Source organism: Papaver somniferum, chromosome 7 (genome assembly GCF_003573695.1).
Source record: "Papaver somniferum cultivar HN1 chromosome 7, ASM357369v1, whole genome shotgun sequence".
NCBI classification, from domain to species: domain Eukaryota; kingdom Viridiplantae; phylum Streptophyta; class Magnoliopsida; order Ranunculales; family Papaveraceae; genus Papaver; species Papaver somniferum.
The window spans coordinates 267,282,852-267,354,940 of NC_039364.1; the positions used below are offsets into that span (position 1 = coordinate 267,282,852).

Consider the following 72,089-nt stretch of genomic DNA (forward strand, 5'->3'; position numbering starts at 1 on the left):
ATGCATCTGTGGATCCAATCTGACGGCTACGAGCTTAGGCAGGCTTTGGGCTTGGTCTTGGACTTAGGTTAGAGTTTGGGCTTATACAATTCTGAGCCCACTTCTTCTTTAAGAACAAATTCTTCCTTCCAAGCCCACTTCTAGTTGGTCCGGCTCTTGCAAACATCATTCTTCGCTGCCTTTCTGCGGGAGTCTTTGTCGTTTCTTTGCTCTTTTCACTCCGTGAGTTAACCAGGCTTTATTTAGTACCTAAAAATGCAAAATTAATTAATAAAAATATTTATTCTTGAAAACAAAGAAAATACAGAATATGGGATAAAATGTAGAATTAATGCACAAAAGATGAGTTAAATGCCAAGAAAAATATATAGAAATATGCACTTTTTAGCACTCATCAAATACCCCCAAACCTGAATTTTACTTGTCCTCAAGTAAAACAAAACTAAGGAAATCCTACCTATACCACTGTCGCTGGTCTCTCGAATGCATTTAGCGTATGCACTAAGCCTTTTAAACCACTAAGTGTCCCTAGTGGACGAGTGAAGTCTCGTGAAAGTTTGCTTAGAACGTACCTACAAAGTTCTAGGTCAAAATATAAGCTCAGATTCCATCAAATGTGACATGTGCAAGACAGTAGAAGCTCACAGCAAAATGGAGATGTCAATCTAGCTATCTAAGGCACAATCCTAGCACTGATAACAAATAAAGACATGTGATAAGAGTGTAAAGTGTATCCACACATGTGTAAAGAAAGATCGGATGTTATGACTACTAATCACCAAGAGATAGTTTCTCAGGCTAAGAACCAAGGTCGAAATCTAGCTAGCTGTCCGGACTTTACGAGAATTGTGAATGAGTTGGAGGTATTTCACAATTACTCGCGTTGTACATCAATGGCATACACCCTTCCTTGCTTATTACAATAAAACAAAAGATGACTCTTTACATGACTCTTATTTACATTGACTACTCTCTTTTATTTTTGGAACAGAGAGAACTATTTCTTTACATGACACATAGAATAATACTTGATTTTTTTTTTTTTTTTTTTTGATTTTTTTCTGAATATATACATCGTTTTTTTTTTTTTTTTTTTGAACAAGGAACACTTTTGATACATAGAAAAAGAAACAAAAAATTACATGACACTTGCAAGAGGTAGCCCTTTTTGATGCACCCAGTTAAATTCGATGGTTGTTTTCTTAATGTAACCTCCACCTTCTATCCCAACCAACCAAAGAACAAGCTAGTCAAGTTTCGTTCAGTATTCTAAAGTGATTGGCAATCTAACTTCCTATCAAACACCTTGAAGATCGAGGCTATACATGTATTGGTAGATCGTGCGCGTGCAAGTTTCTTATCACTATGTGAATTGTGCTAGAATCAGGGTGCCTAAATATCTAGACTAAGACTCCTAATAATTACATATTTGCACAAGAGTCAACATTTCAAGGTAAATGAGCTCCATTTTTATGTTTTTTTTTTTTCAATTTTTATTTTTTATTTCATTTTCATTTTTTTCAAAAAGAAGGAGTTCTTGTTTTCAATTATGGCATATTATCAAAGTATCTACTTTTCACCCCCAAACCTAAACTAAACATTGTCCTCAATGTTTCAAAATATGAACAAAATTATATACAACATATGAAGAGGATCATGTTGAGTAGAGAAAAAGGAAAGAGAATACCCGATTTCGGCGAAAGCAATATTAGAACTCCGTTATTCAAGGCAGAATCCAACATATGTCAGCCGAGATCATATTGGATTAGCAAAATATACAAAAGGAACAAAAAGGTTTTTAAGAAATTTTATCTACTGGATTATATACAAAAAATTCACCATACACTAACAATCTAAAGAGTTGAGGATCAACCCAAAAGACGAAGTGTAGAAACATAGAAAGTTTCAAAACACTAAAATTGGACTTAAATGGGAGTGAGAGTGAAAAACCGAATGAATCACCCCTAAACCTAAATTGTTCAACAGATTTACTTTTAAGCACAAAATCTTTTAATTTTAGGGGTTCAGGATTCAAAAGGTCTAACTCATAATGGACTGTTTTCGGGATGGGCAAAGAAATGCATTCCAACTGTGGCTCTTTAAAAGTGTTATATTTTGAAGCAAAATAGTCCAAGAGGACTTGGGAGGCACACAGTTCCAATCCTAGATTGGGAATTTTCAGAAAAGTTGGTTTAAAATTTTTGTTGCAAACCAAATCTAGGTTGGGTGGAATAATCTCGATTTGAGATTTAGGTAAGAAAGTGGGTACATCTAAATTATTTTCATGGGTACGATCAATAGTACCAACACATACTTTTCCTAAATCAGAAACAGGTAAAACATGCTCACATTCATCGAACAAAACATCAAGACCTAAATCAGTATCATGATTGTTCGAAGTACTCAAATCATCACCGGAAGAAATAACATTTTGTGACTTAGGCAAGGAATCAGACACATCAAATTCGTCCTCATGCATAATAAAATTAGTGTCTACAGAAGATTCAACTATTCCTATGTCATGTTCATCTTCACAAAAGAATTGTACAAGCCCCATATTAGAATCAAAATCATATGAATTACAATGAGTATCAGAAGAAACAACATTCATGAAGGTTGAGGCTGAGAAGCCATATGTTATTGAACCAAAAGGTTCCACAATATTTTCAGCAAAAACATGTTCTTCTAACATATCATTATCATCATAATCATCATCATGGTAACATGCATATTGATCCTCATTAAAAGTGGTGGTATCCTTAGTCGATTCATGTTCCTCTAAATCAGGTTCATATTTAATATCATTTAGATGAATGGGACTGGACACTTCATTAGGGACAACATGCATTTCCTCATGAATTTCCTCCTTTTGTAGTTGAAGCAAAATCTGATCTAACTTCGCCTGAATGCGTGACATAGTTCTATCAGAATTTTGCTCACCGAGTCTGAGAGCTTCTACGGTGGAGTCTAAATTCATGGGAGTACAAAATTCTTCATGTTCAAATTGTGGTGAATGGTACATGTGTGCATGGTCATTAGGGTTTACAAAATATTGATCACAACCTTCGAAAGGTTGATTATGGTCCCAATGACTACCAGCCTCACAATTTGTGGGCATTTCATAATTTGGATTTTCATGGTATCCCCTAGACTTCCTAAATTCATGCAAAACATAGCAATATTCATCAGGGTGGTCTAAACCACCACAAAAGGTACAAACATGCATATTAGGTTGGCTAGGTTGATACATGGGTGAATAGTTATACGGGTTTGCATATTAAGGCTCATGACCTTGAAAAGGTCCATAATTATAATCCCTATAACTATTGACATCATGGTCTGCGGGAGGCTCATAAGGTGAATCTTGCCCGTAAGCATCTCTAATAGATTTATTCCCAGAGGCAGACCAAAATCCAGACATGTCTTTGTTTTATGAAATAATCACACAAATCACAAAAAAGTAAGGCCCATGATTTTTTTTTTTTAGCCCAAAATTTAGTTAAGTTTGGTTCACAAAAGAGGCAAGCCCAAAATTCAAAAAGTTAAGTTTAGAGCAAGCCCACTATTAAGAAACTACAAGCCTAACAAACAACTAAATTACAAGCCCAAATAAAGAAAGAAATAAAAATAAAACTAATTATTACAAACCCACAAAAAAAAAGAAAATAAAAATAAAACTAAAATTATTACAATCCCAAATAAAAAAATAAAAGAAATAAAATTAAAATAATTATTACATGCCCAAAAAGATAATTAAAATTACAAGCCCAAAAGAGAATAACAATACAAACCCACAAAAAATTACAAGCCCAAAAAATTTGGGTTTGGGTTTAGGCTTACTTGCTTAAGCACAGCCCAGCTGTTCAGTTTGGTTGCAAAAGCCCAGTTGGCCTTTGGATCATCCTTCTTCAACTCCTTAACAGAGGCCCAGTTGGGTCACAACTTCTACTCCAACAGCACCAGGCTCAGTAACAGCTCCACAGTTCAGCAACTCCACAGCACAGGAGCACAGCAGGCAGCAGTTTCACAGGTGAGTTTTTGGACTTCACAGCACAATCAGTCAGCACCAGAGTCACAGCAACACCACAAACTTGGTAGGGGACAATGATGCAGGTGATGCAGCAAAACAAAATGCAGAGATGTTAATGTAGTCAAGAATGCAGTACAGTATGCAAAGAACAATATGCATAGAACATGCAGTTAACTTCCAGAAGCACCAACAAATTAACAGCAGTGGTGCCCACAGCAGCTAGGGAAGACTCAGCTAGTGAAAGCAGCAAGTGAGAACTAGCTACAAGGCAGTGCACAACAAGTTAGGCTAGATGAACTAAGTGCAAGGTAAGTTATGAACTGACATGTATGAACAGGAAACTGATAGTAGGTTTAAGATGCAGATATGGTATGAATCAGTCAAGATGCAGTTATGTTATGAACAGCAAGATGCAGTTATGGTATGAGTTGCAGGATGACAGATGCAAATGGTAGAAGGTTATGCAAGATGAACAGCAAGTATGCTATGATGAACAATAAAAGAAAAAAAACAGCAAGCTACACAGCTGTAACAGAAAACAGAAAAGCAAAATACACAAAGCTTCAACCACACAGCAGCCAAGTCCCCGGCAGCGGCGCCAAAAACTTGGTAGGCTCTTAAATATGTAGAAAATAAGAGTAAAAGAAAGCCTACTTGTTAAACCGCAAGTGCACGGTGTCGGTTGTAGTTTGTGCAAGAACGGGTCGAATCCACAGGGACTTGTGTGTGTAGTTGAAGTTTCCTAAGCTAAGCAGTGACAGTGGCAGTGACAGTGGCAGTGACAGTTACAATGGCAATGAGCCAAAGGCAGTGAAGTATAGAATGAAGGTACTAGGGTCTTTGAATCTACTTCTTGATCCTAAACTAAGGAAGATCCTAATCAATCATGTTCTTGTTTCATCTCAGGGAAGATTGTGGATGATTTACTTAACTAATCTTACTAACTTACCCCTAGCATCAACTGTCTTCTCACAGTACAGCTGATCACAGGCTTGTTTGCTCAACCAGTTATCTAGCAATCCGCATTAGTGGAAGGTTAATCCCCTAAGTTCTCTAGTTCACCCCTATCATTGAGTGTCTTCTTACAGCACACTCAATCACAGGTGCATTTGATCACTAAGTTTACTAACTTCCCTACTTCAATTAAGCATAGCCCTTCAAATGGACTGAATCCTTAGCTACTCTCACTCTTTCACCCCTAGAATCAGTTGTCTTCTTACAGCACAGCTGATCACAGATGCATTCACTCAACTAGCTAATTATCAATCCTACTTAGTTTCAGCACTACAAGAACAATGACAGGATTACTAACTATCTTAACATACAATCAAGAGTTTCATCTAAACCCTAGCACATGAAATTAGAACATGATAAACATAATTAACATTTGAAATTGAAATTATATTGACTTCAAAACATGAACTGAAAACAACTTGGAAGCACTGGCTATTCCAGACCCCTTGGGTGAAGCTCTGGCTAGCCCAGGCATGGTTACAACACACACCATATCATCCTATTTATACCCAATTTACACAATTCTAGTTCATACACACAATTCCCAAAAATCCCCAAATTTAACAGTGAATTAGGGCTATGAAATTTACCTACTTTGATGGGTCAAATCTTACCCACAATGTCGACCCAATCTTCCTCTGACTTCACTGCTTCATTCCCACGCCTCAATTTCTTCTTTAGCTTCACCTAATTCATCAATCTCTAACCTAGGGTTTCATGGATAGGGAAGGTGCGAGATTGATGAAGTAGGAGGCTAGAAAGATGGGGAAAATGATGGGTTTTGCTTTTATGGAAAAGGTAGAGTGGTTTGGTGGTGTTTGGTGGCGTCAGGGAGTGGTGGCGATGATGGAGAAGGTGGTGACAGTGGAGTAGTGGTTCTGCAGAGGTGAGGTGGGGGAAGATGGGTTCGATGGGAAAGAAGGAAGGGTGCGTTTGGTTTGGTAGGGGAAGGTGTTAGGTGCTCGTGTGTTTGGCGAGTTTAGCAATTGTTGATGAACAGCGAGGATGCGACGTTGGATGCGAAGATGATGGATCGATCTAACGGCGAGACAGAAGGAAGCGAGGAGCGACCGTTGGATGCGGAAGTACAACGAAACTGACGGCTCAAGATGGAGTTAGGTGCTGTAGTGTTTGACAGGAGCTTCAGACTTCGATGCACGACGATGAAGCGACCGTAGGATGCATCTGTGGATCCAATCTGACGGCTACGAGCTTAGGCAGGCTTTGGGCTTGGTCTTGGACTTAGGTTAGAGTTTGGGCTTATACAATTCTGAGCCCACTTCTTCTTTAAGAACAAATTCTTCCTTCCAAGCCCACTTCTAGTTGGTCCGACTCTTGCAAACATCATTCTTCGCTGCCTTTCTGCGGGAGTCTTTGTCGTTTCTTTGCTCTTTTCACTCCGTGAGTTAACCAGGCTTTATTTAGTACCTAAAAATGCAAAATTAATTAATAAAAATATTTATTCTTGAAAACAAAGAAAATACAGAATATGGGATAAAATGTAGAATTAATGCACAAAAGATGAGTTAAATGCCAAGAAAAATATATAGAAATATGCACTTTTTAGCACTCATCAATATCGGACTCAGCGGTTAATGACAATCAACAAAAGGGGAACATCGAGTGGAACAACGTGCAATATCTCGGCAAGGGAAAGGCAATAGAATTGACGGGGCCATTGGAAATGATGAATAAATGTGCAAGAAGTGGACCAAGCAAACCCGATCTCATTACATGTAACACGACAAAATAATAGATGCAAGACAAGATTGCAACATTATTTTCTCTAAAGCAAAGGGGTAGCGTTGACGAAGATATCTGGCAAAGAAAAAACGTACAAGGGAAAAATAAAAGCGAAGCAATGAATGGATCCAACAACAACTCATGATCGATAACAACAAGATCAAGGAAGGATGCTTCTATACAACAATTAAGCTTCGGAACTTCGCGAAAGAATAAGAGGCAAGTATATACTTTTCAAGTTATTATTCTTTCGCTCGTCCCTTCAACAACAAAGATCAAAGTCATCCACTCAAGCACCACACGTCTCGCTATAAGAACTACACTAAAACGGATTTTTCCTTAAGGATTGCTCTTCAAGCCATGCTCAAGGAAAAAAAGGGAAGAATGTAGATACCAAAAACCATGCTCGACATGTGGCGCCAAATGACGGCCGAAGTAGTATAACATCCCTAGGATAGTCAACATAGTATCTTAGCTTGGTTTCATTAGTTTGTAAGTAAAGGTTGTATTTGTAAATTCATTTCTAATCTCTACTACTTAAGAAAATATCTAATATAGAGAAAGGGATCAGATTTTATTTTATCCTTATCTTCTTCTTCCCCAAAAACTAGATCTAGAGCTCCCAAAAACCTCTTTAATGGAGTCTATATAAACCAAATAATTATTAGTGAAGAACAATGAATACAAGTCTGGGTGTAGCTATGGATTTTCCGTAGTTACAGTATAAAAACGGCTCATTCCAACTTGACATGAAGTGCTTCAAAAAAAATAAAAAAAATTGGACATTAATCGCATGGCTAATTCGTCCATTTTGAATATGATTTAAATGAAATCCTGATGAGCTAATCTTTTTTTTTTCCGAAAAAGAGGCAAGCCTCAATTGTATTCATCATAAAAGTCTGATTCAAGATCAGAAGCAAATACATGACTGACTTGATAGTATCCAACAATTACAATAAGTTTAAACAGACCACATTGACATCCATAGTCCCAAGACCCAATATGACAAACAATTCATATCATTCCTAACCAATTCAGCTGTAACAAGACAAGTTTAAACAGACTTGGTTGGATCAAATGAAATGCATCCAAACCATATAACAACTCTAAAATCATTAGAGATGTTAGGATTAAAGAATCCATCAGTTTCTCAAGGTTTTTGTCAGACTCAAAGTAAAACAGGTGACATAGGTATTCAAGGATCCATAGATCCGACCAATTGCCGATTGTTTTTTCAAAATAACCGTAAAAAGGTAACAAGTATAATCTAACAAGGTTATAACCTGGCTGAATCGGTCTGGAAAGGTATGGATCGGCATCAAAATCGGTCTTGGTGTCTTAGGTGTCTTTGTAGAAGCTTGTGTCTGTGTCTGTAGAGAACATGTTGTTGCTGGAGTGAGAATCTGTAACAGAGTCAGCATGACTAGAAAAGATCTTTACTCCTGCTGCCGGAGAACATGTGCCTGATGAGCTAATCAGGCACATGTTCCTGATGAGCTAATCACTAGTCACTGGTCAAATTCCAAGCTTTAGTTTACCAAATAATTAGGCATGGTCCCTTTTTAATGAAACATTACTTGATAATCACGTCACCTTTTCAAAAAAAATATATTTATTATTATAAAAGAAATATTGACAATCACCTCTATCTCTCATTTGGAGATAAGAATAGGAAAATGATTGGTGTACCGCGGAGGAAATCTGGCTGCTGCACCGTGTGAGAGAGGAAAAAAAGATGACCCCACCTTTGGCCCCCACCATTGTAAATCTCCTTCAGGACTACCCTAACAGCGTTGGATTTCTTTACGGTGCATATCGTGGTACACACCTTCGATCAATATCATTATTGTAGTGACACCTCAGTTATGAGGTGACAGAGAATTATGGCTTAGCCATGTTCAAGAAATGACAAGGGAAATGAATCCCCGTATTCTCCCATCCCACTTTCTTTTTCTTTAGTTCAAGTTGGTAATAACTTGGTTATCGTAGGTATTAATTAGTTATCCTATCTCATGATCAATACTCACTGTTCATGAATTAATTAGTAGCTCAAGCCTTGGACTAGTGACTCGAATAAAGTAGGAGGTCATGCTAATTATAATACTCACTAATAAGACTTCTGTTTTTGATAAATTTCAACTTTTTCACCAGATTATTGTTGAATATTCCAACATTAAACAGTTAACAGTTCCTCTTCCACATTTATAATTTAAAGGACACTTTGAGATCTTGTCATATATTTAGAAACTATGGGATAAATTTTTCTCTATTTTTATAACTATGTTAACAACTCTTGGTGAATGTTTGTTGATTTCGTAGTTCTACAGTATTCAACATAAATAGAAGCTATGTTGAAATTTTTAATCAGACTTAGAAATTTATTTTTGAGTGACGAAAGGTCAAAAATTTATTAAGAAAAGTAGAAAACAAAGGCATGAAGCTTAAAATGCAACACATTATAAAAAAAAAATATAAGAAACCGCCCTCACCATTTTCGGGGATTTTTATCTCATGGTTTTCTAGCGGTCTATAGAGACTTTTTGTACATTATATTACTCTATTCATTTTAGGTTAAATCGACAAGTAATAGTATTTCTTTTTCATAAATAGAGATTCTAAAATTTTGTGTTGGTGTGGAGCAAAATCGACGAGCTAGTTCAAAATGGTAAATGGATATCGTTTATGCTGAATAAATTAAAAAAAAGATGCATTTACATGCCGCGTAAGCCCCGCGTTAGAACAAAAACAATTGCAGACTAAAAGAAGGATAAATTTCAGGAGTAGATAATATTTTTGAGCTCAATCCAATAGTATATAGCTATATTTACACGTCTACTTCATTGACATTCTATAATCATGCAAGTATAGCGTTTAGCCGTCCATGCATTCAATAATTTCCTAAAAAATTCAAGGAGGCCATCATATAATTTTTTATTTTTTTGATCGGTAAAGAATGATATATTGATTAAAAAAGGAAAGGTTACAGAGTGGCTTGTACCACCCTCAAAGGTTCAAAGAGAAGAAAAGAAAAAGAAAATAAGTTGCAAACAACTTCTTAAATTACAAATAATTGAAATAAATTTTAGGCCAGCTAGCCATGACATCCTAAAACGATGGTGTTCGTAAGTCATGAAAGCCGGATACCCCAAATAATTGCCACAGAAATCATGGATCAGATTTGATATTCCTGTTTTGAGTTGAAAGATACATTCCAAGAAAACAACATTGTGAAAATATCATCAGGCTTAGTGAAATGCCAATTTAACTTGTGCTTGAAATGATCCCAAACTTTTATTGTGAATTCACAATGAAGAAAAAGATGATTAGTTGTTTCATGACAAGAACAAAACAGGCAACTCTGAGGAACTTCAATGCCTCTTCCTGCAAGCATATCTCTAGTTGAAAGGTTGCTGTGAGCAAGAGTCCATAAAAAGAAGCAAATCTTAGGAGGACATTTCAGATTCCAGATGTACTTAAAAATGTGAGATCGAGAATTGTCAGTAACATCTTGAGTTAAAGCATCATAGGCAGATTTCACAGTAAAAATTCCTTGACCTCCTAAATTCCACACAATTTCATCATCTGCATTGGAATTAAGAGAAACCAAATGCAAATGTCTCTGCAAATCTTCAAGCTCAGTTATGACAATTTGCCTTCTAGGAGTCTCAAAATTCCACTGATGTTCCTCTTTTTGAAATATTTCTGCAACAGTTTTGTTTTTAGCTCTTGAAATTGCAAAAAAGGTTTGGATATTTCAAATACAAAAGAACATCCATAAGTCACTTATCCATTCAAAAACGGATACTACTACCATATTTAGCTTTGAACTCTGCATGATTTCTAAATATGAAATTACACTGCATGATACCCTTCCACACTGACTTCTCAGAAGTGCTTTTTGGAATATTAGAGAGTCAATTCAAAGAATTAGATCAATATTTTTCATACACAATCTCTCTCCATAATAACACGTCTTTCTCAGTAGCATACCTCCATTTCCATTTAGTTAAAAGAGCTCGTTTCACCTTTTGAAGACCTTTAATTTCCAAACCATCAAATTTTTTTCTTTTACACAACACTGGCCATTTCATTAAATGCATTTTCTTTCTTCCTTTATTATCACGCCACAAAAAATCTCTCATAATTTTTTCAATCTTTTTAATAACTGACACATGTATGACAACCAAAGACATGGATAAAGTCGTATAAATTGGGATTGCTTAAATGTACCTGATGCTTTCATTTTGACTTTCTGTTGCAAGCGTTACGTGGATAAAGTCAAATCATCTTTTTCAATCGGATTGCTTAAATTGTAATAAGCATCGTTGCTTATATCAGCTGTTGTCTGGATATTGTTTATACTAGAACAGCTACCACAGTGGGGAGGGCCGATCGAAGAAAAAATGAAACACTGCTGCAATTGGAGTCATTGGACATTAAAAGAAAATTTATGCCTAAAACAGAGGGAGTATATCGTTTTATTAGTTGGAACGGAAAATTAGTTGATGCATAAACCAAAATATGGTTACATAATGTGTTATGTATCTTTTGTGGTGGTTTGCATAATGACTATGAAATTAATTTTTGAAAATTGTGCCTAAAATGATAAACACCTCCGAATTTTTCGTAAAAACTTTAGATTCGATATTGTTGTTTGTAATCATTGTGTAGATCTCTTTAAAATCTTTCCGAAGAGACAAAATTGGTGAAATTCCAAGGCATGGATTTTTAAATATGTTATATTCTAGTTTGTTTGTCAATTATACCCCTGAAAAAATATGATACATAAGGATTTGGTTTATTAAGGAAAATATCTAATACCTATTTGTCATTCCTCTTCGGTTTATTTACAAAAATGTCTAATATCTATTTGCCCTTCTTCTTCGGTTTATTTATGAAAATGTTTAAAAGGAAAAAAAGAAAATTTTGATTCGGATGGGCGTTTTTGATTTTTCGGCCCGGAACATTTCCAATCTTTTTGTGTCAATTTATCACTTACATTTTACAAAAAAGTGACCATATAGAAGGTCCTCCCTCCCTCGCTTCGCTCGGCCCAATTATTTTCGCGCATTGTGCACGCCTCTTCAGCTAACTTTTTTATTTTTCTGAAAGTAAACCGGATTCATATAATAACATAGAAGATACGTACAAAATTGGGGATACTTCTAGAACAATTCCTGAAGGAAACGTATCTCATTCCATGGTTGCATGAGATTTTCTAACGAACTTGGCTAAAGTATCTGCCTGCTTATTCCATTCCCTATTTACATTCATACATTTAGATTTTACAAACGAGGAAATGCCAACTTTACAGTTATGCACAATTGGAAAAAAAAATCCAGTGCAGTGGTGAAGGAGCTTCAATTGAGCTTTACATGAGATACTTCAGTAAAAGACTTGCATCTTCCTCGAAACAAGTAGGAATTAACACTTGGTTCCAAAGTTGTTGGGTTTTAGACTCTCTAATCTCTCTCCCAAGCACGGTTTTTACTATTTATTTTTTCTTTAAAATTGTGTGTCATTTTGTTCTTTTTTTTCGTAAGAGTTGATTAAATGTCTCATGTGGTACTCGCTTGGGGGTGTTTCTCTGTTTTTTTCATTCTTGATCATTATCAAGCTCTAGGAATCATCCGAATGTCATCCTTGAGCCTATGTAGTCTAATTTTTCGATCATGGCACACATCATGAAGCTCATTCTAATGAAAACTGGCTACTCACTCATCTTTATCTTCCAACTCGTGATAGTTGAAAGGGAGAGGTACGGTTGTGAACGCACGAAACTTGCCAACGTTGTTTAGGTGTTCATTCTCTATCCTGAAAATCAAAGAAAACCATAATACTACCCATGAGTAACAAGAAGGTTATCGAAACTTCCATGAGAACTCTAAAGCAAAAAATAAGTTCAAATTTGATTAATTAACTAAAAATTGTAGAAGGCAAAAAGTACATACCTGAAGAAATTCCATACACCCCGACGAAAGATCTCTAGGCATGCAACAACAACAACCATAGCTTCTTTATGTAGGAAAGAAACTTGAATGTTCAACACAGTTTGTAGCCACGCAAATCTCAGCAGCACATCCATTACCATTATTCCGTAATAAACACTTTTATGTGGAACAAGAAGCTTGTCTCTCAACCAAGGGTTCTTCGAATTCTTTTGAAGGAGTCCCCAGTCAAAAACAATATCCCAATATATAGCAATGATAGCTGCACTGATCGCGCTTATCCAAGCCATTACGTACAGTTCTGTTGTATGTCTTTTACCGTAAGCCGTTACCAGGCTCACAGACAAAACAATACTTAAGTATTTGAAACCATTAATTCCCTGCATTCCATCCTTTTCTTCAAAATATCGTCGAAAACACTACAAACAAGGAAAAAAACAATATTCGTATTAATTTTGATTCCTATCTACAGATTTTCATAAACCCAAACTCATTGAGGATGGCTCAGTAAGATAGAAACCTGTAAGGCGCGTAACCAAAATGGAAATGCAGCCAAGGCGATATAGAATGAATTGTAAACAACGTCTGCTTTGCAATTGGTCTCTCTCCTTTTGTAGTCACCCGAACCATAATAACATATGTAAAACGCAACACTTCTAAGAGCTTGGCCCTGATAGAATCATAGATTAACAAAAAACATGGTCAGTCTTAGTTTAACTTGTTGCTTCAAATTAACGACCTCCATAGACAGGCGCACAAAGTAAACTAGTTGACCAGCATGAGATTATCAACCAACCTGACTACTTAGCTGATCTGCCAACATGAAATCCGATAGAGTGACCTACTCCGCAGAAAGAAAGAAAATAAAAAAGAATCAGATTAAAAAGATCAGACTGCAATTGGTACAAAATACATTGCATTTTCTGGCTTATTTTTTACAGGAGAAAATGTTTTTTACTTACCCTGTACAAAGGTGCACTGATAGCTCGGAATGTAGTCCGCAACAGGAAGATACGACTAGAGCGATATACAATATTGAACGGACAAACTATTATGAGAACTATAGCCTGCAAACAAGATTGAGAAATTGTTAGCTAGTTAAAAAATGGAATCCTAAAATAAGTGCGACGGTTTTGTTATATAATCACTTACTGAAACTAATGCCAGAGGAAGTAGTTCTCTGATCGCTTTGTACTTTTTCGTTGATATATCCAATTCCATGTCTAGGTTAGCAAGTACACATGCAAGTGCAGCTGTTGCAAGAATTGTACTTAATAAAAAGACTTCTCTGTATCCAAGTTCTGTTCCTTGCTTGTAACCAAATATGAACGGGTAATTGATTCGATACCGCTTCCAAAAGTATATGGCTGCTGCATACAAAAGCATGTGTAGGACTAGAAATCCAAATAAACTGCAACAGGAAAGTTCAAACAATGTGAGTTGCTAATTAGAACGTCTGATGAGCACATTACTTTCAGATAAAGCAACAGGTTAATTTACCTGTAGAGTGGAAACATAGTTTCCATGTACTGCGTAAAGCCATCCTTGTTTATGACATTTCTAAGATTTATGACCAAAATTAGGCATATTAGAAGCGATATTGCGCAGCCAGAAAATAAACCTGCAAATAAAGCAGCAGAGGTTAACAATAAATATATTAAATCGGAGATTTCACATTTGATGATATTAAAAGTAGTTTTTACCTGAGGAAAATGTTGTTACATGTCTTTCTTTCTTTTTTTTCGATCTCAAGATGTTCATTCCTTCGCTACGGTTAGACTTCGAAAAGTGTTTGATGAATGAAGCCTCCACTCTGTCCATTAGCCTAGTAACATCGTCAGAGCTACCTATGTAAGAGTTATCCACCATGTGCAAGTATATTTTTGATGCATGTCTTGATGTTATCTGCAAAAATATGACTAAATTAGTTACAAAATGTTGCGAAAATGCTAAGTAATTTAGATGCATATCTTGATTTTATCAGCTCTTCCATAACTATTAGTATTACCTTGTCATATTTCTTCATGGTCTTGGAAAATGCTAAGAGATTTAGATAACTAAAACTTTTCAGAAGTTGAAGTTTGTGATAGAAATGAACGAATGCAGACTGTAGTTGTTCTTCAGCTTTCTTCAAGTTTTTTTTGTTAAAACTCAAATTATTCTTTCGTTTCTTCTTGAGGATGCCTTTTATCGTCGAACGTGGAGTTCCAGATGGGCTGTTGATCTTCACAGTACTCAAAAGCTCCAAATGAGCTGGTATTATGATCTTTAAAGGCTTCTCTTCACCTTCCTCATCTTCTTCATTTTGTTTTTCCTGTTCCACGTCATCATCGTTGCTCGGTTCATATTCTCCGACAGAACTTCCACGGGTACTTGTTTCATTACTTTCTTGTATCACTTCCATATGCTCTGTTACTGCACATTTTTTACCAGAAAAGAGATTAATTTAACAAAATTTCTTCCCTAACCGTGTAACAAACAATTTCAAAACCGCTTTGCATTTGTGTAAGACCCACTATTGCTTTAAAATATGTTCTGTTTTATTTTTTTTTATTGGGGACAACAAATTTGAGATAGTATATATACCTTTACTACACTGGCCACTACCTCTATTCTACTGACCATATATATTTTACACCCTGCTTACACCTGTGAGCTCAAATGCATATGATCAGTAATAATTTCCCAAGACAAGTTCATCGCCGTATGTCCCGTTATTCAAAAATTATAATTCACTTGCAAAGGACAAATTTTACAATTCTGTATTTCGAATTATAATATTAACAGGAATTAAAAAAGAAAGATCCGAGGTTAACCAACAGGTTTCGTTAAAATTAAAGAAAAATAGCGATTAAATAAATCCGTTAAATTTTTATGAGAATCATTGAAAAATATTTTACAAGAAAATTAGTTCCTACTTGTTATTCATTTGGTCTCACTAGAAAAATTATTGCGCCTTTTAGTATGAGCCTGGTGGTTTCTTTGCCTAGCTTCGGGCCCGGACTAGCCAGAGTCGGGAGCACATGTGTCAACCAAATTCTTTAACTCATCAACACATTTGGTCGGTATCTTAAAGTATAAGACTGCAAGGTTGCTAAATTCTAAAAGATTACCAACATACATATAAAATAAAATAATTTTCACCACCCGATCCGGTAATAATAATTGGTAACCCAGTGAGTGACCCACTGTAGGAGCCCGGAGTTATATTGCCAGTTTCAGGACAACTTAGGAATTAAATTGACCAACATATAGAGTAATGAAAAACCACTTACCGGAGCTTTCAGTACTGCTGGAGTCGCCCTTAGGTGAAGTGACAGAAAATGCCGAAGCAGATCTAGCGATTTCTTTACAGAGCTGTTCGAATTTTCCTTGATCAGGATGCTCAACTTTAACTCTAAAAGCAACTAAAGCATCCATTTGTTTAGTCAAAACAGCAGCTTCATTCATAACTTCATCCACTTTGTCTCTGTAAAACTTATTAACCGCGTTGAACTCCTCGTCAAGTGTCTTAAAGAAAGCTACTTCATATTCTCCTCCATCTTCGTTTGACATCAAGAACTTCGTCTCATATTTTTCATAATTTTGATTTGATTGAGGTTCTCCTTGTTCTAAGTCATGATGATGATGACCTCGCATTGATTGCACTAATATCACTGGTTCTTCGTCGTGGTGAAATATACCATGATGGTGATTATTATTTTGATGATGATGATGATGATGGCCGTTATTGGTACTGGTTGTAGTACCGTTGATACTTTTAGAAGTGGTGATACTAGGGACGCTACGAGCAACCACTAGTCCACTAAAGCTTCTGTAAAGAGTAGAAATTCCAGCACCAACAGGGTTATGATGATGATGGTGATGATGATGTTGATGAGTAGCGTGAGAATGATGTTGTGGTGGAGTGTTGAATTTGAAACGTTTAAGATCCTCAAGTATGAGCCTGAGGGATGTGTAATCCATGTAAGCTCCTTGCCATTCCGGCACCATTTGTGACCTCATCTCTTTCTCAAACTTCATCTTTCTAGCTCTCTGATAACTCACTGGTGATAACTAGCAAAGGTTATCCCTCCTTTTAAAATATCTCTCTAAGTTTTATAGAGAATCTGAGATGTACACATGAAGTATTTATAATGATAATAATGGAAGAAGATAGCTTCTAGTTCTACTAGACTGATCTTTATTTCCCGGAAGCAACAGAGAAATTAGTGGTTGAATTTCGATTGGACTTACGTGTATTGGTCCCTACGCGATTAAGTTGCGTTGCGGGCTGCGTTTTGCTCGTTTTTTTTTTATTCTTGGGAAAAAAGTAATTGAGAAATAGTATTTGATGCAAAAAAATTCTAGAACTTTTTTCGGAGAGGATTACACCGTGTGAGAAAAAGATAGGATTACGCTCCATTTCAGCACATCACCATTCTCAATATCGCTGGATTCTCTCATGACATTATTGACATGATAACCTGCATTTAATCCAGGATTTCTTTTTTAGGGAAGTAATTTATTCTCTAAGGTTTTTCCAAGAATGATCCCGTGTGGAAGAGTGTTAAGATTGTATATACACTTTAAAATATTATCACTCCCCCACGAAAAATTTTCAAATCACAATTGGATTCTCTTAAGAAATTATTGATAGACGAAATTATTTAGGGGATAAGATAATCTAAAGTCATTTCTTTTGCAATATGGGTCATTTTGTTTTTATCCTGTTTGATGTCCCTATTCATTGATTCGCGTGATTTAGTTCCATAAAAAAGCTAAAAGCTAAAAGGAAATTCCAAATTTGGATATATAAATGGCTCATTCCAAATTTGACATGAACCAAGTCCAATTTGTGCATTGAATATGACGCAACTGAAATCGTTATGAAGTAGTCATTAGTCAAATCCACGCATTAGTTCACCAAACAATCAGACATGGTCCTTTCTTAATGAAAGATCACTTGGTAATCAGGTCATTTTTTCCAAATTTCTGTTTGATTAATAGAAGAAATACTACTTATTAATAAGGTTTCAACTTTTGATCAAATATAAATAACATAAAAATTCAACTTTTTCACTAGATAATTGTTGAATGATTAATTCATAATATTTTCAGTCGTACGACGTTAAGAACTTCTCCTTCCACAATAATAATTTAAAGGAACTTTGAAATTTTACTTGTTCTCTTATTATAACAACTCCCTGTGAATGTTCGTTGATTTCGTAGTAACACAGTGTTCAACTAAATACAGGAGCCATGTAAAAAAAATTCTGATAACAAAAACACTAAAATATCACTTATTTACTCATTTGATTAGAGCAAGTTTAAGATACGCCGTGTAAGCCCCGCGTTAAAACAAACAAGAGATAAGATTTTTGAACTCAATCCATTAGTTCTACACACGTCTACTTTAATAACATTCTATCTATATGTCATTAACATATAGGTGTGGCGCCTAGCCGTCCACAAATTCAGCAAGTTCATCCAAAATTCAAGTGGGATATGATTTACCTCAGCTTGAACATCCTCGTCCGATGGAATTCCGGTACAAAGACTGTTATTTACACTTTGCTTCAATATGATTTTGTAACTGATGAATTCAGGAGTATCACATACCCTCCTATAATAACCTCGTAGTAGTTTCATAAATTTCATGTTTAAAAAAAAATGATCAGTAGGCTTAGTAAGTGCTGTGCGTGCTCTTCCAACTTGCTACCTTCACTGCAATTTTCATGAAAAGCCATATGCTTTAGCAATGTTGTTCACATTTCAAAAGTTGGACCTTTTCTTTTTTGATTGAAAGGGAGAATCATATTAAGAGAAAGAATGTAAAAGAATTAACAAAGAGAACAAAAATAAAGCAAATTACATAATTATCACTTGTTAATTTCAAAAGTTGTACTTTTTGCTTTTCTTATGACTTCCCTTTACGACATTATTATGTAGATTACAGAAGACTAGACCAGAAGGTGAGCGTTGTGCAGTGTTTTCTTTTTGACATTTATTTTGACTACTGTAGTATTAAGGTCTGAAGTCTATTCTCCAAGGAACTGTTATCAATAACGTCTCGGGATGCTTTAAGAGGAGATGGTTACGTGCGTACCATGGCCAAGACTTTATGATACTAGGGTATGACAGGGGTGTCAACGGTTGAGTACTGATGCCGCTCGACAACGCTTTAAAATTTGAGCATTGCACTTTTCTGCTAGTTGCTACGATGGGACCAAAATTACAAGTCACCGGAGTTAAAGATGGATGTAAGCCTGTGCTGAAACAACCAACAAACAACCAGAAATGCTGGAGCATAAATTCAAGAGTAGATAAGTATTTAAGTTTCAACCCATTTCTATTGTAACAGGTCACATGCGGCAGCGGTTTTGCGTCATTAATAGGTGCGGCCCCTAGCCATCCACCGCGCATTAACAACAGGGATCGTATTAGGGCCGTGTCTCCGTTGATTTTTTTACGAGAGAGACATCAAACTATTGTTGTCTCTAATCTCTCTATTTTATTTATTTTTTTCTTCTTCTATACTACTGTGGTACGTAATTTTCAAATTTCAACGAGATAAATCCCAATTGTGACATCGAAGGGATAATTATTAATGTGCCGCGACTAGTGATGCATGAGTCACAAATAGACCCACGTTTGGATGGAGGAGTAATTCACCGGTGTGAGAGTAGTTATCCAGGGGTTGTCGTGTTCTATGAATGGTGTGATTAAATATGAAAATACAGCCCAAAATACAGTATGTCATGATTGGACAGATGGTCCTTTTTTCTTTTCTAATTCAATTCATAAATAGTTCCTCGATCTTTTATTTTTTCCACGTGAATTGCCCGTGACTTTTTAGCCTGGAAAATGCTAAGTTGCTAATGAGAGAGGTTTGATGGACAATCTTAAAAGGACACCATCTTACAAGATTTCTACTAATATTTTTTAGAGCCCAAATAACAATGAATTTGATGCAGATATTTTAGTGATATGTTTTTTTTAATGAAACTCGACAATCCTACCAAAAAAATGAGCATAATCCAACACGTATAACACCACCATCTATCGCTTTGAAAAATCAATCGTTGGAAATTAACGGTCGATGGTCTATGCTCAGTTTTAGTATGAATAAAGATTTTAATAAAAGGAATGTATGATCAACATATTAGTTCAAATTCATTATCATTTGGATAATAAAGCAAAAATGGGTGTAAATCTTGTAAGATAGTGTCCATGAATCCTCACTCATCGCTAACAACCTTTAAGTTTGTCTTTTTTTTTTCTTTCTTTCTTTGAAGCATGGGTTATATTAAGGTTATTTGTTGTTTGGTACTTAGGTTTTGGCCAGTTTTAGTGTTTGATCTAACATTTGTCCAGGTTGGTATTTGGTTCGTGGAGAAAACTATGACTTGAAGACTACTTTTGACCAATTTTTTGTCACTAAATAATAAATATTTAACAATATTAGTGAGCTTGGAGTACATAATTATTTTTGCTACTTATAAATGATCTGACTGTTGAGAATATGACGATCTAACGGATTAAAACATAACTCAATTTTTGCTCTTCCTTCTTTTTCGCTTCATCCCACAACCAGCACTATCACTCAAACCCTCTTTCCAAATCTTTCTTTTTTCTTTTTTTTTTTTTTTTTTGAAAAGACTTTATTTATAAGAAGGTAGTTACAATCCTAGAGTAGGACATTCCAAGTCTATCATTGTGTACAATATTTTGGAGGAAGTTTGGACAATTTGTTTCCCAGCTTATGGTCGTTGTTGGTTGTTGGAGTTGTTGTTTTACCGCGTGGTTGGCGAGTTTGTCTGCCGCTTGGTTTGCTTCCCTGAGTGTATATGATAGTTTGGTGTTTGGAATGTTCTGCATGAGAGCTTTAATTTCGATCAACATAGTTGTCAGGTACCATGGGTTTGGTTGTTGGGATTGCACCAGAGATAGTAGTGCTCGTGAGTCGACCTCGAACCAAACCTTGTCCCATTTTTGGTGTATTGCTGCTCGTAATGCCAGTAAAAACCCCCATGCTTCTGCTAGGATTGATGTGGTTATCCCTAAAGTTGTTGCCGTCGTCTTCAACATGTTTCCATCGCTATTCCTGCATATGAATCCTGCTCCCGCTGGTCCTGGATTTCCTTTTGATGCGCCATCAGTGTTTATTTTGATCCAGTCTGTTGTCGGTGCCATCCATCGTATGTAGATAGTAGTGGTGGTGCTACGTCGTTGTGGTTGTCTCGGTATTGTTGGGCCGTCTTCCATGATAGGTGCCATGTGGTTTTGGGCCCACTGATATTCATCGAACATTACTTTGATTATCTAGTACGTCTGCCATGGTGTCTGCCGTTTTCTTTTGTACACCGTTTCATTTCTTGCCAGCCATATATACCATGCTGTGAAACCCAATAAAGTTTTTGTTTCTTCTGAATTTGTGTTTAAGATCTCTTGTAAACTAGTTGGGTTAGCGATTTGTTGGTGTTATCGTTGTTGTTGCTGGTGTTGTTGTTGATGTTTCCACCGGTGTCGTTGTTGTTGTTGGTGTTGTTGGTGTTGTTGTTGTTGTTGTTGTTGTTGTTGTCGTTGTTGTAGTTGGGCTAGCGATTTCTTGGAGAGTTGTCGTTTGGACTTCTAGCTAGATGCGTCATGACCAATTTCCACATCGCCTTGGAGTTGGTGCAGTCGAAAATGAGATGTTGCTCTGATTCTTGTTGAGTATTGCATATTGGACAGTTGTTGGTGGTAGTGAGATGAAGTCTGTGTAGCCTTTAGAAGGTTTATAGGCCGTTGTTTGCGACTTTCCATATGAGAAGTCTCATTTTTGGTGGACATTTAAGCTTCCAGATCGCTTTAAAGTTCACAGATTGTTGAGAGGTGTTTTGGTTTGTTTGGGTGTTGATGTTGCTTGGTGCTGAGATGAGGTGGGTGTATCCTGATTTGGATGAATAGTTTCCATGTTTTGTACTTGGCCAGATGATTCTGTCAGGTATTGGGTGTGTGGGTAGGTGGATGTTCTTGATTTGTCAAGCCATGTCTCGGGGAAAGAAATGGTTAATTAGTGTGTGGTTCCATGAATTGGATGGTTGGTCGATGAGTTGTGCCACTAAGGTGTTTTGTGGAAGGTTATGGCTCGGGATTGGTGAATGGTTTGGTGGGTTATGTGGTACCCAGTATTTGTTGATTGTGGTGGTGAGGCCATCTCCAAGCTGATAGAAAACTAAAACCTACAAAACAGAAGACAGATTAGCTAGACATTTCCAAAAAAAGATGGCTGATGAGTGAGGCTTTGGGATTGAAATTGAGAGTGAAGGTATTGGTGGGAACTGTGTGTGGGGTGGGGTTATGTATTTTGGTGTGCAGATGGTTGACCAGATTGAGTTTGATTTATGGAGTTTCCATACACGCTTGAGACGTAGTGCTTGGTTTTGTTCCTTGCTTTTCCGTATACCTAACACTCCTAATACAATCGGTGTGGTTATCCTTTTCCAGCCTATAGGGTGCATTTTCCGTGCTTGGACATCATGCACCCAGAAAAATCTCTTGTGATCTTGTATATTTTGTTGTGTATTTCGCTTGGGAGATGTTGTGCTTGCATGACGTGATTTGCTGTAGGCGACAATGTTGTCTTGATTAAGACCAGCCTACCAGCCTGGTTAGCACATTTTGACATCCATCCTTTGGCTTTCCGCTCGATTCTATTTAGCAATTCCACAAACATGTGTGATGAGCTTCTCCCTCTCCTGAACTGGATACCAAGGTATATAGGTGGTTGGGAAGTGGTGCAGATGTTGAAAATGTTTCGTAATTGTTGGGAGATATCCGGATCCAATCTTGGATGGTGTATGATGGTTTATTTTCCTTTGTTGATAGCTTTCCCAGAGGAGGAGTAATATTTGTGCAGGATCTGTTGGAGTGCCAAGCATGAATTTTGGTCGGCATTGCAGGTGATCAACAAATCATCTGCATACATGAGGTGGAGGATTGAAGGTGATTTTTTTCCAATTCTTATGCCTTGTAGGGCTCCCTGATGCTCTAAGATGTCGAGGCTGGTTGACAGGACCTCAGCACAAAATATGAAGATGTACGGGGAGAGGGGATCGCCCTGTCGCAATCCCCTAGTTGGCTTAATGAATCCATGTGCCGAGCCATTGAGGTTGATGGAGTAAGATACCGACTTGATACAACTCATCACGTAGTCTTTAAACTTTGTTGGGAAACCCATCTTTATCAGCGTATTTTCAATAAACTCCAGTCGAGGCTGTCAAGCTTGAGCGCAATCTTAGGTTTTTTTGTGGGTTTGGTGCAATCTTTACAAATCTAATCTAACACCATACCTCCTCTAATATCATTATCACTCTAATCCAAAACCTCATATGTGGCATCATTGGCAGTTGATTAACAGGATGAACCTAAGGTTTTGATTTAGTGGGACAAGGGAAAAGATTGAAGATTAGGGTTATAATTTGACTTAGGGAAAGTGAAAAATGGATCCATTTAGAGGTTACATAATCATTTGAGTTAACCTATTCCACCCCATTTACAGAATCAATTTCATAGGAAAATGGTCTCAAGAATTTCATAAATTTAATTTTGGTTATAAAAAGCTATACATGTATCATTTATAATACAAAACAGGACGGCTTTTTGATCCTTGGACGATCGGATAACATTTTCAGAGACAAACAGGTGATCCGGCCATCTCAGTCTCATCTCAACTAAAGACATCTAGCGGTTGTGGTGTTTGTAACCTCCTTCCATTATGGAGATATTAATAACCCTCTTAATACAAAACATGATGGGTTTTTGAGCCTTGGACGGTCGGATAACATTTTCAGAGACAAACATGTGATCCGACCATCTCAGTCTCATCTCAGCTAAATACATCTAGCGGTTGTGGTGTTTGTAACCTCCTTCCATTATGGAGGTATTAATAACCCTCTTAATTAGTTTCTCATCAATTAAAGAAATAAATGTACCATTAAAAAAAACTGAAAAAATAAATGCTACAACCATGTTTTAACCATAGAAAAGTAAAAAGAAAAATTTAACCAAAAAAAAGGGAAAAAAAACTCCCACACAATTATTCGTTTCAAAAATACTAAAAATAATTTTCATTGTACTCATTGAATAATTTTTATAATATTGCCAAAAAATAAAAACATCAGAGTTACAATGTAGAACAATCATTTTGTACCATCCATAAAAAAGGACTCACCGATAATTTACTCTGACGTCATAGGCCTGATTTTAATTTTAGCAATCGAATAAGCCTATTTTCATCAACATGCAAAGGAATAAAAAATAAAATTAGAGTTTCAATGTGGAACAATCATTTTCTAGCATCCGTAACAAGTTTATTTTCGAATGAGACATTTAACCAATCGAAAGATGAACCTTGTTTTCATCCATATCATGACTATCTTTTCATCAGATTATTCCTGGGAACATTTGAGCATTCTTGATCAAGATCATAATTATCTTTTCATCAGATTTTAGTGTCATGAATAGTTTAATCAAGATCTGCAGCACAAACAAAAATAAGATCAACTCAAAATCAAAGAAGAGCAAAAAAAAAAAAAAAATCCTGATCAAGCAATTGAAAATAGTGTGTAGTGTGTACACATACATGTATAAAGACTTAATGCTAAAACACATCTCTATAAACATATATACTGGTTATTAGAAATCACTCCTCTGTTGATAATGGGATATGGAATCAAGTCATTTTTTCAGCCTTGGGAGCGTATCTTCTGATGGAAAAACGCATGTCTTTTGATGGAATCAAGTTATACTTTTTTTAATTTTTTTTTGGTGATCCACAACACAAACAGAAAAGAAAGAGCTCAAAAAGGAAACGTTACAAAAAGTTCCACCGTGATTCGGGCTAAAATTTAATCCATACACCGGATAATCAAGGTCTAAAGACTTATTTTGTAATGATATAACCACTGTTAGTACTAACCCGTGCTCAAAAAATGAAACGTTACGGTTCACCTTTCATTTTCCCTTTCTTTTAATTAGACCATAAACAGATCTTCTCCCCTATGTATGATCGGAATTAGAGCTAACTTTAATTTGTTCACTTACTTTCCTCCTCTATTTATCCTTTCTTACCCATAAATAAAATAAAACCGTCCATGTTATAAGGTCTACATGGACGAAATAGCTGCTCCTTTATGATTAACCCATTAAAAGAAAAACGTCAAAAAAATTGAATGTGTCACTAATTACAATTAAAAAATGAACATGTATAAATAGAGGAACGTATTTCTTCAACAGTGTTCTTCAACCACAGACATTCACTTATTCACTCAATTCCAACTCATTCATTCATTCCCAACTTATTTTCTTGGTGAATTTTTTTCTTAAAAGTATCAACATGTCAAACATGATTAGCTGCAGCCCCACAAAAAACGTTTCCCAAAACGTGTTTGCTTCCTTTTCGAAAATGCATGATTGCCATGAAAACAAACCCGCAGTACTCAGGTTTCGTGTTATGATATTGTGTGGAATTATTAAAATTAATATGATACAAAAGTATACCTTATCATGACGTGTCGTTACAGCACGGGTTATTTCTACTTTTAATTATGATTTTGATAAGAGTTATTTATTTTTTGGTACTTAGGTATTTTTTCATTAAATACTACTTCCAAAAATACTTCCAAAAATATTTTGGAAGTAGTATTTAATGAAAAAATACTTGAGTTTTTTCCAGAGGATTATCACATGTGAAAAAGTGATAGGATTACATCTTCTTTAACACATTACCACTCCTGATAAAATTTTCAAATCACAATTAGATTCTCTTACGTAATTATTTACAGGACAGGATAACCTACATTTAATCCAGAATTATTCTTTTTGATATGGTTTTTTTTTGGTCCTGGTTAGTGTCTCTAATCATTGATTCGTGTAGTTTAGGCCAGTTCCTATGGGGGTTGGCTAAACCCTCCATTTGCCATGCTAGCTGGCCTGGAAAACCGGCAGCACCACTATGGGTAAAATGATAAGCGATCGAGTCTCCACCGAACGGTTGAGACTAGACCGACCGGTTTTATGAAGACCGCTACTCGACCGCTAGAGATGGAGACTCGACCGCTACCGGTCTTCATAAAACTGGTCGATCTTGTAATCATCGCTTATTAAATAGTGAAGTAACGGTTATTCCCCCCCCCCCCCCCCCCACGTCTTCCTCTAAATTCACCCCATTCAATTCAATTTAATCACACCTTATTTTTTTCATTAACTATATCATCTTACTCTTTTGTACCTTTAATCCTCTGTTTATTTTTCATTATCAACTCAATGGATTCTTCTGACGAAGAAGTGCGTATTCATATGGATTGATTTGAAGAACAACAACGAATATTCGTTCAGGCGTTGAAACAGATTGATGGGATTTCGTAAAAATTATTCATCGTTGATGGAGAAGATATCAGAGAAGATTCATTCACATGATTCATCATCATCGTCTTCATCTGATTCTGATAATGAAAGGGAAGTTAAACATCAGTCAGTACCTAAATCTTCATCAGCAAAAGGTGTTCATTCTGCTATTAATCGCCTCTTGGGAACGAAGAAACCTGTTAATCATGTCTTTGGTGGTGGAAAGCGTAAGAATCTCACTACTGATTTTTTGTAGATTTGTTTGGTAGTTTGGTGGTTGATCTAGGTGTTTTGAGGTTGAATTTTGAGCTTGAAGTTCTAGATTTGGTTTGATTTTGTTTGGATTTGAAATAATTTCTGATCTGGTTTTAGTGGACTTAGTTGCATGTCATTGGAGGTGAATAATGATTTGTTTTACTGTTAATTTCATGATGCACTTGATTGGGGTTTGTATGTAAAGTTGATGTCAATTCCTAGATGTTTAGTTTGTTTTGCTTGTCTGTGATCTTATCGAGGTTTGAGTGGCTGTAATTTCTGTGTTTTTGTATACTTAGATTAGGATGTATGAATCAATAAAATATTAAACATGTAACAATTGAAGCTATATTGATCGGTATCTCACTTTGTAGCTGAACTGATTGATTTCGTCGATCTGATTAGATTTACGAAGGTGGAATTTGGGTATTACCAAGCTTGTTATAGCTGTATTTATAAGAACTTGCAATATATATAACATAAACTTTATATCCCAGGATGTGTAACTAGCAGTTACACATCCTGGTAGTTACTGCTAGATCATCATCCAAACTGAATGATGGTCCTTTACTGAGAACAAGCTGGCCATAAAGCAACTGTTGAACAATGTTATCTAGTCATTTTAATATGCATGATATACCTTTTCATAAGAACTTTCAATATACATAACATAAACTTTATATCCCAGGATGTGTAACTAGCAGTTACACATCCTGCTAGTTACAGGTTTCGGATAACTAGCAGTTAGACATCCATATGCCAACATATATAGATACCTAGAAATGTGGAAATCACAATCAAATTTTATGGAGTCATGTTTACCTGAAGCTCACTCGACAACACCATCCTCATCTTCTTAACCACTTTTTTGGTATCATTATCAACACCACCACTCCCTGCAATCCACACGTACACGTAAACAATGTATATAGTTATTAAGATCCTTATTTTTCTGAAAATTCATTTGGTCAATATTGTCCTAGTAATTGAAAACAGAAACACTGAAGATATACTTTGCTTCATGTCTTAGCAATTGAAAATCAGAAACTTGCATTCATGGACATGCATTATAAGATTATATTGAATTAAATTATCTTTTGCGAAGGTACAGAAGTATAGATTGACTTAAGGTAATGAGAATCACAGAACATGTAGCTTATTTGTTTGAGCAAGATTGTTACTGAAATTTGAAACAGTCAAGTTTGTTGAAGGTAAACTTCAAGACATGCATTTGTGTATTCCTTTTCAATCATCATAAGAGAATAGAATTACCGCAATAGCTAACGAAACATAACATGTAGCTTATCCAACAAACACATTTCCGATGCCAGTGAACTTCCCTCTGCAAATAATTGATAAGACAAGTTAAAGATCACCATTACTTCACATATCAATTTGTTTACTTTACAGTCCACCTACATGTATTTTTGAATTTGAGAGTTGAGAAATTATTTTGTTACGATATGGCCCATAATTATTTTAGTAAAATTGGTTGGTTGATTTGTGAATGCTTAGATTTCTCGTTATGATTAATGTGTTGTGAATTTTCTGCTGCTGCAGCTGCTGATGTTTTCTTATGGAGGAACAAGAAGATTTCAGCTAGTGTTCTTGGTGGAGCTACTGTTACATGGGTTTTATTTGAATTGTTGGAATACCACTTGCTCACTTTGGTCTGCCACTGTTCTATATTGACTTTGGTTGTTCTGATCATGTGGTGGAATGCATCTACCTTCATTCAAAAGTGAGTCGATTGATTGAGCGTTTGCAAGTTTTCCAATGGATTCTTTTCTTCTGGAGTTGTTTCCTATGAATTTGTTATTGTTCTTTTCGGGTCTCGCCCAAATATTCCTGGAGTCCATCTTCCTGAGGTAAAGAAGATCGAGAAAGTCATCAACAGTGAAAGATCGAGAAGACTTCATCACCAGAAATTATTGAACATGTAAATTTCTTCTGTTGCAATCATTTTAATTTGATCAAAATAATTAGTGATAGATCTCAATATGGAATTCAAAAAATATTTTCATAAATCTCAAAAACTGAAAACTTCAATTTCATTTCGAGAAGATCGAGAAGACTATGAAGTAAACAAATTAATAGGTGAAATGATGGTGATATTTAACTTGTCTTGTCTCTTATTTGCAGATAGAAGTTCACTGGCATCGGTAAATCTAAGAGGAAACGCCTGGATAAAATATCCCTTGGTAACCACAATTCTACTGAAATACCCATATTATTGCGTACCTTCTAGTTACACAAGTTAAGTGGATGTGTAACTTCAAGTTACACAGACTAAATAAATGTGTAGTTTCTAGTTACACATGCTAATTAGATGTATAACTTTTACTTACACATACTGTTTGAATGTGTAACTTCTGTTTACATAGATTTTACTTACGTATAGTAATGGTTGTTATACTAATAATTTATGTGTAAAATTATTCTGTTACATTGTTAACCAGTGAGTTGTGTATTTTTTTCTCAGACGATAGTCAGAATCTCTTTGTTCGACTTTTTACTTGAAAATGTTGCATTCTTTCCATTAAGGTTGCATTCTTTTCATTATGGTTCGATTTTAGTTTGCTTATCTTGAATCTTGGCCTACAAATATGCAGTTTGATTAAAGAATTTGTGGTGGTGTTGATGGTGGAGGTGCAGGTTTTGGAAGAGGATGCGGAGGCAGTGGTGGTGATGGATCAGGTTTTGAGGATAATTTGGATTTGGAGTTAGTGGTGGTGTTTTGATATGAAGCTGAGAAGTTTGGTATGGATGTTGGAGCCGTACTGTACACTGTAAGTTGGATATACTTTACATGATCTTGCTAGAGCATTTTGAACAATCAAAAGTTGATATTGGTTCTTCAGGTGACTATTTATTGGTTTCAAATGGTATTTTGTTGGTTTTTATCTGGTACTGAAAGGAAATCAAGGTTGAGACGAGAATTACAGACACTATAAGTCCACCAATGTGACGAGAACTACAGTCATTATATCTGTGTCATTCCCTTCTAGCTACTCATACAAGGTCTTTCTCAATTCGCTTGTTTGAACATGACTGTATATTATTTTCTCAGACGTCTTTACCTTTTTATTGTCAGCATAACTTGTCAACTAAAATGCGTTGCATTGTTAACTTCCTAGGGATACTCAGGATATGATACGGTCGGGAAACCTTAAACTTCGTTGTTCGGTTGGTGAAAGTTTAATGTTTACAAACAAGTTCACTGGCACATTAGTCAGTGTATCGAGATTCTGATAGAAATGTCTTTCTCCCCCTTTTGTTTTGTTTTGGGATATAATGTACTTGACTATGCAATGGTTTTCCTATATTTAATATATTAGTATTGTATAAATTTTGTTCTGGATAAGATATATATATTTGAGTGGCTATAAAATCGGTATTGTACGTTTTATGGTTGAGAAAAATAGTACTAAAATGTATTCGGTAATCTTAGGCTCAAGGTTATGTGACCGTTGAAGAAGTAGAGAGGCGTTTTTCCTGGTCATTCGGCCGTTCTACAGATGCTTTAATTTGGAAACTTTACTCGAAGTAAGTTTTCCGTTTTAGTTTTCAATTGATTTCCATTTTAGTTGACATGATTTTTCCTTGGTTTTCATTTCAAACCAATCAATCTGTTGAAAATTTGCAGGTATATGAAACCCATGGCCATTTAGCTATGGAGGCTGAGGACTTTTCGGAGTTTAATCAGGTTGGCTACTGATTTGCTGTAAGTTATCTGACCTTTATTGGATGTGTAACTATTAGTTACACATGCTAATTAGATGTGTAACTTCTAGGTACACAAGCTAAATGGATGTATAGCTACCAGTTACACATGCTAATAAGATGTGTAACTTATAGATACACATCGCTAGGTACACAGTCCCATGAAATAATGCATATTTTTGTTTTTTTTTTCCAGATTCGATACGTTTGGTGGTAGAGGTGGTGGTATAGGAACAGGTTTGTATGAGGATTTGAAACCAGTGGTGGTGTTCTATTGGAATAGGTATTGGAACATGTATTCAACTTTCTCTTGCAAGCAAGTCATTATCTATACAAATCAGGCAGTCAGTTGAGTGATAAAATAAATGACTTCATGTATTGTAACTTATAGATACACATGCTAAATGGATGTGCAGGTTCTAGTTACACATGCTAATAAATAGATGTGTATCTACTAGTTACACAAGCTAATTATATGTGTAACTTCTAGGTACACATGCTGATTGGATAGGATATAAAGTCTATGTTTCATCGTATGGATGCAATTTAAGTTTTTTTTTTAGTTGCTTTCTTCTTTTGAACTTGCCACATTGAAGTGCGTCAGTTTGCTATGAATTGCTAGTTTGAACTGTTCGTTCACTATAAATTATAAATTGCTGATTCAAATGTGAATTATGGTTTTATTAACAGGATTTGTAGTGAGGACAAGCTTATGTCTTGAAGTCATTTCACAGCTGAAGGTGATGTTGAGTTCAAGGTTGTTCTTTTTGTTCCTCCAAAGGCTCCTCATGATCTGTGTGGGAGTTACTACATTGCCTAGGTACCTTAACTTTTTGATGGGTTTGATGTTTACATTTAGTGTTTTAATGAAGTCCGTTGTATTTAATTAGATTGTATGCTTTCCGTAGTAATTAGGAAACATTTATAGCTCGTATTCAATTTAGATGTTTCATAGTAGAACATGTGATATACACAAGTTATTTATATGTGTAACTTCAAGTTACACATGTTATATGCTTGTGTAACTTCTAATTACACAAGTATGATGCATGTGTAACTCTAAATTACACTAGACATATGCATAAGTAACTTCTAATTACACATGCTAAAATGAACAAACTTTGCAACCAAAAATTACACATGCCAGTTACACAAGCTAGTTGGATGTGTAACCGCTAGATACACATGCTAGTTGGATGTGTAACTGACAATTACACATGCTATTTCAGTGTGTTAAAGTTGAAAATATATTTGTCTCGTTTTCTGAAAAGTAGTATTGCTCTCTTACTGACAAGTTTAATGAGACTAATATTTTGGGTAAGGGTGGGTATGGATGTGTTTATAGAGCTCATATTGATGATGACAATCTCATTGCATCTTTCAAGAGATTGAATTGCAAAAGACAAGATGCAAAAACTGAATTTAAGGTTTACTCAACTTCATTTATAGAGATCATTGCAAAGTTTTCTTTTTCATTTTTTGGTCATTATGATGTTAGACTGAATTCGAATTACAGAATGAAGTATATTCGTTGAGTAGTATTTGACATTCGACTATAATTTCCCTACTGGGTTATTGTATTTATGGCGAGACGAAGTTCATATTTTACCAATTGATGCATAATGGATCTATAGAAACTCAATTGCACGGCATAACTATTACTTTTTGAACGTTTTATGTCAGACATTACTGAAACTTGTAAAGGTTGACACTATTTTGATTGACATTACAGGACCTTCCCATGGATCGACTCTCACGTGGCACCTGCGAATGAAAATTTCTCTTTATACTGCAAGCTTAGTCCAGCATGCCTCGATTTATATGTTGTTTCTTATTCTTCGGTTGCCCGGAAATGTTGAACCCTTAACTCGTATTTTTATCGCAGAAATCAGTGGTTTGAAAATTATAACATTTGGTAATCATGCTTATGTTCTTTCCTTAATTTATTGAATTCCAATATGAATGTGTAACTGTTAGTTAAACTAGTCAGATGTATGTGAAAGTGAATATGTTGTTCATTTAATCTTATAAAAACTGATTGCTTGTTGTTATATTTCAGGATTCCGATAACTTCATAAAAGCTAATTGATTATATGTGATATCGGTCTCGCTGGAATTGGAGTTGATGTTGAATACACAAGTCAAATGCATGTGTCACTCTCAGTTACACTAGATAGATGCCTATGTAACTCTCAATTACACTAGACAGATACGTGTGTAACTTCCAGTTACACATGCTAAAAAATTGTTGTAAATAAATATTAAATTAATACATATATTTGTAAGAATTTTGGGCTTAGTTTTAAATTTTATTTAATTAGGGGCTAGTTTTAAATTTTATTTAATTACGGGCTTGACAATAAATAAAAGGGTATGAATGTCCTTTAATAACTCGGGACTTGGATTTAAATTTCTTTTAATTATGGGCCTCATATTATGGGTTATCCATGGGTTGGGCCTGAGCCTAATTTCCCCTGGTCAAAAAGAGCAGTTTTTTATGGTCGGTTTCATGATCCGACAGTGTAAATAATTTCTGTTTTTATTCTTTTTTCTCATCCTTATGTGCCGAAAGCGTAAAACAGATCTAATTTTTTTCTCCGTCATTTTTTCTCCACCATTTTTTCTCCACTGAAGAACTGATATCTAGGTTTTCTCTCGCGTCTTCTCTATTACCATCTCGCCTCTTCCCTCCATCTACTCCATATATTTTCTATTATCATCTCGTCCATCTCTTCTCTGTTGAGGGAGAGAGTTATAAGAAAAATGTGATGTTTTTACAGATTAGATTAAGGTTTGAATGAGAATCGATGATGGAGATAAAGATCGTTAGTATGATTTAGAGAAATGGAATGGAATCAGGGATCGTTGATGGTCATGGTGTCGATCCGTCTGTTGATTCAAACTCAACAGAAAGGTAAGTTGAATTTAGGGCTTCTTTAATTAACGTTTATTTAGTGTTAAATTGATTTATAGATTGATCAATTAGTGATGGGTTTTCTTTTAATTTAAGTTTGGATGATGTATAGGGTTTAATTTCAGTTTGGAATTAGGGTTCATCCCGAATTAGGTTTTTGGTTATAAATTTAGACCAGTGTTCTTGAGTTTGAATGATAGATAAAGAGGATGAGATAATAGTGGTGGTTAGAAGAAAAGATGAAGAATAACTGAGCTAGTGGGAGTTTAGGTTTAATTTGGTGAAGGGGTTAAATTACAGGGGACTATTGGTGGAGTCAATGAGGAGCTGAAGAAGATATGGTGGGTATGTAGTGAAGCTGTAATTGTAGCTAGGATTCCTTCTTTTGGTACCAATACACCTTCTTTGGACTATATGGTTGTTTTTGTTTTTTCCACTATATGGTTTTAAATCCAGTGGACTACTTTGCTGACTGTGTTTTAACACCATTTACTTGGTTTTGGCAGGAGTTCTGCCTCCATTCTTCAGAGGTTGCTCAGAAGAAGAAGCTAACCATCCATGGTTGAAAACCCCTCTCAAAATGGAAATCGGAAATGTTAACAGCAAACATGTCGTCCTGGCTCTCAAGGTAAATTCGTAGCATTGAACTATGAATGAGTGAAATCCGTGGTTTAGATTCTTTTGATCCATCAAGTTCAATTTGAGTTATCAAGTTCGGAACTGTGCAGGTCAAAAGTATCCTGGTACCATATCAAGATGAAAACAATGACATCAAAGATGATGAAGCGATCAGATTGGGTGTTGATTCAGTTCCAACAACTGAGCCTCCAAATCCAGATAGCGAGGTATACTTACACTGTAACTTATTTGTCATATTACAGCTTCTACTGTCGTTCGAATTGTAGGGAAAACATGGGTGAAACTCGAGAATATAGTTTGATAAACTCTGAAATGTCCTGAAATAATTGAGAGATTTGTGTGTATTTTTTAGTGTATCAATTTCAATCTGATGGTTGAGATGGTGGAGTTTCAGATGAATGACGAGTTTTGGGTTCTCAACAACACGATTCAACTGAGTTTGTGGCTCTGAGATCTGAATTTGAGTAATGGATGAAACTACAGATGTGGGTGTTGAAGATTGATAGTTCAGTGAACTAGGGTGGTGTTGATATCAGTTTGCAGTTGCAGATGGAGTAACAAGGTGGAATGGAAGGTGCAGCTGGAGCTGAAACGAGTCAGAGAACTGAATTTATATAGAAGAAGGGCTCAGATGGCATCTCAGATGAGGATTGGTCTGTGGTTATGTTGCAGAATGTGCTGAGAATGGTGGTATTGAACTCATGGAGGTGGAACTGAAGCTGGTGGTGATGTGTGTTGGCTCAGGAATGAATCTAGATGTATGCCTAGGATTTTACAGGTTATGAAATGAACTAGTGATGATGCTTGTTGTGTGTTGAGAACAGAGTAGTTGTGGTGATTATCATGGAAGAGCAAGTGTTTGTGCTTTGGATGTACACAGGTGGTATGACTGAGATGGAGAGTGGGAGACGAAGTGCTGAATGGCTTACGATTCTGTTGCCGTGGCAAACAACAAGATGAGGTGCAGCTGTGTTGCAAGGATTGAGTAAGTATTGCACTCAAGAGCTAAATGGGTTTATGTGGTTAATTAGCTAGCATTGCAAGGCTGGAGTGCAGGACAAGTATTGAATTCTGCAAGCAAGAGTTGTTGTTGTTGAACTGAATGTTAGGGTTGGCAGACTAATGGAAGTTTGTCTGACTGCAGAATGAACTTGACTGGAAGCTTGTATGTTGTTAAAGCTGCAACTGAGCTGAAGCTAGAATTGAATTGCAGCAGTTGGTGTTTAACTGATGCCTAAGAAGGCATGATAGAGTTGCAGGTGCAGTTGTGTAAAAGTTGGTTTGAGCAGAAGAAGGTAATCGTGCTGTTACAGCTGAGAGCTGATGTGGAATGTGTCTTTGCAGTTGAACAGTAACCCTTATTAGATAAAACTCCGCAGATAACATGTGTGCGTGCATCCTTGGATTCGTATTGATAAACTTCTGTCTGTTCTTCTTTTTCATTAGATTTCAATGACATGATGCAAGTGTGAATGATGCAAGTTTTGAATAGTATAAGTTTTTGGTTCAGTGTGAATGATGCAAGTTTTGAAAAGCTTTTTAATTTTTGTATGAATGGATTAAGGTTTCTGAGAATTCTATAATTCTGAGAATCCAAAATCCGGCGTCGGAGAACAGTAACCGTTGACTGACGTCGATTTATTTTTTTACGCAGGCAAGAAAAATATTTATGACGGCTTGACAAGGCGTCACAAATATAATTACTATTCGTGACGGTTGACAAAACGTCACAAATGATCTCAAACCGTCACAAGAACATTTGCGACCCCCAGTAGTAATGTTGAATCGTCGACCGTCACAAATGGTTTTTTGTGACGGTCTTTTTGCTATTTGTGACGGTTTTCTATTATTTGTGACGGTTTAGAAACCGTCACTAAAAGCCCTCTGTTTTGTAGTGGGATGCCCGACCTATTGGGACGGTCAGTATAAGGGTCATTAAGCAAAACAAACGGTTATCCTTGAGGCTGCTGTTTCTTATAATTGTTGGATATTGTATGTTTTGGTCTCCCGGGATCTCAAAACGATATAAATGTTTTACACAAATCGCCTTTATTTGAAGATTTAAAGTATGGAGTTTCTCCTCGGGTAAATTTTAGTATCAATGGGAATCACTATACTCAAGGTTATTATCTTGCAGATGGAATTTATCCAAAATGGTCAACTTTAGTTCAATGTTACCGTCAGCCACCTGTCGATGAAATGGATCGTTCATACTGATATTTCAATAGTAGACAAATGGATCTGAAAAAGGATGTGGAACGAGCTTTTAGAATTCTGAAGTGAAAGTTCGCAATGACTTGTGGGCCTTATCCTGGTCTAACTGCTCGTGAAATGCATAAGACTATGCTGACTTGCATCATTATGCATAACATGATAATCCAGGAAACTCGTCGTAATAAGAATTGTACTAACCATCAAGATGAAGACTTAAGACCTGAGATTATACCAGCAAGAGGATTACCTGCAAGGAACTATGCGCAAATGACCAGTTATATTGAGAACAGAACTCTGTATAACAGGTTAAGGGAACATCTCAAAGCCAATATGTGGGATGAGTTTGGAAGAGATGGAGGACAAATTGAATAGTGTTGTTTCATTTGTTATTTATAGTTTTTTTTTTTTTTTTGAAATTGTTTAATTGCTTAAGTTTCATTTGTTGTTCCATAGTTTTTTTTGAAGCTGTTTAAGTTATAATTTTTTAATGGTCATTAAAAGTAGCGGTCTAAACTCAATCTCTAGCGGTCTAGAATCAATCGCCAACATTCCTTATAAATATACCTTCACTTCATCCATTTCAAAATCACACCTTCACTTTTCTACTAAAACTTCTCTACTTTCTGGTTAATTTATGGATGATCCTAAATTCACTGAAGATGAAGATTTATCTCTTTGTAGAAACTATGTAATATATTATCCTAAGAGAGGTGAAGAACGACGGATGAACGTTTTACCTAGTATGAGTTATTTGGGTAAAATTCATGATGCCTTTTGCACAGGGACAGCTAATCCTCATAACCGGGATCGTGCTGCTTTGTTTTGCCGATTCATGACTATCAAAAAGATCTTGTGGAGTTTATAGATATGAAAAGGATTGTCACTCGATATCGTCTTAGAGGTGACACCAATGTTGAATTGGGAATACGAACTCGAGAAGAGTGGCGAAGATGGAAAGGAAAAAATTTCGAATACGAAGCGCATTACCAAATTCTTAAGGAGTTTCTAATAACTAGTATGGGATGTTAGGCTTAGGTTTAGTTTTCATGGATGTTTGTAAAGTTTAAGTTTTAATGTAATGAATAAACTAGAACAATTTCATTCACCATAACCAAACTACTACTACATCTTCATTAAAATTAAAGCTGATACATTAATTAATTAAGTGACACTACTTTATCGTGGTCTTCATCATCCTCATCTTCAGCCTGAACTCCAAACTGTTTTTCCATGTTTCTGTTGTTTCATTACTCTTCCAACTCCTCTGCTAACCTGTCCATATCCATCTCCCATACCATCAATTTTCTGGTATTCATTGTTGAGGTGTTTTCATTTAGAATCTTATTCTTGTCATAGACTGAAACAAATTTCTCTTGAGTTTGTCGATGTTTTTCATCTCCCTAGTTAAGAACTACCGGTCTACAACTCTTTGTTTTTCGACGGTCTTATGATGCTCTATCAAAGTATCCCAAACACCTTCACTTGCTTCTCCTTCTTGGGAAGCTTTTCTCGTTGCTCTTGCAGCGTTTCTTCCTAATAATTTTCTCTTGATCGCATCATTGACATTCAAGTTGGAATTGTTGTTTGTTGTGGTTTCTAGTGAAGAAAATAGATTCTCCAAATGGGGTGAGATGCTTGAGATGGTTGTGAACCTGGCGTTGAAGGAGAAGAAGTGTATGGTGAACTTGCAGATATATTCTGCATGTTTGCTAACACTTCTGGATTATATTTAGGCAACACTTTCAAAATATGATAACAACTTTCATAAAAATTTTTTTTCCAATGTTTATGGTGCCAATCAGTTCGATACTTTCGTTCGACATCAACATGGACAAGACCGCTCGCTCGAGCACGAGCAGCTTGCATTAGAGCAGCGACATACAAGGAAACTTGGGCGTCGATTATAAAGAAGCGACCGGGAAATCCATTTGCATCACGATCGTTGATGTTCATAGTTTCTTCACGAAATTTAGCAAATATGTTATCCCACAACTTGGTAGATTGTTGTTGGGAACCATCGACAATATCTTCTATAAAGAACACATAGTTTCTGCAAATGCTTTCATCTTCGGCTACGGTAAATTTTGCACCCTAATCTTCTTATTTTTATTAGATTGAGTATTAGATTCAGACATATTAAAGAAATTATACAATACGAGTGAATAAAAGAGTTGGATGATGAAATTTGTTTTATATTAACAAATGTGAAGGGCAGATAAGAGAAGGTGTGAGTTAAAATGGAAGAGGAATTTGGTATTTATAGGGGGAAGATTTATGGCCGTTGGATCAGATTCTACATAGCGGTGTAGACTAGACCGACCGGTCTTATAAAATCCGCTAACAGTGTAGTAAATACCGGAAGGTGTAGTCTTGACCGAGCGGTCGAGTCTCGACCGCTCGGTGGAAACTTGACCTGGCATGGCTAAGTGACAAATTTACCACTTAGCCAGGCCTGTTTGCCAGCTCCATAATGGGTGCAAAAATGACAAACTTGAATGTTTGTCATGCCTATAGGAAGTGGAGTCCCATATAAAGATATAAAAGCTAAAAGGAATTCCAGATTTGGATATATAAAATGGTTCATTCCAAATTTGACACGAACAAGTCCAATTTGTTCATTGAATATGACGCAACTGAAATCGTTATGAAGTAGTAGTCATCAATCAAATTCCACGCACTAGTTTCACCAAACAGTCAGACATGATCCTTTCTTAATGAAAGATTACTTGGTAATCGGGTCACTTTTTTCAAATCTCATTTTGATTAATAAAAGAAACACTACTTATTAAAAAGAATTCAACTTTTGATCGGACATAAATAAGATAAAAGTTCAACTTTTTCACAATATTCAGCCGTACGACGTTAAGAAATTCTTCCCCTCAGCGCAAATGGGGATATTGAAATTAATCGAGGATATAAGTTATTTCCCCAAACTAATAGTGTTGGTAAGGGGTGTTTTCTGGGGACAAAAAATACTAAAATACCATCCTTTCAAAATAAAAACCTAAAAACTTAAAATCAAAAAAACAAAATCATATCCCCATTTCCATCTTCACTTCTTATTAATATCTTTGAGGTTAGGGTTTTGAAACACAAATATTCTCCATTCTTCAAATTCTCTTCTCCTTCTCTGCCGGCTCCTCATTTTGAAAACGACTTTTTTTTTTTTACATTCAGAAGTGATGAAGAACATGCCAGAAGTGATGAGGACCATGATGAAGACGATGCCGGAGTGATGAAGACGATGCCGGAGTGATGAAGACAATGCCGGAAGTGATGAAGACCATGCCGGTAGTGATGAAGACCATGTCGGAAATATTTTTTTTTACATCACTGGAAGTGACGAAGACCATGCCGGAATTGATGAAGACCATGTCGGAAAACTGTGCCGGCATGCTTGGTAACTAACATTCAATGTCGTAACTAAATGTCGGCATGCTCGATAGAAATCTACCAGTGCCGGTAGTCAAGTGAATTTTTTTTTAAGTTTCCTGGATACTTTACATCATGTGCCGGCAGAGAAATTTAAGCAACATACTATGCCGGTAGCAGTACTGGCGTGCTCGAGAATTAATCAACTGTGCTGGAAGACTAGTTAAAACCAGAAAGAAAATTCAAAACGGAATAGGTTTTCAATTTCAAAACCAAAAAAACTTTCTACGAGACGTTGTCTCGCTCTCTGCTAGGGGGCTACGCCCCCTCGGACCCCCCAAACCCCGTGCATAAACAACTTTTGTACCGACATAATTTTTTTGTTGAATATTATACCGGCTTGAATTTCAAAATTGGGGATAAGCTCGATGCCGCATGGACGTGGTATGAATACCATGCCGGTAAGGCTGCTTCCGGCATTGTATTAATACCACGTCCATGCCGGCACCGAGCTTTTTCAGCTGCAAAAATGGTGGATTCAAAGAAAAAAAATCAAATTTTCAACCTCTTATCAGCAATTCTCTCTTCACAATCATCCTCCATTTTCACCAAAAAAGTTTTATTTCAAATACTTTTCCCTCCTTCTACTCCCACCTCACTCACCCAAATACAAATAAACATACACACTAATCATTTAACAAATACTTAAAAGTTTTCTAATTATAATTAATCACTAAACCTGATTAGTGAGGTGTAGATTAGGTATTAGGTAAAATACATAGATAAGGGGTGACCCTGATGTGATATTTGGATTCCGTTTTTGTCATTTTCCACTATCTCCTAATTAATTTCAATATCCTCCAATTGCACGTTCATAATTTAAAGGACACTTGAAATTTTACTTGTGGGATAATTCTTTCCCTCTTTTTTATAACAACTCCCTGGGAACGTTCGTTGAAATCAAGAAACATATTACAGGGGTTCCAAAATTTTGTTTTGAGGGCTCGCAAAATGACCAAAAAACGGGTCATGAAATAGTAAATTCAAAATCCCTTATCCCAATAATTAATTAATGCTAATAATTAGGTTAACTAAATTAAGTAAGATTAGTGATAAAAATAGTAATAAGATTAGACTAATCATTTGCTTTGTAGTTTATATTTGAAACTAAAATCACGGGACTTTTTTTTTTTTTTTGAAAATTGGAGTTACGGTTGGATTTTCCAACCGTATACAAAATCAGGGTAACTTACGGTTGCGTTTCCCAACCGTATAAAAAAGTTAGTTATGCACTTACGGTTGGGAGTTCATACTTTCCCAACCGTATACAAAACCAGGGCAACTTACGGTTGAGTTTTCCGACCGTATAAAAAAATTAGTAAAGCTTTTACGGTTGGGAGTTCATATTTTCCCAGCCGTAAAAAATTTATATGGTGGGAAAATATTAACCGTAATTAGTTTTGAAACTAATTTTTCAATCTCTAATTTGATCAAATCTTACCTATTCACTGGATCAAAAGCATTAAAAAGGGATTGGGTTTTCGATTCTTACCCAATTAAAATTATTACTGGCTGAGAATCGATGATTGATCGTTGTTGAAGTAAAAAAAAATAATGGCGATGGAGGAGAAGAATATAGGAAGAAAAAGAGACGGGTGCGCTTAGGTTCCGATCGGGTTTAGTTTAGTTTTTTTTTTTTTTTGATTTAATTAGATTTAGGTTTGGTAATTATTTAGGTTTTTAAAGGATATTTTTGCATTTTTTATAACAAAATAGGTCTCCCCACATCCACATTTGGGATAGTCAAATCCATAAGAGCCCTCAAAACCAAATCTTCGGAACCCCTATAATAGGGGTTCGATTTCAATTCATAGTGATACAGTCTTCAACATAAAATAACCTGACTTGATTAGGGTATATCCAGATTAATTGGGGTATACCCAATTTTAAAGGGACTCTTTTTAAGGGTTTTAGGGGTAGTTCTAATAGGTAAATTACAAAACTACCCTTACCCTTTATAATCCTAATACCCTAAATCAGTTTTTGTTTTTGTTTTTTCTTTTCATCTTCTTCTTTTCTTCTTCTTCTCCTCCACAACCACCATCAAAACTCGTCTCAAAACTCATCGATTAATTCATCGTAATCGTCGATTTGAAAACTCCGATTAATCTTCATCAATGGATCCGCCAAGACCTAGGGCAAGTCGTATGAAAGACGCTAATAGAAAACCCAATCAATACAACCTCGGAATTGCAAAACTAGTTCAACCAAAATTGAAGAAAAAAACGGTTGCGGAAGAAGAAATTGAACCCGTTCAAAACGAAGAAATGGTGCGATCAAGAAAGTAAGGCCCTACTTAAACTCACTCCAAAACTTCAATTTAGTGTTTGCATGTCAAATTAGGTCAGAAAAATCGAATGCTTGAATTTCCAATTATTTGGCCGGCAAGGTGTTTGTTCCACGACCTTGTTGGCTTTTCATAGTTAGGGTTTGGCCGGCAAGCTCTTAGGTTGAATATCTTGCCGGATGTTGAATATCCGTAACTGCTTCAACAGGGTCGGCAAGTTATTCAACCTGCAACCTTGCCGGCGGCAGTTTTTGTTTAATGAAGCCGGCATGTTACAATTTTTTACCATGCCGGCATGTTATAACTTGTTTTGAAAACATTGGTTCCTGATGCCTTGAATTTTAAAACCGGAAAGGTATTTGGATAAAACCATGCCGGCTGTTTGTTACCCGGCAATGTTTGAGTAATGGACCTTGCCGACCTGTAATGTGGAAATTTTTTGTTTCTCCTGTGTTCATATTTGTTATAAGCCGGTAGGTTATTTGAATGCTACCCCGTCGGCTATAGTTCAACCGACATATATGTTCTAGTCTACCCTGCTGGCCATTGTTCCGCCGGGTTGGTTAAATTTGTCGACCCTGCCGACTTTTTTTTTTCTCTTAATCGTTCTTGTTCAGGTTGGAAAAGGCAAAGAAGAAAGCTCTGAAAGCTCTTAGTCCTCCTTCAATACCTCCTCGTGTTGGTGAAAAACTCTTGACTTCAAGACATCGAGGGGCATCCTAATGCAAGAAGTGTTCAACAAGTCCATGAGAGGCACCTAGTCATCGAAAACGCGATACTTTCTTTTTTAGCTCTCCAACCTCGGATTTTTAACACTCGCCCCTTCACCTTGTCCATTGCACAATTTGTAAGTAATTTTGTGATTTTTTTTTACGTAACCCATGTTGTTTTATCTTCCAATGAAACACCACTAACAAATATAAGTTTGCTTTTGTGTTTTTGTAGCATGAAGTCGTGAAAGCGCGCTACTTGGAGGAAAAGGGGGAAGCATTCGCGTTCGATGCAAGCTATCACTTCTTGGCAGAAAGAATCCCGGAGGATAACCCGAACTACTTGGATGTTGTATCGTCTTCGGAGGAGGAAGATTGATGGCTTTAGAAGTTTTAGTGTAGGTTTTGTGGATAGATCTCTAAGCAAACCCTCACGAGACTATAACTCGTCCACTAGGTTCGCCTAGGGGTTCAAATGCTTGATGCACATGCTAAGTGCATTCGTTTTTCCGTCGACAAGGAGTTGTATTTTATGTTTCAACAAATGCAGTAACCAAAATTGCATGAATAAAGTAAATTGCATCTATTAGAATTCAGTTTTTTTTTGGGAGGTTAACCAAAGTCGGCAAGGTTATAAGATTACTACAGTGCGGGCTAAATTCTAGCCGGCGAGGTAAGAAAGTTAATAAATGTCGACTACAAAAAGCCGGCAAGGTAATAAATAAATACCATGCCGACTACATATGCATTTATAACAGTCTCCTGTGTGTCAAAAAAATATTACAGCCGACACCTTCTTCATTCGTATACCTTGCCGGCCATAATAAGTCGGCATTGTCTTCATTCGTCGACCTTGCCGGCCTAAAATGGTCGGCATGATCTTCATAAGTCGACCTTGCCGACCTTTCATACTTTCAAAACTGAAAGTGTGGATTTCTTCTTTGGTTTTGAGTATGATTTCACACAATAGATTTGCAATCCCCTTTTTAGAAGTGATTCGGTTGTGTGCTTCATTTTCGTTGTAAGAGATATTCTCAAAAAAAAAAATCATCAAAAATCATCCCACAAAAGTTCAATCAAAAACAAAATTTCTAACTTAAATTCATAAGTTTTAATCTAACTCAACTAAACGGAATTAATTAACCTAATCAGATTGTTTTAGTGTTAATTAAATAAGGACATATTAACCGTTTAGAAAATACAATGTTAAGGGGTGGCCTCTTTTGCTTCAAAATATAATGAATTTTGTCTCATTAGCAGACCCCAATTAATTTGGGTAATACCCCAATCAAGCCGTATAAAATAAGAGCCATGTTAATGTCTTAAAGAAAATAACACTAAAATATCGCTTATTTATATGCACTCGCACTGATCTGATTATAGCTAGTTTAAGATATATACAGCGTAGACCCCGCGCTAAAATTAAAATAAACAAGTGCAGGGGATGAATTTCAGGAGTAGATGAGATTTTTGAACTCGATCCGATAGTTCTCCACGTCTACTTTAATAACATTCTATCTGTTTGTCATTAATATACAGGTGAGGCGCCTAGCCGTCCACACATTCAGCAAGTTCATTCAAAGTTCAAGTGGGATATGATTTGTTTCAACTCCAACACCCTCCTCCCATGCGACTCCGATATGAAAATTGTTATTTAATCTCTGCTTCAATATAATGTTGTAATTGAGAAATCTAGGGATATCACATACACTCTTTTAAGAGCCCCATAGTAACTTAATAAATTTGATGCTTCAGAAAAAATAAAATCTGAAACAGGCTTAGTTAGTGTTGTACGTGCTCTTCCAAGTTGCTACATTTAGAAGCGGTTGGTTGCCAACTTGCCACGCTAAAAGTAGATAACACTACCTTTACTGCAACTTTAGTGAAAAGCTATATGCTTGAGCAACGTTGTTCACATTTCTCTTTTTCTTTTTGATTGAAAGGGAGAATTATATTAAGAGAAAGAATGTACATAGGTACAAGAATTAACAAAAATAAAGCAAATTACATAATTATGACTTGTTAATTTCAAAAGTTGTACTTGTTGCTTTTCATATGACTTTCCTTTACGACATTACTATGTAGATTACAGGAGACCAGAGGGTGAGCTTTGTGCAGTGTTTTCTTTTTAACATTTATTTTGACTACTGTAGTACTGAATTAATTTTCAACTGTTAAGGTCTATCCAAGGAATTATAGTTATAATGTGTTATCATGGCAGGATTTTTCGGTACAGTATATATCATATCATAAAACTGTTTTTTCTCTGTAATTCAGTCTTCCTAAAATCTCTTAAATCTTAATCCAAATATGTCATATTTGATTTGAAATCTTCAGATCTTTTGGCAGGTTTGGTATAAATATTACTACATATAAGTATTAAATAAAAAAAATCATATTTTAGTGATTTTAGGGTTTGTAAATAATGTTTTTATTCTGTTTTCGATTGATTTCATCCCTTCTAATGGCTTCTATGTGCCAATTAGATGTTTCTTATAGCCTTAAGAGCGCTTCATATGATTGTTACAATCTTATCAAATGTATCATTGCTGGCGATTTTTCGGAAGTAGTCATGGTGTTAGAGCACTGCTCGGTCGAACTCGCATGCGTTTCTATCTCAAGCATGTTTGTCAATGTTAGTGATCAAAATTATAAGTCTTGATTTCTAGCCTATTTATAGATGTCTCGGACTAGGACATAGTTTGTGTAGTTGAGCTTAGACTTCACGGCGCTTATCACTTGAAGACGAAGAACTACTAAGGAGAGCTTGTGGAACTTCATCGACAAAAGGTATGTGGAGACTTAAACTCATCTATCACTTGGGAAGTCTGTTTCTACTCTATCTCCTATATTGAAACATAAGTCGTGTTACAATATAGTTTTCTCTACACACATTTGAGATTTCGAGTTGAGTATATCTCGCTTACATATTTATCGAAATATGTGTTGGTAAGCTTTCGCTTCGACCAAGTTCATCTTATATCATGAGAAAATAGCCGAGTAACATCTTACATGGTTTGTGTGATACAATCATTTGGTGTAAGACTTGAAATGTTTCGATAATGATTATTTCAATATCTTGAAAATTGCTTTGATGCTAATAGTGTGTGAAAACGGTTATTATCATTATATAAGAATGTTTCAATGATTAATATGAAGAGTTGAGATTATGTAACCATCTTTGGATATACGCATATATAGTGTGTTCGCACATTAGTGTATAAATCCATAAACCGGGAACCAAGAGTATGCATATGTGTGTATACGAAATTGGTGAAGGAGACAGGTTAAGTATGCGTACCCGTACGTATACTGGCGGAAGTTTTCCAACCGAAAAATTCTGCTGAGTTGGGGAATTAACAAGCTCTTAACTAGTCACCTTAAGTATGCGTACCCTACGCATACTGGCGGAAGTTTTCGAACCGAAAATTTCTGCTGAGTTTGGAAACTAAACCAACTCAAATCTGGTTGTTTAAGTACGCATACCCATACGCATACTTAAGATGGTTACTTTATCAAATCGGTCAGTTCATGAACTAAAACATTTATCAATAAGAAAGGCAATCTTTGCAAACCGTGGCTATAATGTTCATATATCGATTCGAGTGAATCAAACCGATCTTGCTTTAATTGTGTTCTTGTATAAATCCATGAGAATATAGCAATTGAACAACTCTTTAACTAGTTTCAATTGAGTCATTTGAACTAGTTATGGTTAAGATGGATAATGTTGATATGAGAGTAATCATATGGCTAACCTTGGTTAACTATTTGTGAACCAACATGTTGTACACGTTTAGGTACGGACATTTCATTTGTGTGTAACAAGCTAAGTTTGATCTAACGGTTGAAAGATATTAGCTTGGTTGAATCAGGTTTTTCATCTAACAGTGATTATTGAATGCTTTGTTACCAATGTAACTTGGATTGCAAACCCTGATTTGAAAACTATATAAAGGAGAACTCTAGCAACTGGGAAACCTAATCCCCACACCTCCTGTGTGCTACTAGTTACATAACTAGAGTTGATTCTCCTTTAACCGTAGGTTTCTTCTCGAGACCCCGTAGATTAACGACTTGAAGACTTCATTGGGATTGTGAAGCCAGACCCAATTATACTCTTTGTAGTTGCGTGATATGATCTTGCTGTTTCTATCGTGATTGAGTGCAATTGCAAAATTGGCTTGAGATTTATATCTCCGATAGGCAAGATAGAAAAGTAATCACAAACACCTTCGTATCATCGTTTGTGATTCCACAATAACTTGTTTCGCGAGTCGATTAAGTTTATTGTGAGGTGATTGATAATACTAGGTTGTTCTTCGGGAATATAAGTCCAGTTTATCAATTAGTTCCTGCTCAATTGGTTTCTTCTCACCTTGATTTATCCAATACTACATACTTTTCTGTGTGAGACAGATTTGTTTATCAAGTCTTCGACTTTGGGTCGTACCAACTCTTAGTTGTGGGTGAGATCAACTAAGGGAATCAAGTGCGTAGTATCCTGCTGGGATCAGAGACATAAGGAGCGCGCAACTGTACCTTGAATCAGTGTGAGATTGATTAGGGTTCAAATACAGTCCCGGGGTTTTTCTGCATTTGCGGTTTCCTCGTTAATAAAATTCTGGTATCTGTGTTATTTTTTTTCCGCATTATGTTTTGTTATATAATTGAAATATCATAGGTTGTGCGTTAAGATCAATCAATTTGAATATCCAACCTCTGGTTGTTGATTTATATTGATTGACACTTGAACATTGGTCTTTAGTACCGTTCAAGTAATTCCTCTTATATTCAATCGGGCTCGCAAATTTCTATTTGTTGATTGCGGTTTGAATTAAGAGTTAGAGATATTAAACTATTTGATATACTTTATTCTAGATTGAGTCTGACTGTCTAGTTGATTCTCTAGAAAGTGTATTGGAGTAAGTCCTCTCAGATTTCCAAACAAATTGTTGGGTTTGGTTGTTAGACCCCCGCATTTTCATATGGTTTTACAATTCTTTGAAGATCAATGGCTACAGAAAGTTGTGATAATTATGAAACGGGGAGGTTACTCCCCTCTGGGACATTATACTCTTATTGAAGAAGAAAAATATCAATGGCAGAATTTTATTTCTAAAGCCATTTTTCAAATATCAGTTTCCTCTGTGAAACAAGATATATGTAATTTTTTATTATTCTTATCTTTGATGTATTTGGTAATCATTATTCAATTTACAGTATTAACGAAATCAAGATGTTTCCTTCAAAAAAAACATAAAAAATTATTAGGTTTGTCAAAATTTTTTTTGACATTTAATAGATTTAGAGGCAAGAAAGCAATCATTTTGCTAGTTGCTACGAGGGGAACCCATTTTTGCTTTACTAAGATGACCAAAGTTACAGGTCATCGGTGTCAAAGATCGATGTCAGCAGGAAGCCTGTGCTGGGACAACCACTGACATACAAGAATGCGGGAGAAGAATTTCTAAGAGTAAATAAGATTTTAGGACTCAACTCGATACAACCTTACTGAAACATATAACATGCGGTTTTGCACCATTAAATAGGTGTGGCCTCTAGCCATCCACCGCGCATTAAATTAGTTCCTCTCTGAGTAGGAGACGGATAAAGACATGCTTAATGCTATCCGGGCTCTTCCAAGCTGCTAATTTAGAAGCGACTTGTATACTAGAAATAGATATATGTATCAACTCTTTTGTAGATTTTGTATTGCAACATTATGCAGAAGATGCGCTAATGTTTTCCATTTCAACGGTTGTACGCATATCGTGAATATCTCCACTGAAAAATCCTTGCAGATGGATCCCTCTGAGACCTATGTAATGGACTGAAGTACCATACATAGAGATTGAGTGTGATAATGGCTAAGATCTATGATAACTTACTGCACTCCTCAGAGTCGGTATTCTCTTCTCTATTTTCTTAATGAAAGTGACGATACAGCTCACAGGTCCTTATAATAGCAGGCCTGAAACCCTAATGCATTCACAGTGCCTCATCCCTACGCATGGGTTGATCCACACTGTTTCATGCTTACATTAATTAACTTAAACACAATTAATTTAACTAATCAAAACCTACTTAATTGTCCTATGCTAAGGCACTCAATTATTAGGCAAGGGCTAGCCAGGTGCATGACAATATCCCCGTCTTCAGACCATCCTTGCCCTCAAGGATGAAACTTTGGGAAATGAGCTCTGACATGAGCCTGGTCTTCCCATGTTGCGTCATATGGTGAGATATGGGAACCATTGGATCGGTAACTGAGGTACTTCATGGCCATGTTTGGTGATCATGCGAGAATATAACACAACCACGAGGGTGAGAACAATTTCCCCTCCATTACCAACAGGTGGGAGAGTTGGCGTGGTGGTCAGAATGGATCCCATCTTTTTCTTCAACCGAGAGACATGAAAAAAAGGATGTATGCGGCAGCGTGCAGGCAGATCTAGCTTGTAAGCTACTTCACCAATGCGTTCCAAGATGAGATAAGGGCCATAGTATCTGTCAGATAGTTTGAAATTCTTCCTAACCTGCATGTAAGATTGCATGTACGGTTAAAGCTTGAGATAAACCCAGTCCCCCACTTCAAAAAATCTCTCAGTTCTCTTCTTGTCAGCAAACCACTTCATTCTTTCTTGAGCTTTGGTGAGTGATTCCTTCAAGATATCCAACATAGCATCTCTTTTCTTTAAGTAGGTTTTCACTGCTACAACAGAGGTAGTCACTTCAGTTGGGAAGGCAAGGTGGGGAGAAGTGTAGTCATACAGTACCTTGAAGGGCGTTAACTTTAATCTTGTATGGTGATTGGTATTATACCACCACTCAGCTAGTGGTAGCCATGAAGACCAGCTTCTTGGTTTATGGCAAGTCATACACCTCAAATATGATTCTAAACATGAGTTAATCCTCTCAGTCTGGCCATCTATTTGAGGGTGGTAGGCTGTACTGAGATGGAGAATAGTACCCATTACTTTGAAAAGCTCCTTCCAGAAGTTGCTGGTAAATACTTTGTCCCTATCTTATGGTGTTAACAGGAATCATACTTAACAAAAAGACTTCTTTGTATCCCAATTTCGTTCCTTGCTTGAAACCAAATATGAACGGGTAATTGATTCGACATCGCTTCCAAAAGTATATGGATGATGAATACAAGAGCAAGTGTAGGACTAGAAATCCAAATAAACTGCATCACGAAAATTCAAACAATATGAGTTGCTAATTAGAACGTCTGATGAGAAGATTACTTTCAGATAAAGCAACAGGTTAATTACCTGTAGAGTGGAAACATAGTTTCCATGTACTGCATAAAGACATCTTTGTTTATGACATTTCTAAGATTTATGACCAAATTAGGCATATTAGAAGCGATATTACACTACCAGAACATAAACCTATGTTGAGGATAATAGTCTCACACTGTTAATGTCACCTTAATAAACTTAAAATATAATATAGAAGGGCCTCTCCACTCATTGTCAATTGGTTTTGAGTTGGATTTCCGTATTCTAACATGGTATCAGAGATAGGCCCGTGTATGAGTAGGCCCAACGGTCACCACACAACGTAGGTCCACGTGTTAGACCCAACGTGGCTACACGTGAGGGCGCGTGTTGAGGATAATAGTCCCACACTGTTAATGTCCCCTTAATAAACTTAAAATATAATACAGAAGGGCCTCTCCGCTCATTGCCAATTGGTTTTGAGTTGGATGCCCGTAATCTAACAACCTACAAATAAAGTAGCAGAGGTTGACAATAAAAATATTAAATCAGAGAATTAACTTTGATGAGATTAAAAGTAGTTTTTACCTGAGGAAAATGTTGTTACATGTCTTTTTTTTTCGATCTCAAGATGTTCATTCCTTCACTAGGTTTGACTTCGAAAAGTGTTTGATGAATGAAGCCTCCACTCTGTCCATTAGCCTAGTAACATCGTCAGAGCTACCGATTTAAGAGTTATCCACCATGTGCAAGTATATTTTTGATGCATGTCTTGATGTTATCTGCAATAATATGACTAAATTAGTTATAAAATGTTGCGAAAATGCTAAGAAATTTAGATGCATATCTTTATTTTATCAGCTCTTCCATAACTATTAGTATTACCTTGTCATATTTCTTCATGGTCTTTGAAAATGCTAAGAGATTTAGATAACTGGAACTTTTCAAAAGTTGAAGTTTGTGATAAAAATGAACAAATGCAGACTGTAGTTGTTCTTCAGCTTTCTTCAAGTTCTTTTTATTGAAACTCAAATTATTCTTTCGTTTCTTCTTGAGGATGCTTTTTATTGTCGAAGGTGGAGTTCCAGATGGATTGTTGATCTTCACAGTACTCAGAAGCTCCAAATGAGCTGGTATTATGATCTTTAAAGGCTTCTCTTCACCTTTGTCATCTTCTTCATTAAGTTTTTATGGTTCCACGTCATCATCGTTGCTCGGTTCATATTCGACAGAACTTCCAAGGGTACTTGTTTCATTAATTTATTACATCACTTCCATATGCTCCGTTACTGCATATTTTTTTACCATAAAAGAGATTAATTTAGCAAATTTTCTTCCCTAACCGACTAACAAACAATTTCAAAAACGCCTCACATTCATGTAAAACCCACTATTCCTTTAAAATATGTTCAATTTTACTTTTTTTTTTTACAGGGGACAACAGATTTGAGATAGTATATATACCTTTACCACATTGGCCGGCCACTACCTTTATCTATTGCCCATATATATTTTACACCCTTCTTACACCTGTGATCTCAAATGCATATGATCGGTAATAATTCCCAAGACAAGTTCATCACTGTATATCCCGTTATTCAAAACTATAATTCACTTGTGAAGGACAAATTTTACAACTTTATATTTCGAATTTATACTTTCTCCACCGCCAAAAAACTATGTTCTTTATGTTAATAATAGGAATTAAAAATAAAGATCCAAGATCAACCAACAAGTTTCGTTATAACTATGTTCTTCAGACCATCCTTGCCCTCAAGGATGAAACTTTGGGAAATGAGCTATGACATGAGCCTCGTCTTCCCATGTTGCGTCATCTGGTGAAGTATGGGACCATTGAATCAGTAACTGAGGTACTTCATGGCCATGTCTGGTGATCATGCGAGAATCTAACACAACCACAGGGGTGAGAACATTTTCCCCTTCATTACCAACAAGTGGGAAAGTTGACGTGGTGGTCTGAGTGTCTCCCAGCTTCTTCTTCAACTGAGAGACATGAAAGAAAGGATGTATGCGGCAGTGTGCATGAAGATCTAGCTTGTAAGCTACTTCGCCAATGTGTTCCAAGATGAGATAAGGGCCATAGTATCTGGCAGATAGTTTGAAATTATTTCTAACCTGCAAGGAAGATTTCATGTATGGTTGAAGCTTGAGATAAACCCAGTCCCATACTTTGAAAATGCGGGGGTCTAACAACCTCACCCAATATTTCGATTAGCAATCTGTATGGACTAACTCTAATATACTTTTAATAGAATCAACTAGACAGTCAGACGTAATCTTAATAAAAATTATATCAAGGAGTTAATATCTCTATCTCTTGATTTAAATCTTACTCAAGCAATCTGCAAGTCTCGATTAAAGACAAGAGAGATAAACTTGGATGGTACCAAAGACCAATATCCAAGGATCAATCAATATCCAATCAATAACCAAAGGTTGTATTTCACTATTGATCGATACAATGCACAACCTGTGATATTTCAATTATATAACAAAATATAATGCAGAATAAAAATAACACAAACACCAGAAAATTTTTTAACGGGGAAACCGCAAATGCAGAAAACCCCGGGACCTAATCAATAACCAAAGGTTGTATTAAGCCGCTACAGATACTAGCCTATTACAATCTAACTTCGGTCTGGACTGCAGTTGAACCCTAATCAATCTCACACTGATTCAAGGTACAGTTGTGCTCCCTACGTCTCTGATCCCAGCAGGATACTACGCACTTGATTCCCTTAGCTGATCTCACCCGCAACCAAGAGTTGCTACGACCCAAAGTCGAAGACTTTAGTAAACAAATTTGTATCACACAGAAAAGTCTACAAGGATAAATAAATATGTCTCCCACAGATAAACCTAAAAGTTTTGTTCATTCTTTTGATAAAAATCAAGGTGAACAAGAACCAATTGATAAACCGGACTTATATTCCCGAAGAACAGCCTAGTATTATCAATCACCTCACAATAGTCTAAATCATATGCTAGCGAAACTAGATATTGTGGAATCACAAATGATGAGACGAAGATGTTTGTGATTTATTTTTATCTTCACTATCGGAGATATAATCTCAAGTCAATTATTCAATTGAACTCGTACGATAGAAAATGGCAAGATCATATCGTTGAACTACAAGAGAAGTAGTTTCGTCTGGCTTCACAATCCCAATGAATTCTTTCAGTAGTTAATCGATAGGGTTTCCAGAAGAAAACTACGATTAAAGGAGAATCGACTCTAGCAAACCAACTAGTATCACACAAGAGGTGTGGGGATTAGTTTTGCCCAGTTTCTAGACGTCTCCTTATATAGTTTTCAAATCAGGGTTTGCAATCTAAGTTACCTTGGTAACAAAGCATTAAATAATCACCGTTAGATGAAAAACCTGATTTATCCAAGCCAATATCTTTCAACCGTTAGATCGAAACTTAGCTTGTCACAGATAAATGAAATGTATTCATTTAGGTTTGAGTAACCGTACCTAAACGTGTACATTGGTTGATTCACAAATGGTTGACCAATGGTTAGCCATATGAGTGCTTTCATATTAACTGTATTCATCTTTCTCATAACTAGTTCAAATGACTCATAAGAACTAGTTCAAGAGTTGTTCAACTGCTTAGGTCTTTATACATAGACACAATTAAAACAAAATCGGTTTGATTCATTTGAATCAATTCATGAACAATATACCCCACGGTTTGCAAAGATTGCATTCCTTATAATTTATTGTTTTAAGTCCATGAACTACCGATTTGAGAAATAACTAGCTTTACCGTATTTTGAGTTGGTTTTAGTTTCCAAACTCAGCAGACTTTTTCGGGTGAAAAAGTTTCGCCAGTACGCGTACGAGTACGCTTTTTGAGTTCGTAAACTTCAAACTCAGAAGAATTTCACGGACGTGAATTTCCACCAGTACGCGTACCCAACCTGTCTCCTTCACCAATACCACATGCACACATATGCACGCACTTGGTTTCCGGCACATGGATTTATACACTAACGTGAGAACACACTATATGCTTACATCCATAGGTGGTTACATATTCTCAACTCTATATTTCAATCATTGAAACATTCTTCTATAATGTTATAATAGTCGTTAGACATAAAGAATCGACTATCGTCATCAAATCTATTTTCAAGATTGAAACGTCATCATAACTTTCGTCACGGGTAAAGATGAAGACGGTTAAAGCAAAAGCTTACCAACGCGTATTTCAAGAAAAAGATAGGCGAGTAAACTCGGCTCGAAATAGCAAATGTGTATGTATGAAAACTATCATACTTATATGACTTTTGTCTCAAGAGTAGGAGATCGAGTAGATAGAATTTTGAGTGACAAGATGAGTTCAAGTCTCTACATACCTTTTGGTCGGATGAAGTTCCACTGGTTCCTTGAGTAGTTCTTCGACTTTGCAAGATAATCGCCATGGAGTCTGGAGCTCAACTATTCGTAACTATCTTAGACCGAGACTTAGTCCTAAGTATATTAGAAATCAAGACATATAGTTTTGGTCACTAATATTGACAAACATGCTTGAGATACCAACGCATGCGAGTTCGACCGAGCAATGCTCTAACAATCTCCCCCTTTGTCAATTTTAATGACAAAAATATCAATACATATGGATTATAAAATAAATAAAGTTTGTAGCTTCTCGTCCACATGCTTGATCTCTTTGGTGCTTCAACGTTACTTGAAAAATTCGTCTTTTCCAAGTACTCCCATGATTCCACAAATGTTCAATTCAACATCATAGTTGTTGAAGTTCCGTAGCCATAACAATGAGAAAACAAAAGCTCTCGATCATTGTTATACAATGTCATAGTATTATTATACAGCATTAAAGTTCTCATATCACAACTTCGACAACAATACTATGGTGATAATTATCACTCCCCCTTAGTCAATTCTTTCGTCTCAACATGAAAATCACTCCCCCTTACATAATGACTCGTAAAGCACGTAAATCATATGTATTTGTAGTGTGAACTACACATTAATTCTCCCTCTTTTTGTCAATGAAATTGGCAAAGGTACGAAAATGGGATCCTAATGAAATTTCCACGAAGACGTTTCAAGACCAAAGAAAAGTACATATCAACTTGTTTAAATGCAATCATAAAGCCGAGGCTAAATGCATTCATCAAGGAGTTTATAAAGATACAAGATAACCCCTAAATAGTTCCACAGCCGCACTCCCCACAAAGCTATGGAAATTAAGCGCAAGTTCAAAAGAACTCTCCCCCATTTGATGGCATTCCCAAGAAAACAACAAGAGCGACCTTTCTTTTTCAAGAAAAGAAGGATTTTATTGGACACCAAAAACCATAAAAATGATTTTCTATATCCAAAATTCACAATTAAACTAACTACAAGAGAACCCATGATTAATTTAATCGGAATACACAACCAAAATAACCACAAACGAATCTATGATTAATCTAGTTGGAAATGCTCGACATAAGAGAGCTTACGGAGCTACGACTAAGTTCACCATAAAAGAATGATTAACTCAATCGTCTTAAGCTCAACACAAGGAAAAATTATGGAGCATTGCAGTATACACATAAAATATGGATCAGGGAATGATCAATACTGCGGCATATACAAGGATTCATTCTATTTTCCATCACTATTTGCACAATGACATACAATAGACATAACCTTGTAAGCAAAAGATTTTAACCTATCTTTCATCAATAATTGACATAATAGGCTTAACTTTTGTTTGTCAAAAGTTCATCGATATTGTATCAATACTCGCATATCGACATATAAAAGAGATAAATTTTGATATCATATGGGACAATAATAGTTCACGGACGCCAACACACATATCCCATAACATATTACAACATATAAAACTATAAAGATTAATACTGCAAAAATCATCTTCCAAACAATTTTTTAGAATTTTAAATAAATAAAAAATAAAGATAAAAAAACGATGGACATAGCTATTTGTACTCACAATAATGGCTATTCCAAACTCTAGTTATTCTTTCTAAAATATAAGAAATAAATTCTCATAAGAAGACTTTTTAGACATTGATATCTTTGAGAAATTTTGTATCGTTCCCGAACTCCTTGTCGTCAGCAGCCATTGGAACATAGGGTTCGTGGAGGAAGGAGTCAATACCAACAAACCGTCTTGGCTGAAGATGTCGAACCAGGGCCTTCTGAATTTCCAAAGATCTTAACACATAAGCCTTTATTTGTCGAATCTCCTTTCTTGTCTCTTTCAACTCATCAAGAATATCAGAGAATTTCTGAGAGTTAGAAGGAACTGCCCTTGGCTTCCTCACATTCCTTCTTTTTCTTTTCAAGGATGGAGACACCGGAGATTTTTCTTTTTCCTTAGTGATTGATGGATTAACAATCATATTGATATCTTTTTCATTTGAATACATGATGCTTGGAGTATCCATGAAAGCATGGTTGTGTGAGAGGAATTCACAATTCAACTTCAACAAGCAGTCTTAAGATATAAAGAATATCAGAGAAGGAAAAAATAATGTAGGGATTCGAAACCTTTAAACAGGTTCGTACACGTCCAACTCACAACCCTATAAATAGCATAATTGTCGATAGTAACCCTCTTCTTTTGGAAAATCGGTCCTTTCTAATATCAATAGTGATATGAAGAAATTTCAAGGCCAAACAACTCAAAGTTAAATATATATATTAAAGCCTGAGGTGTGCAAGATCTTGTCTCTTTTGAACAGGCACATGAGACAAGATGCAAAAAAACAACATAATCGGGTTGTGATGTGGTGAACAATGATTTGTCCACCATGACCCTTTTGTACGGAATCAATGGAGCTCTGCATTTCCGCATGTTTAGACCAGGTTTTCCTCTCTAATGATCTATATTTTTCCTTGGAAACTAGTCTTTTCGAAAAGGACAAGATCTTACATACCTTAGTTGTTTTCTCCGCGAGTTTAAGCTTATTAGCTAGACGATCTTCTCTTCATTGAAGCTTGTTGACATATCTCATCTTGTGTTTGTACTTGAAACAAATTGAAAATTCATGTCCCTTGAGATAACAATAGGAGCATGTCAACGCAAAAGATGGTTCAGGGGCCTTTGAAACGCAAGCTGCTAGGCACAAAGTAGATCCTGAAACATTAAGAAAAGAGTTTCCAAAGGACGGGTCAAGTGATTCTTCCATCTTGATTGGGATCTCTTCTAAAAGATTATCAAGATTGATGTATGTATTGCTAAAATTATGAAAATCAATATTTTCAGACAGAAGAGCAACACTTGATTTCTTGTCTTCATCAGAATCATAATTGTCAGACATCTCGTCAAGTGTCGCAGCAAGACCTTTGTTCCCAGTGTATTTTCTACGATTTGGGCATTCGTTAAAACTGACCAAATCATTTACACTTAAAGCACTGAGGCATATCCTCGTCATCAGTCTCATCTGTGTCCCTGTTTTTGGGAGGAATACGATTATGAGGTTTGACTGATGCTTTTGGCTTATCTCTGGAGAACCGTTTACTTATCTTCAACGGAATATCTCTAAACTGTCTTGTGATCATCGAGACTGATTTGTCAAGATCTTCATCTGATGAATCTATCTCGGAGTGATTATCGTCAGAGATATACACATTTTTACTTTTAGTGGCTCCTATTCCATAGTCTAATCTTCAACGTTCCCTGAAATCTTCGTCCTTCTAAGTACTCCAATGATCCCAAAGGTTGTAAGTTTAGCATCACCGTTGTTGAAGATCCGTAGCTATAACAATGAGAGAAATCGAGATTCTCGATCATCATTATACAATGACATAATATTATTATGTAACATCAAAGTCCAATTGCATCACGACTTTAACAATAATACTACGGTGATATGTATCACTCCCCTTTAGTCAATACTCCATCTCACATGGACACCACTCCCCCTTACACAATGATCCGAAAACCATATGTATATGTAGTAGAACTACACATTAATTTTCCCCCTTTTTTGTCAATAAAATTGACAAAGGTACAAGAACGGGTTCCTAATGAAATTTTCGAGAAGAGACGTTTCATAGAATAAAACAAGAAATACATAACAACTTAATTTAGATGCAATCATAAATTCGAAGCTAAATGCACTCATCAAGGCGTTTTAAGATACAAGATAACCCCTATAAAATTCCACAGCCGCGCACCCCGCAAGATATTACCATTAACCACAAGTTCAAAAGACTCTCCCCCATTTGATGTCATTCCCGAGAGAACAACAAGAGCGGCCTTAATTTCGAAAGAAAAGAAGAATTTTTAATTGGACACCAAAAACCATAGGAAAATGATTTTCTATATCCAAAACTCAATCAAATTAATCACAAGTAAACCCATGATTAATTAAATTGGAATATGCAACTAAATCAAACCACAAAAGTGATCAATTTAATTGATTATGCTCAACATAAGTAAACTTACGGATCTACGACTAAGGTAATCATACGGAGATGACTAACTTAATCGTTCACATACTCAACATAGGGAAAACCTTACGGAATATGCGACTACATCAACCAATTGAATATAGTTAGTATAGACGTTCATATACTCGACACAAGAACTTGTGGAATATATGAAAACTCAACTAGACTAATTACAAGAGAACCCATAATTAATCTAATTGGAATACAAACAACCAAACTAATCACGAAGGTAATCAATTTAATTGTCAAAAGTTTTGCTCGACAAAAGAAGACTTTCGGAGAAAATAACTAAATAACCAACCAAGATGATTAATTTAGTTCATAATGCTCAACAAATAGCATCTTATGGGAAAACCAACAAAGCCAATAAGAATAATCGACTTAGTTGTATCGTGCTCAACATAAGACACACAATGGAGCCTTCACGGTAATACAAAAAAATGGATCAATGAAGATCAATATCGTGGAATACGTACAAGGATCTATTCTATCTTTCCATCACTATATACATAATGACATAATAGCCTTTATCATTGTCACACAAAAGATTTTATCCTATTTTCCATCTCATAAATGACTGCGTAGGCAAAACTTTTGTATTTGTCAAAAATCCATTCGTCCTTTCATCAATACGAATACCAATTTATGAACGACTTTACTTTTGACAACATATGGGACCTTCAAGTTCACGGATGCAAACAATACATATCGCATAAACAATTGCAATATCACAAAATCATAAAGATTAATATTGCAATAACAATCTTTTCCCTTAGAAGGTAGAATCAATCTTTTTCGCACGGATTTATACCAAGAGTGGTTACCAAAAGCGTATAAAAACATTTCCTTAACAAAGAAGAACATACAAAGTCATTGATGACTATGCCCATAGTTCACATGAGATGATTGTGAACACTCAAGAATATATAGCAATGTGAACTACTACCCATTATCGAACTTCCTTCTTTGTGATTCACCAACATCACTCTTGTAACAACCACAAAATAGCTTAGAATAGGATTTCTCCAAGAATCCCAGTTCCCAAGTCCAAGAGAATAGAACAAGTGAAACGAAACGGAGCAAACACTAAAAAACAAGAGACCGGACAAAGACCAATATTAACTCATCCAAATTCAACAATTCTCATCTCCATTTTGAAGGGAATTCAATAAGGAAGAGAATCAAAAAGAATGAGGTAAATCCGAGTTCGGACGAAGAAGTTACGGCCAAAACAAGTTTACCGAATATCGACGTCAAGTATGCATACGGATTTGCGAACTTAAACCCCTGGATTTTGATTTTAAATTCTGTTATGCATACTTGGTATGTGTACCATGTAGTCCAAATATCCCGAACTATTATTTTCAAGCCTAAACATTTAAGAACCTTAAATACAGATCAAGTTAGGTAGAAGTGAATGATAAGCAAGATTATTATAAGTATTCTAAGCAAATAAAAGTACAAATCTTGATCAAGTTTATAGACATACCTTTTTAGATGAATCCAATCGAATTCTACCACCTTACCGAATATAATCTGTGTGCCCCAATTCTTGTGCTTACCTCACCGTATACAAAGCAGGGCATTCCTAGGTGAGGATGCACTTCCAACACAATCAAGTTGCGTTGGGGTGAACAAAGTATTTCTCACCACAAGTGACCTTTATATTATCATGAAAGAGATCACTTTTAGAACCTTTCACATCCAATTCCATTTTTTCAAAAAAACTTGTTAAGTTCCAACATCATGGATACTGCCTTTTCCATAGTCATGGAGTTTTCTGGAAGATCATTCCTTTTCACACTCAAAACATCATTGTCTTTCTTCGGTATCCACTTCTGAGTGCGTTTAGGAATAGTCGGAACCTTCTTCCCATCACTCTCTTCTATAATTCTTGGAAGAGAATTGGATTGACTATTCTTTTGTAAGTTAGTCTTTCTCCAATTGGGAGCATTGGATCTTGTCTTCGTATTTACGAAGTTATCCTTTTGATAACCATTACACTTATGAAAAGGATTTGTACGACGTTTATAGGAAAATCGAGGTCTATCATAGCACTGATTCCTTTGCCTAAAGGTTGGACAATTACAACCTGTAACGTTAAGAGGGTCAGTCTTAACGTATGATCTTGGTTTCACAACTTCTTGTGATGCCCAAACAAGAACATCATGAAGTTTCTCATTCCTTATACGGAAACAACATCTCCTTCCAGGTGACCTTTATTTCCGCAATAGTGGCAAACATAAGGAATGTTCTTACCTCGATCTGTGTGTGCTAACTTTGGAGGTTGATAAAATTTGCTCTTTTGAACCTTAACTGCCGGAGAAGGTATTTCACTTTTTCCATCAGTGGAAACCTTTTGTTGAGAAGAATCACTAGCCTTGACAAATTTTACCTCTTTGCTAGTACTTGGAGTATCTATTCCCTTATAGCCCAATCCTTGTGTATCACGATGATTTTTACTTTCTCCTAACATAGTGGTTAATTTGCTTGAACTAGTATTGAACTTTTTCAAGTCATCTTACAACATCTTGATTTTATCAAGAGTAGCAGCTAAATCAGCCTCAAGGCGTTTTTCTCGAGTGAGATAAGCGCTTTCTCTGTCGTCAAAACTTCTTTGCTTTGAGTTAAACCTTGCTTCAGATTCTGCAAGTTTCTCTTCCAACAAAAAGTACTTTTGATAAAGATTATCACATTCAAGTGACTTCATACGTAGGTTTTCCTCAGAATCCTTGAGGATCGATTCGGTAGAACGATTTGAAGAATAAACACCTGTGTAACATCTTCTCAATTTCTTGTTTTCTCGATAGAGAGGAGCCAGAAGAGGTGTTACATGAGAAGTTGTAATCTTCTTCATATTCCACGAATCCAAAAACTTAACATACTCTGAGACTTCCTCATCAACATCTCTATCAATAACTGAATCACCTTCATCAGAAAGTTCATCCAACTGTTCTTCTAGGAGAGTTTCCCAATCAACAGTTTTTACATCAAGATAATGTTTGGATATTGACTTAGATGTGACAGTTCTCTCAGGTGAATACAAGCTTTTAGAATTATTTGGTAATTTCTGAAATGGTACGTTATTAGAGATAGACACGTCCATAATCAGATCGCTACAAACACAGACTTATAAGGTCTTTAACGTGTTTGCCTGCTCTGATACCAATTGAAAAAGCGGGGTTCTAACAACACCACCCAATATTTCGCTTAACAATCTATATGGACAAACTCCAATATATTTTTTATGAGAATCAACTAGACAGTTAGACTCAATCAATAAAAAGATATATCAAAGAGTTTATATCTCAATCTCTCGATTTGATCTTTACTCAAGCAAATGGAAATCTGCGAATCTTTATCAAAGAGAGATAATTTGGACGGTACCAAAGACCAATGTCCAAGCATCAATCAATATCAATCAACAACCAAAGGTCGGATTTCCAATTGATGATCTTGAACGCACAACCTGTATTATTTCAATTATATAAAAAATATAATGCGGAAAAGAAATAACACAGACACCAGAAGTTTTGTTAACGAGGAAATCGCAAATGCAGAAAAACCCCGAGACCTAGTCTAGATTGAATACACACTGTATTAAGCCGCTATAGACACTAGCCTACTCCAAGCTAACATCTGACTGGACTATAGTTGAACCCCAATCAGTCTCCCAATAATTGAAGATACAGTTGTACTCCTACGCCTCTGATCCCAGCAGGATAATGCACACTTGATTCCCTTAGTTGATCTCACCCACAAGCAAGAGTTGTTGCAACCCAAAATCGCAGACTTGATAATAAACAAATCTGTCTCACACAGAAAAGTCTATCAAAGGATAAATCTGTCTCCCACTGAAAAACCCTAGGTTTTTGTTCCGTCTTAAGATATGAATTCAAGATGAACATGAAACAATTGATAATCCGGTCTTATATTCCCAAAGAACAGCCTAGATTAATCAATCACCTCTCAACAGTCTTACTTGAATACACAAGATGACGTCGAGGAATCACAAACAGTGAGACGAAGATGTTTGTGACTTCTTTATCTTTCCTATCGGAGAACTCTCACGATCTCAATCCAATCAAAGATTGTACTTGTACAATAGAAGATGAAAGATCAGATCACACAACTACGATAAAAGTAGTATCGGTCTGGCTTCACAATCCCAATGAAGTCTTTAAGTCGTTAAACTGGTTTTAGAGAAGAAATCCAAAGGTGAGAGGAGAATCGACTCTAGCGAGCACACTAGTATCACACAGACGTGTGGGGATTAGTTTTTCCCAATGCTAGATGTCTCCTATATATAGTCTTCAAATCAGGGTTTTTCCTTAGTTACAAAGAAATCAATATTCACCGTTAGATGAAAACCTGATTTAGATTCAAACTAATATTTCTCAACCGTTAGATCGAAAACTTAGCTTGTCACACACACTTGAGATATACGTTTACTGTGTTTTTGAAAACTGTTCCCAAACGTGTACGTGTATGTTGGTTCAACATAGTAACCCAAAAGGTCAACCATATGAGCATTTCATATTAACCTTGTTATTCTTCACCATAACTAGTTCAATTGACTCAAATGAACTAGTTAGAGAGTTGTTCAATTGCTATGAGATCTAATGTAACTACACAAGACACAATTGAAACAAAGATGATTCGATTCGATTGAATCGGCTCATGAACATTATAGCCACGGTTTACATACTGCATTCCTTAGTAATTTAAGTTTCATGTTCAGAGCAAATCTTTAGATCATAACCCACTCAAGTACGCAAACAAGTTCGCGGACTTAAGACAACCGACAGAGTTTTCCAAACTCAGCAGAAAATCTCGGCAAGGAGACTTCCGCCAGTTCGCGGACTAGGTTCGCGGACTAAACACGCAAACGAGTTTTTGGAAAATCCAGCAGAAATTCTCGGCAAGAGAACTTCCGTCAGTTCTCGGACTGAGTTCGCGGACTTGGCAAAGCCAATTCCTCCGGTTTCTCTCAATCAACAAAGTTCGCAAACTTCGGATTAAGGAATATGACTTATGCACATATGTGTTTCCACACAATGCTTATATCCATCATTAGTTATATAGACCTAAACTCTTATTCCAACCATTGAAACATTCTTAGAGGACGTTATATAGTAGTTACACTATTTCTCGTCAAAGCGATTTTCAAAGTGATTGAAACATTATGACTTTCGTCACTAGGTGAAGATAAAACTGATCAAAGCAAAACGCTTTACCAACACATGGTTTCGAGATATAGATAAGCGATATATACTCAGATAGAAATATCAAATGTGTATGATCCAGTCTATATAGCTTACAAATTTTGTCTCATAAGAAGTAGAATATAGAAGAGATAGACTTTTGAGTGATAGATAAGTTCAAGTCTCCACATACCTTTTTGTTGATGAAGTTCCATGGATCTTCGTCGTTGTATGATGAATCGCCATGAAGTCCTTGAGATCCACTACACTAGTCCGAGACTTAGCTGTGTAGACTAGAAATCAAGACTCATAGTTTTGATCACTAACATTGACAAACATGCTTGAGATAGCAATGCATGCGAGGTCGACCGAGCTATGCTCTAACAAAAGAACACTAGGAAAAACTTCCTTAGATAATCAACAAAAATAGAGTTCATTAGTGCCTGAAAAGTTGCAGGGGAATTAGTCAATCCAAATGGCATGACTTTAAATTCATAATCCCCATGATTGGTTCTAAAAGAAGTTTTTGGAATGTTAGGAGCAAATAATCTGATTTGATGATACCCTGATCTCAGATCAATCTTAGTAAAAAAGTTAGAGCCATGCATCTCATCTAATAGTTCATCAATCACAGGTATTGGGAACTTGTTTTTGATAGTCACGTCATTGAGTTTTCTATAATCAACACAAAAGCGCCAAGAATTATCTTTCTTTTTGACAAGTAAAATAGGAGAAGAAAATGGGCTACTGTTGTTTTGAATAATACACGTGTTAAGCATTTCTTTAACTAATTCTTCTACAACATATTTATGAATGAATGGGCATTTGTAGGGTCTCAAATTAACTGGTTGAGCATGACATTTGAGTGAAATTTTATGGTATAAAAATCTAGGTGGGGGTAAAGAAAAAGGTTCTGAAAATACATGTTGATAATCAAGTAATAAGTCTTGAATATGTGGGGGAATAGGAGTGGCCGATGGTTAAACAGAGATGGGAAAAAGTTGGCCTATCAAACCATGAGTGTTTTTTCTCAATTTTTTTTAACTTCCTTTCCACTCATTGATAGGTGTAGAATACACCTTAGTTATTATCTATTGTTTATGCTTTCTTTGTTATTTTTCTTGTGAATTATGTATTTTATGCGTGTTTTTGAGTTATTAGGTCTTCTGGAATCGCACAGAGGAAAACAAGAAGAAATCACCCAATTTGAGCAAAAAAGGGAAAAATTGTCAATTCATGGGCGAACACTGTTGGGATCCTAGCTAAGGTTAAGGGGAAACTAGTTTTGTGCTTAAAAGGACTTTCTAAAAGCAACAGGAGGGAACTTAGGGCACTCATCTAGGGTGGCTCTTATCTTGGGTGCAAATAGTTGTCCCAATTTTTAAAGCCCTAATTAGGTCGAGAGAAATATTATCATTTGCAGATAGGGCTGAACATGGTTTCGGTTTTCCATTGGAAACCGACCAAACCATACCAATAAGGAAGAAACCGAACCAAACCATTTAGATTTGGATTGGTTTAGTAAAAAAAGTTGAAAAACCGACATTACTGGTTTGGTTTTGATTTGACCTGAAAACCGAACCAAAAACCATTGGAAAACCGATAAATATAGACCGTTTTCAATCCACACCCTTCGTATTTCTTAAGTTATAACCTAAGTATACATTTCGTCGACCTAATTTTCACTTCACATCTCTTCGCCTCCTTCTTCAGTTCATAGAACAGAAACTAAAGTTAGGAGAAATAAAAAATCAAATCATGAATCGTGATCTCTAGACTCTAGTAGAATCTAATCATCCCCTCCTTCTTCTTCTTCTCCTCCTCCTTCTTCTCAGGAGAAATCTGTTCATATGAGTTTGTAACCTGTCAGTGTTAGCTAGGGTTTACTAGTAGAAGGTATCATCTTCAGACGAAATAAACAAGTGAACATCTAATTTCTTTTAAGAGGTATCATATTTATGTAACTTGGGTTACTTGATTTACATGATTTATATTTAATCTAGGGTTTACCAAAATGATTTGATTTTGCTTGTTTTGTTTTGTTTTTTTGTAGGATTAAGTTGATTTCTTTGATTCAACTATGGAGGAATCAGGATCAACACCAGTAAGATATTTTTCCTCAAGAATTAGAAAATTAGGATTCTAAAATTTGCAGTCTTCTTTTACCAATTCGTTCAAGTGATTGGTACCAGTGTGTCAATTCGTTCTTTTACCAATTTTTTACTAAAATCCATCTCTTTTTTGCGCACCCAACTTCAATATTATAACACTTGATAATGATGATGTTGATTTAGCAGTGAACTGATATTCACAATATTTAGTTAAATATATTGATCTATTAAGTATTATGACCTGATTTACATAGGCTTGTTCATAGTTGTGAGTGTCAAACAATGACAGATATGTTCCAATAAAACTCCAACCTTTGGATATCTACGTGTAGACAGCGGGTCTCATGGTATTAGCTCTAGCTGAGAGGACATCCAGTGAATTTATCTACTCCTTAATTACAGAATAATTCTTTGTGCATATAAAGTGTATCATCTATCATCCAGCCAACTCGAAAATAATTAGTATCTGTGTATCATCCACCAATCTGTGACTTGAAGGGACTAGAGATATTGTATAGAAATACTTTACTTATCTTTTTAAAAAGCAAAGTAGTATTTGAATGCACTTTACTTATCTTTTTAATAAGTAGTATTTGAATGCACTTTGATATGCTTTTTTTTACATGTTATCTGATTTGAATTTCTGCCTTGTTTATATTCAGGCTTCTGTTAACTCAAATGCAATGTTTTCACCACTACATCCTCCTTCAATATCTTCTAACGCCTCTACAGAAGTTAGTTCAGTTGGACAAGTACCAACTGCAGGTGAAGCTCCATCTGCACCAGCTGCCAATGTTTCTGATGCTGGTACCATCACTGCACCATCTTCTAAGAAGCGGAAGAAAACTTCATGGGTATGGGATCACGTTGATCTAGACCCTCCATCTTCGATAATGGTTACTTGCAAGAAATGTAAACAGAGAACGAAAGCTGACTCTTCTACACATGGGACCGGCTTCTTGAATAACCATTTAAGAAAGTGTCTGAATCTTATTCCTAAGGATTCTGGTCAGTCGACTCTTTCTTTTGAACCTGCTAGGCTGAGAGAAGATGAAAAGTTAGTTGCTGTAACTTTTTGTCAGGATTCTTGTAGAAAAGCATTGGTTATATTCATCATAGTGGATGAGCAATCTTTTAGAATAGTTGAGGGGGAAGGTTTCCGAGAATTTTGCAAGGTACTTGAGAGTAGATTCAAGATACCATCTCGTATCACTGTACGAAGAGATGTTATGGAATTGTTCGCGTACGAGAAAGAGAGATTGAAGAATTATTTCAAGGTTAATAAAGTCAGAGTTTTCCTCACCACTGACAAATGGAGCTCACTTCAAAAGTTGGGATATATGGTTATTACTGCACATTGGATAGATGCTAATTGGAAGTTGCATAAGAAGATAATTAGTTTCATCCAAATTGTAGGTTATAGCGGTGAGACTATTGGTAGGATGACAGGAACATGCTTGTTAGATTGGGAGATCGAAAATGTGTTTACTATAACTTTAGATAATATTTTTTACAACGATGTAGCTTTAACATATCTGCAAAATCAAGTGCTTATAAAGAATTCAGATTTAGTGAAAGGTTTCTTAAAAGTGAGATGCGATGCTCACGTCCTTGCCCTTGTTGTGAAGCATGGAATGAAGGAGTATGACATGTCAATTAAGAGAATAAGGGAAGTAATGAAGTATTGTATGGGTTCTCCTGCAAGATTGAAAAAATTTATGGAGCGTGTCACTTACGAGAAGATTGAATGCAAGAAGGGTTTGGTCCTAGATGTAGACACCCGTTGGAATTCGACATTTATTATGTTAGACTCAGCTGAGAAGTATCAGCCAGCTTTTGAGAGGTTATAATGTGAGGACAAGGCATTCAAGAAGAAGTTCTATTTTGTTGAAAGTCAAATTCCTTCAATTTCTTCTACTTGTAGTACTTCCACTTCTGATAACCAACCTGACTGGGATGTGGATGAGGACCAAGATGCAGACTTAAGTTCTGACGAAGAAGTTATTGTTACTGCAAAGAGAGGAAAGAAACGCAAGAGAACAAGTTCTGATAAGGCCCCATCAGCACCTCCTTTGCACGCGCCATACCCATCAGATTGGTCGTATGCTAGAGCCTTCGCGAAGTTTTTGAAGGTATTTTATGACTTTACTGTCAAGTTTTCCGCTTATACTCATGTTACTTCACACAAATTCTTGTTTCATGGGAGTGTTATTCATCGAACTTTAAGCACATGGGCAAATCACAAAGATACATTTCTTTCTAGCATGGGTCTTAAAATGCAAAGTAAATATAACGAATATTGGGGACGTTACGAAAAGATGAACAATCTTATGTTTATTGATGTATTATTGAATCCACAAGATAAAGAATTAGGATTAAAGTTTCTTCTTGGCTAGTTAGGTATTGGTGGTGGTTATTTGAGAACAGAACTAATGGATCTTGTAATGAGGGACTTTAAGGCTCTTTTTGAAGAGTACTGGAATGTCCAATTGAGTGTTGGAAACTCAACAGTTGTAACAGATAGTAGTGGTGGTAATATTTTTGGCGCTGAACCAGATGATGAAGGAGATTGTGTTGCAGCCGCCCTTATGGCAGAGAGAGCAAGAGAAAAAGAGGAAAGTTTTGATGATGAAGGGAAAAATGATCTGGAGTCTTATTTGAGAGAGAAATGAGAACCGCGGAAGGAGAAAGTTTCTTTTGATATTTTAGGTTGGTGGAGGACGAACTCAACTAGGTTTCCTACTTTGGCACTAATGGCAAGATATATATTGTCTATACCCATCTCTTCAGTGGCATCTGAATCTGCCTTTAGCACTGGGAGACGTATTCTCGATCCATATCGAAGTTCTTTACTTCCCACAACAGTTGAGGCATTGATTTGTGCTCAAAATTGGTTGAAGACGCCGATTGATCTTGATATTTCTTCCTTGGGACCAGAAGAGGAAGTTAGTTCAGGTATTATTTCATTTGTTAATTTATTTGTAGAATTTTTGGATACTCACTGTATACTACTAATTGTGCATTTTTTCATTGCAGAATTTTTGGACTCTCTCTCTAAATCCATGTTTGTAAACATAACAGATGATGATGTTGAGGACTAAGGAGTACCAAGGTAATTCATCTCACTAATTGGATTGGTTTAAGTCAGGTAAATATTTTTGGAAGCATGTTTAGAATGACTACATTTTTTTGGAAGCATGTTCAGTTATTAGTGGCTATATTTTCAAATCCGGCCAATTAGGTTTAATTTATCTGTTGTTGTGCCGTTTCGCATCAACTTGATTTTAGGGATTACATATAACTAGTAATGATGTAGATGTCCATTGTCCTCCTGATGGTGTATTTACATGTCACATCTTTTCACTGTTACCATTTTCATGTATTGCTTGCCATCATGATTAGTGGAAATATACCTGAATTAGATTCTAACTATCAGTTGCTTGCCATTTTCATATACATGCAGTCAGCAACCCTGGAAAGTCTGAAGCTATCAGTTGATTTTGTGGATGCATAGCTGGAAAGTGTGGATGTTGTTTAGATGTTATGGATATTGTGGATGCTTAGGTAGTTAGGTGGCACTGGCTTATTTTATTTTTTTTATATAAGTTTTGGTGAAACTGAAAGAAGATGTAATCTTTATCTTTTGAATTGTGTTTAAGAATGTTATGAATTTGGATTGTGTATGGAATGTGAATGTCTGTAGCCTATAGGTAGGTTTGAAAATCTTTGAACTATGTTTTTTTTTTCTTAGATTTGAACTGTCAGTTTCCTGAAACTGACACAGCAGCCGGTTAACCGATATCCGATTGAATAAACCGAAACCGGCTAGAACCATTAAGAAACCGAACCAATGGTTAATTGATTGGTTTGGTTTAGATTTTAAGAAACTGATAGTATTGGTTTCGGTTTTGGTTTGGCTAGAAACCGAGCCGAAACCGACCATGAACAACCCTATTTGCAGCTGAAATTGAGAAAGAGAAGAGAAGCAGCAACTGCTACTGTTGATGAGAGAAACGATCGAGAAATCGAGAGAGAAGTGCAGCTGAAATATTGGGCAGAAGGAAGTGACTTGAAGTCAGTGGTTGTGGAAACGAAGACGGGGTTTAATTTGCATCCGAGAATAGCCAAGAAAAAAGAGATGCCGAGATTATGGATTGCTGAGATTCCAGTTGAATACCTAGGGTTGATAAATTATGGGTTTCGATTGCTGATGATCATGACTGTGTTTGATGGATGAAATAGCAAGTGAAGATCAATAATGGGTTGAATTTTATGGGAATTGAATTCTTTACAAAAGAGATGAATTGAAGATGTGTTCAAAGCAGCGAAGAAAGGTGATACTAATGGTGGTCACTGCAATTGTGAAATTGAAATAATGGGCCTGTCTTGGTGTTGTTATTGCAGTGGGATGCTGTGAAGTTTGTAGAAAAAAAGGGTTTTGGTGTTGGTATAGCAGGTAATCGAAGATGGGTTTGGTCAGTTTTAAAATGTTGCTGCTGCCGTCAATCTGTGAGAAGAAGAAGCAGATCAAGATTGCAAAGAAGACAGGGTTCTGGTGGATTGAAACACTGAGGAAATGGTGGTGATGTAATGTTACAGAGGAGACGGATCTTGAGATAAATATGGGATTGGTTTTGCAGAGAAACAGGGAAATGAAAGAGTTGTTAAATGAATAGATGTATATGATAGGATTGGAGCAGGGAATGCAGCGAAGAATAGCATGAAAAAATGGCCGGAAATGCCCTGAAAACAAACAAAACTCGGCCGTTTCTCCAAGTCGGTGAGTCAACTCGGTACCGGCCGACGACCCGATCCAGCTCAGTGACTAAGACCTAAATACTTAATAGAGATTGAGACTTAAAATCTATATACATATTGTTAAGGATCATTCAGTTGGTCTACTTGCTATTGTATTAAGTTTTGTCTATAGAGGTTGTTGAGCGAAAAAGTTGGGTGTATTTGGTATCCCTTGCGTTTTTAGGACACATATGACACGAAGCACCAGAATCAAGCACCCAACCATCATTGAGATAACTCGTTGATGTAACGGTTAACAGCTCTGGTGAAAACCACACATTGTCTCCTCTAAAACATTGCTTTCTTCCGCAATTGAAGCAATAATATTATTCAAATCTGATTTTTGGTAATGTTTCTTATTCCATGCGTTAAGTTTAGGACAATAAACCTTTATATGACAAGGTTTATGACAATAACAACACTCAATATCATTCCTTTTGAAATTTGAACGATTATTCGACTTCAACTTGTTATTGTCGTTTTTATCTCTTTTGAGGGCTTGTTTTTGTCATCTAACTATTATTTTATTAAGTTTTGACTTGTAAAGTCGAAACCACTTAATCGAGAACCAATTTTTATTACCTTTATTTGGTTTTCCTACTCAACAAGTAGTCCAAGAAATTATCACGCGATAGAGGTAAAGAACATAGTAATATCATAGATTTAACCGGACCCGAGATAATAATATTGATATTTGGTAAATTGGAAAAAATATGATTAAACTCATTAATATAATCTACCAAAACACTTACCCGAAGACATTCTAAGGTATTAAGTCTACGCTCTAAGTAAAGTTCTGAAGTCAAGTATTTCTTCAAATAAAGAGTTCTGAAGTCAAGTATTTCTGCAAATAAAGTTTCTCTAGCTTATCCCACAACAGTTTTACCGATGTTTCACCCGAAAAGTTAGGAGTGACTTCCCTCGACAAACATAAACGAATAGTTAAACACGCCTCCATATCAAGGTCATCTCCCTTCTCACCGGTTCAAACTTTGGTAACACTGCTAGCTTCCTCTTGATGCCTTGATTCATCTCAAACTAACAAGAATGTATTTTACATCAGTTTTCCTTGATGTGAAATTATTCTTTGATATCAATTTCATTCACCTCCGAAAAACTTCCACTTGATGTAAAAACAGACATCTTCACTTCTAACAATGATGTTTTCCATGATCACGACACCACTCGTTGAGATTATATAGAGAAAATAATTCCAGAAGACACTTGTTCTTTGGATCAATGTTGAACTAGGAATTAATAAATGAGATACAATTAAAAGATATAAGAAAGAAAGAAACACACAAAATTTAACATGGATCGATAACATGCCTACATCCATAAGCGGTTACGATCAACTCTTTATTATAGAACTTTTTATAGAACCATGAACGTATTAATCATAAACACCCAAGATAACTCGCTAAGAAAAAGAACACTGCATCACTCTAAATAACCCATAAACTCATCTCAATAAGAAAAATATTATTAGTCGGGAATACTCTAGAATTTTCCGAAACTTAATTTGATCCACTATAAACACCGAAAATATTGACAGTTTCTTGGATTTTACATAGGACATAATGATATAACCGGCAACGGATCCACGAGTCATAGGAGAACCTGCCCAATCACAATTAGTGTATCCAAAATTCAATAAGAATTAGAAGCAGACAAAGTAATACAATGATCGACGATGATATCTAACGATTTTATGAGCCGCATCTATATAAGTACTACCCTAAAATGGAGAAAGAGCCAAAAATCCTTTCCCAAGTACGTTTCCTTTTCCTTTTTACAATCACTAGATTTATGCCCGTGCTACGCATCGGGCATATTCTTTTTTAGCTTGTTGTGCGCAGGGCTTCGCCCCGTCTTTTTTAGCTTGTTGTTCCCAGGGCTTCCCCCCCCCATCCCCCATACACACACACACCCGTGGAGATGTATTTTTGATTTGGTGTGTCGGAGAAAATACATTAAATAAGTGGAAAATATATGCAGAT

The 72,089-nt window shown here is 36.0% G+C and overlaps 2 protein-coding genes across 5 annotated transcripts; one reads left to right on the forward strand and one right to left on the reverse strand.

Moving 5' to 3' along the window:
* Window positions 1–11,880: 11,880 nt before the first annotated feature.
* On the reverse strand, window positions 11,881–16,913 carry LOC113300365 (phosphate transporter PHO1 homolog 5-like). 2 transcript variants are annotated; one of them, XM_026549587.1, is made up of 11 exons: window positions 16,011–16,282; window positions 15,322–15,384; window positions 14,744–15,150; window positions 14,439–14,640; window positions 14,236–14,356; window positions 13,888–14,146; window positions 13,698–13,802; window positions 13,532–13,576; window positions 13,256–13,405; window positions 12,739–13,154; window positions 11,881–12,601 (listed from the first exon to the last, which is right to left on the reverse strand). In XM_026549587.1, the coding sequence occupies exons 3-11, from the start codon at window positions 15,137–15,139 to the stop codon at window positions 12,502–12,504; spliced, it is 1,794 nt and encodes a 597-aa protein (XP_026405372.1). In that variant the 5' UTR covers window positions 15,140–15,150; window positions 15,322–15,384; window positions 16,011–16,282; the 3' UTR covers window positions 11,881–12,501. The 2 variants fall into 2 exon arrangements, with proteins under 2 accessions (XP_026405372.1, XP_026405371.1); XM_026549586.1 differs by lacking the exon at window positions 15,322–15,384 and having other exon boundaries at window positions 16,011–16,913.
* A 15,741-nt stretch (window positions 16,914–32,654) lies between these two features.
* On the forward strand, window positions 32,655–35,655 carry LOC113300366 (meiosis-specific protein ASY1-like). Of its 3 annotated transcripts, none has more exons than XM_026549590.1 (4): window positions 32,655–32,998; window positions 33,505–33,626; window positions 33,727–33,843; window positions 35,292–35,655. In XM_026549590.1, the coding sequence occupies exons 1-4, from the start codon at window positions 32,929–32,931 to the stop codon at window positions 35,316–35,318; spliced, it is 336 nt and encodes a 111-aa protein (XP_026405375.1). In that variant the 5' UTR covers window positions 32,655–32,928; the 3' UTR covers window positions 35,319–35,655. The 3 variants fall into 3 exon arrangements, with proteins under 3 accessions (XP_026405375.1, XP_026405373.1, XP_026405374.1); XM_026549588.1 differs by lacking the exon at window positions 35,292–35,655 and adding an exon at window positions 33,990–35,180; XM_026549589.1 differs by lacking the exon at window positions 35,292–35,655 and adding an exon at window positions 34,032–35,180.
* The last annotated feature ends 36,434 nt before the right edge of the window (window positions 35,656–72,089 follow it).

Coding starts and splice junctions, on each gene's coding strand:
- LOC113300365 (XM_026549586.1), bottom strand. CDS start 16,758: ATGAAGTTTGAGAAAGAGATGAGGTCACAAATGGTGCCGGAATGGCAA. Junction 15,151..16,010: donor CAGCAGTACTGAAAGCTCCG/GTAAGTGGTTTT, acceptor AAAAATGTGCAG/TAACAGAGCATATGGAAGTG. Junction 14,641..14,743: donor CCATGAAGAAATATGACAAG/GTAATACTAATA, acceptor ATATTTTTGCAG/ATAACATCAAGACATGCATC.
- LOC113300366 (XM_026549588.1), top strand. CDS start 32,929: ATGGAATGGAATCAGGGATCGTTGATGGTCATGGTGTCGATCCGTCTG. Junction 32,999..33,504: donor GATTCAAACTCAACAGAAAG/GTAAGTTGAATT, acceptor TGGTTTTGGCAG/GAGTTCTGCCTCCATTCTTC. Junction 33,627..33,726: donor ATGTCGTCCTGGCTCTCAAG/GTAAATTCGTAG, acceptor GGAACTGTGCAG/GTCAAAAGTATCCTGGTACC.